Genomic DNA, 72,089 nt, shown 5'->3' on the forward strand with positions numbered 1-72,089 from the left:
AGTTATATTCCAAGATTGTGAATTGAGTGACAAGTCTTAAGTAGGTTTATAACACTCATCAAATGTGGGGTTTGGAAAAGGCTTTCTTATTCTTGCACATTTGAAAATTGGTAAGTTGTGTTGTCTTGGATAAGACAAAGACCAACTAGGAGCAATTATGTGAAGTGTTTTGTCTTGATAAGAACTACACTAACTCTTGAATATTTGTTTTGTCTAGGAAAGGTTCCTGACAAGAGAATCATATATGTCAAGAGGTTAGTGGAATCTAAATTGTCTTGAAAAATTTCAAGAACAAATCAAGAAGTAAACCTATTAAACACTAGCACACGACTTGAGGATTATAACCTATCGTGTTGACAAAATTGTATTTCTGTGCCAATCCAGTTGAGTGATTATGCATATGAGTTCTACGAGTTCTCAATTGAATGCATAAGGGCAAACACCTTGATCAATGAAAGTACATTGACTGGCATAGGTGAGCAGCCAAATAACTAGGAAGCAATGGTGGGACCCTTGATGACAAGAAATTAAGAATGAACAAGTTCTATCCATAAGAGTTTGAATTTGTCACAAACATTATCTTTCGATTATAGTTATGGCAAATTCACATGGATAGGAACACATACACCATAAAATCTAAGTGTCATAAGGTTTCTCTCCTTCATGAAAATGATTGTGAGGAAACGCTTTCACTAAGAGAGATTTCAAGAAGATAGTGATTATGTAAATTGCATTCTCAAATTTGATTATGATTACGGCATCCCTCTTCATAGTTCGAATTGTGAGATTTGGCAATTAGTCTGAACATTTGGGACTTAGTAAAATAAGTTCTGAATTAGTTTAGACACACATGTGAGCTATCTAAGGAAAGGTGTGTGATTTTGAGAAGCTTAGATAAAGGCTTATCGAAGCATTAGGTATTAGAAATATGAACTTAAGGAATTCAATAAGCATTGTTTTCTAGAAGTTCAAATGTTTTCTGAATACATGTCAAAGCTAGTGGGAGCATAAGTGTTATGCTTGTATAGAAATAATCATTGTGTTAGTGGGAGCATGATTATTATTTCAAGTATTGGGAGTTAGCAATATTAATTATAGAAAACAAAGATTAACTTTGCAAAGTTGTAGGGGTTGAAAGTTGTTTTTCTATAATCAAGGGAGAGAATATTATACTTCGTTTCAAAATCTAAAAGTTTAGATCAAGAAATGTTAATAAAATTTAGTCAAGGATACATAGCACGTTCTCAAAATTCGATTATGATTACGGCATCCCTCTTCATAGTTCGAATTGTGAGAACATGGCTAACAAAATATTATGGCAAAAGACTGATAAAGTCTCATGTCTTTATATGAGACATTATGCATCGTGTCCAATACGCTTCGGGTATAGGATCGATTGCATATGCTGTAATATTTGACCATTCTAAAATTTTCCAAATGCCTAGGGCATTATAGGTTGACTTAGACACTAATCCAACAATTCAAACATCCACAGTCGCTCATACATTGGGAGTAGGTATGAAGCAAGACTGTCATGAGTCCGTCTGTAGATTGTCTAAAGTGTTTAGACATAGCAAAAGTTTGTTGCAGAGTTCATGAGTGCTTTAATAAGATTAGAGTATTGGATTAAACCCACACTCACTTGAATCACTTCATGGATTTTATCACGAGTGATTGTGAGATGATAATATCTTATATTCTTGAAACAAAGAGATATGAGTTACAGTTTGCAAATCGGTTGCACATTGATAATACGTAAACGCACCAGTAACTTGGTGTTATAAAATGTATTGTTGTGTGATTTGATGAGTAAATAGAGCACGCATATGAGTCGATGTTTATCCGTTCCTTTTACCCAAAGTTGGATAAAAGCGATATTTGTGGGCCCCTCGATGATTTAGTGATGACCCCATAAAGTGCTTGACCAAGCCAGGACTGATTTGATTTGTTCAATTAGTCAGTTGTCATAAATCGGAAATCGGGAAACAGAACATAGACAGAGAGAATGATTAAGATCCATGTCTTATGTCTATACGATATCTAGAATGGAGGAATATAAGATCTCTTATCTAAGGACACGTCACTGACTAGGTCAGAGTTCGACAACGGGTTTTGGTAGCTAAAATTTGCTTGTCAAATTTTGAAGTTATACTTGCAATTATAGTTATTAGACTTATCCAAGTGGGAGACTGTTGGATTAGGTGTCTAAGCCCATAACTATAATTGTTATATACTTGAATTGATAGTAGCAATGTCCTTTTGGGTTGCCTTCAAACCTGGCAATTGAATAGGATAATTGTTAGAGAGAGAAGAATGATCTATTAATTTATTGCTTGGTTAATAAATTAATAATCAAGATAAATGATTTATTAATATATTATGGATATAATAGATTAATTAGAAATCATATTGTTTAATTAATATTTAATCAGAAATTAATTTGGAAATAATTTTGGGATTAAAGGAATTAATTGAAACTACAGGGACTAAAGGTGACAATGTTCAAAAGTTGTGCATTCTAGAACCTCCCTTAGAGGTGGGGAACGAAATCTAGAGTGTCATAGGGTTTCCTTGGACTCTAAGGGTGCCTTGGAAGCCTTAGGGAGGAAGTTAAGGGATTAGGGTTATCTAAGATACACCTGTCTTATCCTAAACCTTCCTTATCACCTATATAAACCCCTATAGGGTTGGATTTCGTGGATGGCACTCCAAGAAAAGCTAAGGGCCGAAATTCTGCTCTACTGCTCTCTCTCCATAGTAATTCTTGGTTACTAGGCTTGTTTGTGAGCCATTAGAGGTGCGATACTTGTGGCGCTTGCTACCAAAGTTCAAGATCTTCAAGGATTTGATTGTTATTACAATATAACAATCAAGGTATGTATCCTAACCGGGCCCGACACATAAGTCAAACCAAATCATCAAGTGGCCGAGATATCGCTTTTATCCTCATAGAATAAAAGGAACAGAAAAACGTTGACTAATATGCCTTTATCATTTACTAGTTAAACCACACACAATAATACGTTTTATAACATCAAGTTACTGATGCGTTTTCGCATTATCAATGTATAATCAACTAGCAAACAATAACCATATCTCTAGGTTTAAAGATTATATGATATTATCATCTTGCGATCACTTGTGATAACATTCATGAAGTAATACCAGCAAGTGTGGGTCTATTTCAATGCTCAATATAAATTTCATAAGCACTCATAAACTTTGCAGCAAACCTTTTCTATGTCTAAAACTTTTCAGACAATCTACAAACAAATTTATGACAATCTTCCTTCATATCTACTTCCAACATATGAGCGATTGTGAACTGTTCGAATAATCTTATTATTCAGGAAGTCAAAACATGCAAAATCGACACAATAGATAAATAATCAACACAAGATAGAAACTTTCTTATAAATAACACACCTTTATTTAATCATCATTTGTTGAATATGACATTATCTATTACAAGTTTCCTACCTATCTAATCTAAACTAATATCGTCCTTCAGCCCTACGCTCCTAGCGTGCTGCAAATGCTTGACCCTACTCAGTTCCTTAGTAAGGGGATCTGCTGGGTTATCTTCTGACGACACCCTCTTCACAACGAGGAGTCCCTCTTCTACCCGATGTCTAATAAAGTGGTATTTCCTGTCGATATGTCGAGATCTGCCATGATCCCTTGGTTCCTTGGTTAAGGCAACCGCTCCTTCATTATCATAGAAAATTTCCACGGGCTCCTTTATGGATGGCACAACTCCAAGGTCTCTAATGAAGTTCTTCAACCATATAGCCTCCTTTGACGCTTCGCTCGCCGCAATATACTCTGATTCGCACGTTGAATCAGCTACGGTCTCTTGCTTGGAACTTTTCCAAGTTACTGCTCCTCCATTTAGGGTAAAGACCCAGCCCGACTGCGATCGGAAGTTATCCCGATCCGTCTGAAAACTAGCATCACTGTACCCTCGTACCCTTAAGTCATCACTCCCACCGAGAACTAGAAACCATTCCTTGGTCCTCCGAAGGTACTTAAGAATATTCTTAACCGCAATCCAATGTGCTCTACCAGGATTCCCTTGATATCTGCTGACCATGCTTAAAGCGAAGGCCACATCAGGGCGAGTACAAGTCATAGCGTACATGATAGAGCCTACTGCGGAAGCGTAAGGTACTCGGCTCATATCAGCTATCTCTGTCTCTGTACTCGGGCTCTGAGTCTTACTCAGCTTGGTATTGCTTTGGATTGGCAACTCCCCTTTCTTGGAATTTTCCATACTAAAACGCTTTAGCACTTTTTCCAAGTATGTATCCTGACTGAGTCCTATCAGTCTCCTTTCCCTGTTTCTTACTATTCTTATTCCCAGAATATAAGCGGCTTCTCCGAGGTCCTTCATAGCGAAACATTTCCCAAGCCAGGACTTGACTTCCTGCAAGGTTGGGACATCGTTTCCTATGAGTAGTATGTCGTCGACATACAATACGAGAAAGCTTACTATACTCCCACTGGCTTTGACATACACACAAGATTCGTCTTCGCTTCGCAGAAAGCCAAACTCTTTAACCTTCTCATCAAAACAAAGATTCCATCTACGAGATGCTTGTTTCAATCCATAAATAGATTTCTCAAGCTTGCATACTCTATTGGGATGCTTCACATCGACAAAACCCTCTGGCTGATTCATGTAGACATCCTCAGCCAACTTTCCATTAAGGAAAGCGGTTTTCACGTCCATCTGCCATATTTCATAATCATGAAACGCAGCTATGGCAAGCATCACCCTAATAGACTTTATCTTCGCAACTGGTGAGAAGGTCTCATCATAGTCAACTCCGGGAGTTTGAGTAAAGCCCTTCGCAACCAATCGCGCTTTATAAGTATGCACTTTCCCATCCATGTCCGTCTTCTTCTTGAAGATCCACTTGCACCCGACTGTCTTACGACCCGGTACATTATCAACCAAATTCCAAACTTGGTTGTCGTACATGGACTGAATCTCGCTGTCCATAGCCTCTTTCCATTTTGCAGACTCCGGGCCTGCCATGGCTTCCTTATAGCTGCTAGGTTCATCCAAATTTACCAGTGTACTATCACTAATAAATGTATCCCCTTCAGTAGTAATATGAAAACCATAAAACTGGGGTGGAACACTAGCCTAGTGGAACGTCGAAGAGGTAAGGACACGTCAACAGGTTCAACAGGAGTTTCCTCCTCAAGTTGAGTGCCAGTGTCAGAGGTTCCTTCATCGCTTTGATCTTGAATTTCTTCAAGTTCAATTTGCCTCCCACTGTCTTCTTGGCCTATCAATTCCTTTTCTCGGAAAACTCCTCTTCTAGCAACGAAGACAACATTGTCACTCGGTCTATAGAAAAGGTAGCCAAAAGACTTCTGCGGATAGCCGATGAAATAACACTTCTCACTACGAGGTTCTAGTTTGTCGTGAGTCTCTCGTCTTACGAAAGCCTCACAACCCCAAACCTTGATATGCGCCAACGAGGGAGCCTTCCCTGTCCACATCTCGTGAGGAGTCTTGGAAACCTTCTTAGTGGGAACTAAGTTAAGTATATGGGCGGCAGTCTCTAAGGCATACCCCCAGAAAGCTATTGGTAACGAAGTCCGACTCATCATAGAACGAACCATGTCCAACAAGGTCCGATTACGTCTCTCAGCCACACCATTCAATTGTGGCGTTCTCGGAGGCGTCAATTGCGAAACGATTCAACATTCTTTTAGATAGTCGTGAAACTCAAGACTTAGGTATTCTCCTCCTCGGTCTGACCGAAGCATCTTGATTTTCCTGCCCAGCTGATTCTCCACTTCATTCTTAAACTCTTTGAACTTTTCAAAGGTTTCCGACTTTTGCTTGATCAAGTAGATATATCCATATCTGCTATAATCATCTGTAAAAGTCACGTAGAAGCGGAAAGTATCCCTTGTGGTGGATCTAAAGGGCCCACACACATCGGTGTGTATGAGATCCAATAAACCCTCACCCCTTTCACAAGTGCCAGCAAAGGGTGACTTGGTCATCTTCCCAAGTAAACAAGACTCACACGTGTCATCGTCCCTAAGGTCGAATGACTCCAACACTCCATCCTTTTGGAGTTGGGCTATGCGTTTCTTGTTGACATGGCCAAGGCGACAATGCCACAAGCATGCTTTGTCTAGACTAGTAGACGAATCAATATTCAAAACATTATTTCCAAAATTATCAACAATCATCACTGATTCATAAATCCCATTACAAGGTAATACATTGAAATAAAAGACACCATTCAAATAAACATTAATAGAACCATTACTATTATCAAAAGAATATCTGAAACCTTGTCTAAACAATCCATGAAAAGAAATAATGTTTCTTGCCATATCTGGCGAATAACAGCAATTCTCTAAATCTATTCCTAACCCATTACTTAACACTAAAGAATAAACACCAACTTTGGTCACAGGCGACGATCTTCTGTTTCCCATAATCAGGTTCATCTTCCCATGCTCCATCTCCCTACTTCTTTTTAGGCCCTGCAAATCAGAACAAATGTGGTAACCACATCCTGTATCAAGAACCCATGAAGTAGCAAATGATGAGTTATTAGATTTAATAGAATACATACCTGCAAATGTGGGCTTGATCTTCCCATCTCTTATGTCCTGCAGATATTGTGGGCAGCTTCGCTTCCAGTGGCCCTTTTGGTGGCAGTCGAAGCACTCTGCTTCTTTAGGGTCGGAAGAGGGTTTAATGGGGCCAGCTTTGGTCCCACTTGAGGACGAACCATCACGGGGTTTCCCCTTATGGTGGCTCTTACATGGAGCCTTCCTCTTTTTACCCTTTCCTTGACCTATCGCCATCACAGGAGCGGCCACAGCAGGCGACGGTGCAACGGATTTGTCTTTGAGGTTGCTTTCAGCAGTCCTCAAGAGTCCTTGGAGCTTGCTCAAGGAGACCTCCTCTTTGTTCATATGGTAGGTCATCCTAAACTGATTGTAGCAGGAGGGCAAGGAGTGGAGGATTATGTCAATAGCCAAATCCTCATCAAACTTAACATTAAGTTTGAGAAGACGATCAACATACCTCTGCATTTTCTGCAAATGAGAGGTTAGGGATTCTCCACTCCCCATCTTAGCGGTGATCATGCTAGTAATGATCTCATAGCGCTCTTGCCTCGCGCTCTGGTGATACCTGTCCAGCAAATCCTGATGCATTTCATATGGATACATGTCCTCATAGGACTTTTGGAGTTCGAGGTTCATGGTGGCCAGCATGATGCAGTGAACTTTCGTGGCATCACGCTCGTGGGCCTCAAAGGCGGCCAGTTCCTCAGGAGTAGCAACATCTGGGATGATCTTCTCAAGCTTTTCATCGAGGACATATTCTTTGTCCTCGTAGCGTGTGATCATGCGAATGTACCTCATCCACTTGTTGAAGTTTGAACCATCAAATGTCACTTTCTGACACAAGTTCATCAACGAGAATGACCCAGAAGCGTTGTTGTTGTTGTTAGCAGACATCTGAAAAAGAAAGGGACAAAGCTTGATTAGAAATGAATCCCTAATTAAACACCCAAATGAGAAATTAGGGCTAGGATCCAACAACATTATTTACAACTTACAAAAGGGATGCCGTACTCTAAAAGTAAATAACTTGAAGGTAAGTGAATGACGATTCACTAATTCTCACCATGAAAAACGAAAAAGCAATTTAGGTTTTAAATGTATTGAAAACTCCTAGATCTTTGAGATTCATTGAACTTTTCAATGGCATGTTTAAATCTCGATATGCATTTCACATTTGCGACTGGGATGCCGAGGATCGCAAACAAATTTGTGAATAACCATGCGAATTAACGTGGTGCACTCAACGTCACTATCACCTAATCAATGTGCCGGTAAACCACACACGCTCCATTGATCTATGACAAACATCGAGTCACCCTTCGCTACCTATGTCATCCCCAAATTGATGTGCCGGTTAACCACACGTGCTCCATCAATGTTTGACAAGGGTACGAAGTGTAATTCCATGGATTAGCATCATTTTCACATTTTACCCTAAAGTAACTAAGAGTGGGAATTTGTAAAATAATGTAGTTACTTTAATATTTTCATTATACTTTTAATGAGGAATTAAGTGCCCTATCCTATCCGTTCGGCTAACGACCCTCCACCAGTCAAGCAAGCGGTAGATGTGAGTGTACATCCATTAAGCGTCATTTTATAGGCAGCAACCTTATACCCACCTTACAGACCGGCTTCGTGAATGAGGCCTACTAGCGATAAGACTAGCTTATTCTTATACATATATAATAATTAATCTTATAATATCATAATTGTATAAGGGTGTATTTTAAAGCATTTCAAAATACTAGTATCTTAATGTGTATTTAAAATTTTCGAATATTAAGGCTATTTAATTTAAAAATTTTAAACACCAAGAAAACTTTGATTTAATAATTATCAAAATTAAACAATTAATTTGAACTATTAAATCTTTAAGGTTTATCATAAAATTAAATTATTAATTTAATTAATCCTTTTATCCCCTAGATTTTTAAATATATGGAAAGGATAATACAAGATCTTCAATTATCTAGTTTAAACAATTAAATGGATAATCATAAAGATAGCAATATCCAAATCCCTAAAATCTTGGGATCTTATCTTGGGGGGCAAGGGATTTTCGAAATCCTTAGGGTTTCTTAACCCTAATTTTCGAAATATGGAGGCTAGGCAAAAGAGTTTTAAGAACCCTATCAAAAATCGCCAACTAGGGTTTTGCAACCCTAATTTGCGAAAATCACCAAGCCTTAGGGTTTACTTGCCATAAACCCTAATTTGTCAAATTCATAATATGCATCAAATCCAATTGAAAACAAAAAACCAATGGCTCTGATACCACTGATAGGTTTAATACAAACAATCCTATGTGTGCATGCAACCCTAGTTGGATCTATGTTTTCACTATGAGACATACAACTTTATGAACACAAAATAAACCCTGACATGCTTCTATAATTTTCGAAAATTACATAGAAGTGTAGTAGACATACCTTTGTTGTTATATAGCAATAACAACTAGTTTCCTTGATCTCTTGAACTCTCTTGATCTCTTGAAAGCAAGCACCACAATTGTAGTGCCTCTAATGGCTCACAAACACCTTGAAGCAAGAAGGCAACTAAGAGAGAGAAGGGAATGATGCTAATTTCGGCCCTAGGGTTCCCTTGGAATCAAGTGACCTTAAATTGAAGCATAGGGCATGTATTTATACTATAGGGTGCTAGGGTTTTAGTCTAAACCCTAATGGACAGCTTAGCCACCAAGCAGCCCAAGGAACCTTATGGAATAAGGCCTTGGACGAAAATATGATGATCCTTCATCATAATTTCGTTCCCCCTTAGTCCATTAGGTTTCCTAGCCCAAAACTCAACTATCACACATTTGACAGTTTATACCCCTTTATTTAATTAATCTCTTTTAGTCACCAAATTAATTCCTAATTAATTTATGACTAATACTAATCAAATAAATATGATTTCTCCTTTAATATATTATTCTTATAATATATAAATAAATCATAATATCTCCTCTCTCTTATCAAATTACCATGTCAAGTTGCTTTGGTGAAGGCAACCCAAAAGGACCATGCACACTCGGGTCAAGTATATACCAAATATGGTTACTGACTTAGACACTAATCCAACAATTCAAACATCCACAGTCGCTCATACATTGGGAGTAGGTATGAAGCAAGACTGTCATGAGTCCGTCTGTAGATTGTCTAAAGTGTTTAGACATAGCAAAAGTTTGTTGCAGAGTTCATGAGTGCTTTAATAAGATTAGAGTATTGGATTAAACCCACACTCACTTGAATCACTTCATGGATTTTATCACGAGTGATTGTGAGATGATAATATCTTATATTCTTGAAACAAAGAGATATGAGTTACAGTTTGCAAATCGGTTGCACATTGATAATACGTAAACGCACCAGTAACTTGGTGTTATAAAATGTATTGTTGTGTGATTTGATGAGTAAATAGAGCACGCATATGAGTCGATGTTTATCCGTTCCTTTTACCCAAAGTTGGATAAAAGCGATATTTGTGGGCCCCTCGATGATTTAGTGATGACCCCATAAAGTGCTTGACCAAGCCAGGACTGATTTGATTTGTTCAATTAGTCAGTTGTCATAAATCGGAAATCGGGAAACAGAACATAGACAGAGAGAATGATTAAGATCCATGTCTTATGTCTATACGATATCTAGAATGGAGGAATATAAGATCTCTTATCTAAGGACACGTCACTGACTAGGTCAGAGTTCGACAACGGGTTTTGGTAGCTAAAATTTGCTTGTCAAATTTTGAAGTTATACTTGCAATTATAGTTATTAGACTTATCCAAGTGGGAGACTGTTGGATTAGGTGTCTAAGCCCATAACTATAATTGTTATATACTTGAATTGATAGTAGCAATGTCCTTTTGGGTTGCCTTCAAACCTGGCAATTGAATAGGATAATTGTTAGAGAGAGAAGAATGATCTATTAATTTATTGCTTGGTTAATAAATTAATAATCAAGATAAATGATTTATTAATATATTATGGATATAATAGATTAATTAGAAATCATATTGTTTAATTAATATTTAATCAGAAATTAATTTGGAAATAATTTTGGGATTAAAGGAATTAATTGAAACTACAGGGACTAAAGGTGACAATGTTCAAAAGTTGTGCATTCTAGAACCTCCCTTAGAGGTGGGGAACGAAATCTAGAGTGTCATAGGGTTTCCTTGGACTCTAAGGGTGCCTTGGAAGCCTTAGGGAGGAAGTTAAGGGATTAGGGTTATCTAAGATACACCTGTCTTATCCTAAACCTTCCTTATCACCTATATAAACCCCTATAGGGTTGGATTTCGTGGATGGCACTCCAAGAAAAGCTAAGGGCCGAAATTCTGCTCTACTGCTCTCTCTCCATAGTAATTCTTGGTTACTAGGCTTGTTTGTGAGCCATTAGAGGTGCGATACTTGTGGCGCTTGCTACCAAAGTTCAAGATCTTCAAGGATTTGATTGTTATTACAATATAACAATCAAGGTATGTATCCTAACCCTAATTATATGTTAATTTCGAAAATTAGATGTGCCTCCTAGGGTTTCTAGTTTTTGTGTTTAATGCTTGTATGTCTAATAGTGAAAACATAGATCCTTAAATCTAGGGTTGCATGCACACATAGAATTGTTTGTTTGTATAAAACTCATCACAATTTTGTACCCAATTCCTCTTATAGACTTCTCCAAAACCTTGACGTGAAACGACTATCATGATATGATACAATCGTTAAAGGAACATTGTGAAGTCTTAATATCTCCTTCATGTAGGAATTTGCAAGTTCATCTATAGATTATTTTTCATCGGCTACTATGAAGTGTGCACTTTTATTAAATCGATCAACGACCACCCAAATCATGTCTTGATTGCTTTTCGTTATGGGTAGTTTAGTCACAAAATCCGTTGTGATGTCTTCCCATTTACTCATATGTACAAGTAAAGGTTCTAAACTCCCACATGGTTTCTAATGTTGTGCCTTAACCTCACATATGTCACACACTCGGCCACATACTTTGTAACATCGAGCTTCATCATCATTCACTAGTAGTAGGGATTTAGATCACTATACATTTTCGTGCTGCCGAGATGAAACGAGTACATGGTTTTATGAGCTTCCACCGTCAGAAGATCTCTTATTCCTCCCGTTTTAGGTACCAGATCCTATCTTGGAATACCTTCATTCCTTGACCATTTGTATCGAACACTAACGTTTTGCCCAAACGTTCTTCCTTTCGGCAATTTTCTCTAAAGCTTCTTCTTGAGCTTTCTTGATGCTTTCTACAATCGTTGATACAACTTCAATTCTTAATGCTCTTGGTCTTTTCTTTTCAAGGCTCAGTTTTCTACTTAAAGCGTCAGCTACAACATTTGCTTTACTAGGGTGGTAATGTATTTCATAGTTGTAATCCTTAAGCAACTCTAGCCTGCGTCCTTATCTCATATTCAATTCCTTCTGATTAACGATATACTGAAGACTCTTATGATTAGTGAAAAGTATGCATTTTGTGCCATAAAGATAATGCCTCCATATCTTAAGGGCGAATACTACCGATGTCAACTCCAAATCATGATTTGAGTAGTTCTTTTCATGTTTTTTTAATTGTCTCGATGCATATGCTATCATCTTATCCCTTTGGGTCAGAACACAACCTAACCCAATTTCAGATGCATCGCTATAAACTGTGAAGTATTCAACTCCTTCGGGTAAAGAAAGAATCGGTGCTTCACACAACTTCTTCTTTAGCTTCTCGAATGCTTCCTCATGCTTCTTATTCCAAGTATAAGTAGCTCCTTTGTTGGCCAAAGCTGTCAATGGAGCAACTATCAGAGAAAATCATTGGATAAATCTTCGGTAATATCCAACTAATCCTAGAAAGCTTAGGATCTCTATGGGACTCTTTGGTTGTTCCTACTTTATTATAGCTTCAATCTTAGTTGGGTCAACCATAATCCCTTGGTTAACCACATGACCCAAAAATTTGACTTCTTGAATCCAAAAACCATATTTGGAGAACTTCACATACAACTTCTTCTTTTTCAGAACCTCTAACACTTCTCGCAAATGCTTGCTTTTTGAATAAATCAAAATTTCATCTATGAACACTATTACAGATTTATTGAGAAACGGTTGACAAACCACGTTCATCAAATCCATGAACGTTGTAATCCTTTTTCATCTTGTTATCATTTTGCTAACTTTTTAATTGGAACCGTTGCGCTCTAATTTCTATTGAGTATTATATGAATATCAAGATTTGCACTCATAATACCCGAACAAGGGAAGGTCAAATGAGATCAAAAATCTTTTACCGTTCTCGCTTTCTGGCTTTGCATGGACTCTTTCCGATTAAATGTTAATTATTTGTTTTAAGCGAACAAACAAATAACCTTTTAGACATAACGATCTGTTTGCAATGGAAAACGAAATACATTGAATGAATCTCGTCTAGACACCTGTCAATAAAAAAACGAATGATCATTATTGATTATGAAATACAAAAAATGCTAATGATTTTTTAATTTCGAAATATACTCTGGAGTATTGGTCGTATGCTGGATTAAATATAGGGTTTGTAAGCATATTCAAGGAATCTACCAATTAGGTATCAGATTCCACAGGGGTATGACGTCGATAATGGAGAGAGATATGTCCACCACCAACCATCTCTCCTCTAACATTTATTTTATTAGTAATACCAACGATTTTATTATGCAAAAATATTCAACTTCTTATAAAATGTCATAGAAGTCACACGTAAAGCAAACTTTTAATCGGTCAACTTGAACTAGTTTGACTATCAAACATTATATTATTATTATTATTATTATTATTATTATTATTATTATTATTATTATTATTATTATTATTATTATTGTCAACATATTATTTATAATTACTATTAATTGTTAAAGCATCTCTATTACTAATATTAATATTATTGCTATTATTCTTATTATTATTTATTTTATAGTTTTATTATGCCATTTCTAAATAAAGGAGAGCTCAACCTTGAGAGTCATTGATTCGCTCATGATGCTAATTAAAGAGATTTTCTTATGGGTGTGAAGTGTGAACTCCATCCCCTATGCATGTGATGTCTATGTGGTGTGGTCTCCACGAACGCACTCTCGTCCGGCCATTGCCATATATTGTTTTTTTTTTCTTTTAAATAAGTTTAATAAATACCAATACAGTCAACCAATTGTATTTACATTTCATCTAACTTCGTTATCTTAAACTTAATATCATCCTCTTAAGGTGTTACTCTCACGATATGGATTCAAACTTGAACATTATAACATAAAATTGTTCAACAAATTCAGCAATCCAAAGATTCAATAATTATTTCGAATTAAACAACATATAACCATCTTTCTATCTGTATGATCCTAATTTTTTCTTCACATAGATTTACCATTTACCAAATTCACCCTCTCAAGCAACACTACGTACAAAAAAAATAAGTTAGTAATAAATCTTTATAATTTTGGTATTTTTATTATGTAATTTTTGGTTTTTATGAATTAATGATTTTTTATTACATTAATGTTATATTTAAATTTGTATTTATTTAATATGTATTATATATTAATAAATTTGGAGTGAACGAGATTGGTGACCACAACCTTAGTTATGTAGTGATAGAATATAAAGTACACTAATATAACCACACACAAGGTAGCCTAAGTGGGGACAAAGTTTTGAAAACCGGACCGGTATTGTACCGGACATCATGCGTCTCAAAAATAAGAAAAACTAGATAATCGTAATTATATTATTATTAATTTTAGTTATATAAAAAATACAAGAAAATTAAAACAAATATTATTGAAAATTCCCTATGAAGATAATGGGGGCGGGGAATACCTATGAAAGAAATATAGGTGTTGTTTGTTTTGGAAGTGGTTATATGTCTTTTGTTTTTTTCCAAGTTTACGGAAGAAGACGTGCACTTGCAAAACGTCTCCCCGCCAAAAGGGAAAAGTGCTCAAAAAGTATTTTTATAGAAAAACAAACGAGACCATAATATCGATACGAAAAGACATAATTAAAGAGCAACATATAATTGTAACTGCGGTGTAGTAGAATACTGGCAACTCCAATTCCTATCATCATCTTGAATCCTAATTCAATTTTTGTCATCATCCTTATCTCCATCGGAGAATATAAATAAACCTGCTTCCCCATCCCCAACGGAGACAGGATTCCAGCATAGAATCAGATATTTCTTTTTCTATTTTAATATGAAACTTTTACATAAAAACATAACTCTAAATCTTAATTTTACCAACATAAGTTTAAAGATTTTACAAAATATAAAAATATTCATAGATTGCATAAAATCTATAAATAAATTTTCTACGAAATTGAAATACATATATTAAAAATCAAGTAGAAAAAAAATTATCGCATTGATATTTGAGGTAAATAGATAAAATAAAAAGAAGAAATATAATTTCAACATATTAATTAATAACGAGTTAAGTTACTTGGATTAAATTCGATGTATTTTAAATTATACTATAAATATATGTTTTATATTATTTTTATATATTAATATATATTGGGGATGTGTCCACCCCACTTTTTTATTCGGGAATTCCCCACATCGGTCTCTATCCCCGGTTAATTTGAGGATTCCCCACTTTTTTTTTGCCATCCTAAGTGTAACAACCGAAGGATTTGATTGAATACTGTGATCAAGGTTACAAGGAAATCTCAAATCTTACAGTTGAGAATGCAAAAGACTCTATACCTAAACATCACATGCGCATACCTAGTTATAGGAAGGATAAACTTAAGACATGTTACCCAATCAAATGACATGTAAAAGTCTAACAAACAACTCACACAAACGTACACCAACAATTAGGAGAACACTAGAAGTGATAAGTATCATTTTGGAAATACAATAGGCAGAATAATAAATCTCTATTACAAAACAAGACGCAGAATAATAAATGTCTTTGGAAGCTTCATACTTGTCACAACAAATATAGAACTCTACAATCTCCTTTTTATGACAAAGTCTCCAATAAACTTGTCATCTTCGACACAATAGACTAGGCAATTCGAAAATCACCTTCCTTACTAGAAACTACCATTACGATATCATTTCCATTTTCTTTTTATCTTCTTCAAAATTCTCAACATGAAATGGGATTCACCAAATAATTCCCTTTAGTTATGGTGAAAGAAAATTTTATTTGTAATCTTTTCAAAGGCTTTCTTTAGAATCCTATTTTGATGATTCAACATTGTATCCACCACTCCCCAAAAATTAACTTTTAAATAATAGGTCCTTCCTTAAACTTCAATGATCCGTCAATATTCACAAAAGGAGGTTCATGATTAATGTTCAAGTTATTTGCAACATTAATATTTGTTCTTCCAGTCTTATTATAGTAAGGAACTATATAGAAATTTCTAAATCAGAAGAAGAGTTTGACGTTAGATATGAAGACTTATCATATGATATAAATTTTTTTGGGCGAGCCAATTTTTTCAGAGTTTTTTTTTAATTATTTTTTCAATTGAGCTTGGCCTTCTAGATGTTTAGGTCAAATCTTGTCATGTATATATTTATCAACGACTGTATATGTAACATGGTAGCATAAAAGCGTGTGCAAAATAAAATCTTTCTCTCTCTGGTTCGGTAGTGGACATAACCTATTGTAAAATAGTACGAACCACTTAAGTCCTTGTGTTCTGTGTTCTTTGATTTCATTTTTGATTTCTCGTATTTCTCAGATATATTTTTTCCTTTATCATTGGTCTTTACCTAACAACTAGTATCATAGCTATGGATGAAGACGGGAAGGTGAAGATCAATAAATTTGAGGGCCATGATTTTGGATTCTGGAAGATGTAGATTGAGGATCACTTATATCAAAAGAAATTACACTTACCGTTATCTGAACATAAACCTAAGACGATGGACTTAGCAGAATGGAACTTCATGGACCGACAGGACCTTGGCATTGTCAGGAGCAGAGATGTCACTTTTAATGAAGATGACCTCTATAAAAACAATCTAGTTATAGCTCCAAGCAAAAGCAAACAAATTCAGAAGGTGGTGTTTGAAGAATTGATAGATATAGATGTTTTACAAGCTGAAACAGGTGAAGGTTCACAAAATAGTTGGAGTGCTGAAGAGACAGTAAATACTAAAGTCAATGGGAGTTCTAAAGAAGATAAGAACTTAGAAATTTAAATATTAGATCAGTCAGAAACTTAATCCCCAAATTAGATACGTATTGAAACTCCTAATCCCAAAAGATCGACCAGAGATCGCAGATCCACTAGTAAATATTCTCCATCAGTTAATTATATGTTACTGACAGAGAACGGAGACTTAGAGTCTTGTGTTGATGTCTTGAAACTAAAAGACTCTATAAAATGTAAGAAATCCATGAAGGTGGAGTTGGATTTACTTGAAAGGAACCTTACATGGTCCTTAGTTAAATTACCAGTAGGAAAGAGAACTTTTCAAAATAAATGGGAGTTCAAAATCAAGGATGAAGCTGATCGCAGCAAGAGGTATAAAGGCAGACCAGTTGTAAATGGTTTCCAACAGAAGGAGGGGGTTGATTACAATGAAACCTTCTTACCACTTCTGAAGATGAATACTATTGGACTAGTCTTGAGTATTGTGGTTGCGGAAAATTTACATCTAGAACAACTTAATGTTAAGACTACATACTTACATGGTGACCTTGAGGAAGATATCTACATGTCCCAACCATAAGGTTTACTGGTGAATGGTAAGGAGAATCTGTTGTGTAAACTGAGGAACAATTTATATAGACTGAAACAAGCTCTAAGGCAGTGGTATTTAAAATTCGAAAACTTCATGAAGAAAAATGGGTACAAGAGATGTAAGATGGACCATTTCTTTTATTTGAATAATTCCAGGTCCTCATACATTATTCTTTTACTATATTTTGATAAGATTTTTTAGTTGTTAGAATAGACATACATGAAATCAACAGACTAAAGCAGCATCTCTCCATAGAGTTCTAGATGAAGGGCTTGGTAGTTGCGAAACAAATTCTCAACATGATCATAGTCAGATATAAAGTTTCTGGAACATTGAAGCTTTCACAGCAGAAGTATATCGACTGATGCAAAACCAAGAAGTACAACTTTGGGTAGTCAAATAAAACTTTCCAAAAATAGTCCCCAAAGACGAATGAATACAAAGAAGAAATGGCCAAAATCCTGTATATATTAGCAGTTGGCAGCTTGATGTATGTCATGATGTGAACTAGAGTAGACATTACACATGAGGTGGGATTTTGAGTATATTTATGTCAAATCCGGGTAAAGAGCATTAGGAATGGGTCAAGTGGCTACTGTGTTACTTGATAGGTGCTTCTGAAGTTGCTATGTGTTTTAGCATAAATAAATTGGTTTTGGAAGGATTCGTTGATGTTGATTTAGGGGATGTGTAGATTCTAGAAAAAGCACTACTGTATATGTTTTCACTATTGGAGGCACAATAGTGAGTTGGACATCCAGACTTTAGAAAAGTGTTTCTCTTTCAAATAGGCAGGTATAATATATGGACATTGCAAAAGAAAGCAAAGAGTTGATATTGTTGAATAATTTTTTGTTAGAACTAGGAATAAAACAAGAAAATTGTGTTCTTCACTGTGACAATCAAAGTGAAAACATCTCACAAAAAATCTGGTGTTTAATAGCCAAATGAAACACATAAAGATGAGATATCATTTCATAAGAGAACTGATAATTGATGGAACACTTAATTTGATGAAAATCCTTGGTATGAAGAATTATCCCGATTTGTTTACTAAGTTGGTACCAACTGATAACTCAAAGTTGTGTATGTCTTCCACTGGGCTTCTAGGAACTTGAATAAGAGGTAGAGACTAGAGAGAGATACGATTGTTATAGAGGATGCATACTTGGTTAGCAGCTTAATGATGGCCAGACTTCTAAATAGGAGATTGTTAGATATGGAGACTTATCATCTTATCTAAAAAAATTTTGGGGTGAGCAAAATTTTTAGGGCTTTGTTTTTCTTTTTCAATTGGGCTTGTCCTCTTATATGTTTAGGCCCAATCTTGTCATTTATATATTTATGAACGCCTGTATCTGTAACACGGTAGCAGAAAAGCGTGTGTGGAATAAAATCTCTCTCTGGCTTGATAGTGGACGTAGTCTATCGCAAGATAGTGTGAACCACTTAAATCCCCCGTGTTCTATGTGCTTCGATTTCGTTTATGATTTTTCGTATTTCTTAGATATGTTTTTTCATTTATCGTTGTTCTTTACCTAACATTTGATAGCTGATAAATTTTCCTTTTCAAAATCATGTCAAGAATTATCGAATCATGTGGATTTAACAATGGGAAATTTGCATTTGAGTATTGATATTTTTCGCCATTTTCCCCTATCTCTCCAAACATATAATTCTTGAGTTTATCTTTAAATTTTAACCGAGCCTTTATAGATAAAAATTCTTTAACTCTAGACAAGATCCACACATCTTCTTGATTTTTTATCATTCATTGCATAAATCCTTATTAATACATTGTTTTGTTCTTTAACATACATATTCCCAACTAATTTGGTGAAAAAAATCTTGAATGTAAAAGCTTTGGTTGTGGTTGGGAAATCCAACTAATTAGTTTCAATGTTTTTCAGTGGAATAACTGCACCAAAGAAGTCCGGTGAACATATATTCGACCTTGAAAGTAAAATATCTGATAATCTCTTCTATCCATGTCTTCTTAGCAAACTTGAAGTTTGCATCTACTTGGATTCGACTTCTTTGGTGGGACATTTATTGCCTCATAAACTCAAACATTTATTGTTCTTGTTTATTTCTCAACTCCTTAGACAAAAGAGTATCATATATTCCTTTACCTTTGTCCCCAACTTTAGAACCTTGATCAAATTTTGTGACAATTAATTTAGTAGGAGTTGTAAAAATATAACTAAATCGATGTTTATTCTCTTATTCATTACAAACGAAGCTTCCAAAATGTTTATAGTTTGTAAGAGACTAAGAGATAGAAGTAGATTCATCTTTTCTAGAAGATCCTTCATGTAACACTCGTGTTACTGATAGGTTAAGCTTACTTTTATCAAGGACCAAAGCTGGAGTTTTGGAGAAAACTTTATGCCATGACGTGGTGGAAGGATGCCCACGATTTGGTAATGATTAAATGGAACACATGTTTTTAATGAGTGTCATGACATGACAATAGTTTGGCCACAGTGTGGCAGTTGTTTTGGCCCAAGCCTAAGATCTTTTAGGGTTTCCTTCATATTTAAAACCTATTAGCTTGAATTCAGGTTGAGTTCCTTATCATCCTCCATCAACCTCAAATCCCAAAAAACCCTAACCCTAAACCCTTTTGGTGATTCTTGGCTTATTGTGGTGATTTTGGTAGCTTGAAGAAGAATAAGGTGTCTAGTATATTGACTCAGTAAGCACACATGGTCATTGATCTCTTGAGAATTCTTTAGACACCTGTAAGTGATCAAGTTCCCATCTTTTGGTACTTTTCTCTCTAGATCTACATTTATTTCATATTTTGGTCCTTTTCATATGGTTTGTTTGTTTGAAAGAGATAAAGGTTTCAACTTTATGGGTTCTCTAAGTCCCAAGAGTATTTTATCTTATATATCTAGGAAGTGGTGGTCAATTCGGAACCTTGCATGAAATCTAAGTCATATTGGATCATTTGACCTAGATTTGGGAAAGGACATGCATGGGTATGCATTTCCATAAAGTTTAAATTTGTAGGGTTCATTAGGATCCCTAGACTGCTTCTGGAAGTTTTGAAATGAATATTTCTTGGATTACGTGGTTAATGGTCAAGTCCTATGCTTAAATTTTCCTTTTTGGACCTTGGAATTTAGATCTAGACTTAAAGGGATGTCTTAAGGGATAAAACTGAAAACTTTATCCATTAAGACCTTGGAAAGGACCAGATCTGAGCTTTAGATCTCTTAAAATCATAAGAAATTGCACCAAGCTCGATCGAGCTGTTTAGACTAGCCCCCACAATGTAGCCCTATGATACCACGACGTGGGGACTGGAGAATCAATGACTGTTTTGGCATTTTGTGCCCATGATGTGGGCAAGGAAGGTCGTGATGTCGAGGGCAACTGTTGGCAAATTTCATTTATCTTTGATGGTTGACTTTTGTCTAGGGTTGACTTTGGTCTTATTGGATGGTTTGAGTGTGTGGTCTAAGGTTGGAACCTATATGTTTTGGTTGGAGTATTCTAGCATTTTTTTTGTGGAGCTTTGAGTTGTGGTATAGCTAATTTTGTGAGTTATGTAAGTCTTCTCACTATACTATGTAGGACGCTCGCTGTCTTCGTGATGCTTGCATTGTGTGTTGGGCTAGGCCCATTGTTGGAATAATATTCCTTAATGATCGATGTCGAATGATTAAACTTTAACACCCCTGAAGAGCTCGATGAAGAACTTCGTCTTTAGAGGTGTTTAGGGTTACAATGCAAAAGATAATCAAATTTCTAGCGTATTTAAGGCATACATGCATGCACTACATATAATACTACATAACCCTAATCACGGTTGGACTGGCCCAAACTGGATATACAAAATACTGGCCCATGACGCAACACATAATACCCAACAATCTCCCTTTTGCGTCAATGGATCCGAAAGCTCAGTGCGGTTGAGCTATCACTGACTTCTTCACAGTCTTGAAGACACCCAGTATAATGGCCAGAAGAGTTTGTCTGAAAGTAATATACCACCGGATCATGTCTGTGAAGTTCTTCTTATCTGACTCGGAATTCGCCTTGCACCGATGAATGATATTGATGATGTGTTCTAGGCAGTCAGTAGAGAACAAATGTTTGTCCACCAGAGCAAACGAGAACCTTTCCCCTCTGGCCCTTGTAAACATGACCGTGAGGTGAGCATAATCTATTTGACTGAGATTCATTTTGTTGACATCTCCTGGCTTTGCAGTTGGCTTCATCGTCGGTTTCTTTCTCAAGACATTAGCCACTTCCTGATCCATTTTCGCAACCTCGTGGATATAACAAGCTATCATTCGTTTTAGATGTTTCAAAATTGGTCCATACTCCTTTGCATTAGTAAGCAAAATGTTGACGAGCATGATCCAATCATGAGGATTCAGGTTGTGAAGGTCTGCTAGGGAAATGACAGAAACCGAGTTATCCGAACCTTGGTTTATCTTGATAGAGACATTGATAAACTTCCCTGCAGGCGACGGCTTCAGCACCTTGACAGTAGTAATCTTTTGAGCACTCCAGGTCAAATACTGAGGTGGACCGAACTTGAGGTAAAAATCAATCAGTTCACGGTCTACCTGAGGATGAGGAGAAGAAACTTTGACAGTTGAATCAAAGTAGTGAAAAATGACTGCCTTTCGTGTTAGAGGCATATCAAACTGTGAATCCTTTGTATTATCACAGTCAAACGAAGTCACAGGTTCCAACCATAGTGAGCTTGGAGACTATATGGCTTCTTTGATCAGTGTCTCCTTAGTCCAAGGAGGGAACAACATCTTCTTGCAACTTAATGCATCATCCTCTTCTTTCTTCTTCTTTTCTCTTTCCTCGGCTTCCCTAGCGATTCAAAGACTTTCATCTATCTCTTCATCCCTTTTCTTTCATTTCAGGATTTCGGAAATAGTTTCTTGATCTTCAACATCTTCATCATCTTCTCCAACAACATGCTTTTTCTTTCCTTTTATACAAGAACTCGAAGCTAAATTATCCTTCGGTTCGGCTTTGACCTTCGAGTTAATTGGAATAGGTTGTGGCTTCTCTTCTTCTCCCCCTTGTTGCGGAGGAACAATTCTCTCGGAAACACCCTTCATTTCTCGTAAGAGTTCAAGTGATGGAAGGATTTTGGAGTTTAGATGATTGTGAATAGTGAGCATGAGAATAGGATTATGAGCCTGAAGCACATTGTGTAACTGAGACAAAACATCTCCAACACAGCTGCGAAAAACAGCTCGTTCTGTTTTTAACAAGGAAATCTCATGTTCAACATGGGCAAGTGCTAATTTATGCACTACATTTAGTGCAGTCTGTTGAGCAAGATCATCTCTGAGTTGCCTTCCATGAGAAGATCAGCAGTGAGCTTTTCGAATCGAGAGTCAATAGAAGACATGAAGGTCTTGTTGTCAGCAGAGATGTCGGAACGGACAGTCTCAAACATGGTCTGCTCGGCTTGAAGGGATTGAGAAAGTGAATCGATGGACTTTGTGACCTTGGCAGCAATTGAATCAGCATGACCCTTGATAGAGTCAAGAAAAACCTGGGAGTCATGGATAAGATCTTTAACATCGGAGGTGGCTCGTTTGCACATGGAAGTAGAATCATCCATAGCCGCAGTACATTTGTTGATGGATTGTGTATATTGGTTCAGGGGTGTATCTATGAATGCTTTAAGAGTAACATCATTATACTTCTTTGTTGAATCGAGCAGTGTATTGAGATTTTCGTGAACACTGTCGATTTGTTGCTTGGTTACAGGAGCATATTTATCTTCCTCACTGGGGATTCGGTAGGGACTGTAGTACGTAGAATAAAACTCAAACTCATCTCCTCCAAGAAGTGGATTAGAATCATCAGAAAGAGTTTTGAAAATTAGCTCGGTTGTGACTTTAGGGGGTTCTTCAGTCTTCACCCCCACATTAGATGTGTTGACATTAACAGAAGAATCTGTAGTAGAGGTGATGATAGGTGTAGTGGTGAAGGTTGCTTTGAAGAAAATAGGAGGTGGTATTGGAGCGGTGATGATAGGAGGAGAAGTAACAGGTGGTGGTGGAGCAATTGTAGAACCAGGGGGTGAGGAGGATGGGGGTGTAGGAGCAACGGTAACCTGAATTGTTGTCTCGGGTGGAGATGAAGGGGGTGTAGGAACAGAATCATTGACAATTTCCACCGGAGTTGGAGGCCGAGGAAGTGTATTACCCCTAGGTGAACCTTCATGTTGCTCTACCTCTTCTTCACCTGCAGACTGCTCATGTTACTGTTCTGAATGAGAAGGTGAAGGAGTTTGTCTTCTACGAGCCATTTTCTTGACTTTCTTTGGTGCAGAGGAATCACCCTTGTCAGCTTTCCATTTCTTTGACTTAGTTGGTTTGGAAGAGGGTTCTTCGGTTGCTTCTTTCTTAACAACAGCTTTCTTCCCTCATTTTACAGGTTTCTCCACCTCGTCTAATACAGCTTGCATATCTGGAGTTAATTGACGAGGACTCTTGGGAGGAAGCAGTTTGTAATCAGAGATGAGTTTACTTTCTGGAATAGAGCCGTTGTGCAAAAACCTGGTTGGATCAGCCACAATGATCTTTTTGGTATGAAAGGAGGAAACAGAGAAGAGCAGAGAATCCTTCATAACTGGTACAATGAAGGAGGTTATAGCTCGTTGAGCGACGATGGTCCAAAAACGACCACAGGAAATTTCAGAATGCTTGGTTCAGGAGGACAGAATCTGTACCAGTTGGGACCAGATTAATGACTCGTAGTTCAGGTTGATTCCATTGTAGATACCGTACAGGATCGTTATGAAGCATTTGTTTGACCCATCAGATCCGCCAACATGCTCAGCCAATCCCTTGTGAAGAAGGGTGAGCAGCCCATTCGATTGTGGAGGTAGGCAAGACCTCTTGAACTTGGTGAAGATGGTAAGGACCTCTATGTATCCCATATAGTAGAACATTGAGAACAATTGAGTTGTGGTGATGAAGTTTGGTGAGATGATGGAGGTGTCGACTGTAAGCCCTAGAAGAGAGCAAAATCGTCCTTTTGAAATCGAAGCTTTGTGAGAATGAATCTAAAAGTAGATGCGCTCTTTGATTTTGTCATAAGATGTTGTGGAGTATACTTGAGACAGGAGTGACATGGGAATGGATTCCACTTGAGTTAGAGAAATTACGAGAGGGGAATACTTGAGACATTTTACTACTTAAAGCATGTAATGATCATACAAGAATGGAGTCATCTGAATGATCATATTCTGGTTGGACTTGATCGAAAGCAAGGATGACGATGCAGTTTGATCGTGAAGAGATGAAGAATCCGCCATTGTTGAGCTTTGTGAAGAAGAGTGGTAAAAGGTACAGTAGAGCAAGAACTCCTTTATATACGATTGCCATGAGAGAGAAAGAATCTTCCATAATGATGAAACGATCTCTGAAAAAGGCGCCTGTAAAAGCGGGATTTGACAGCTTGGTTTTGCCCAGATACATATCATACGGCGAAGGTTTAGGAGCCGTTTCAACTTCACGCGCCCAATTTTGAGCTTATCCATAGACACGTTGGAATTTCGTATCCATTCAACTTCTTTAATCCAATACTCATTCAGGATACAGAATCCCTTATCATGTTCATAAGACTGTTTAATTTTTAGAGCCAAAAGTAAAAACCACTCTCAAGTGTCACGAACCAGAGTTTTGGAAAATTAGAAAGATTTTCGTGCAATAGTGTGCCAACTGATAAGAAATAAAGCAAACAGGTGTTTGGGATGTGAGTGATGTCAAATATGACATAAAGCTGAGGATCCCAAGCACGAATCTCTTCCTTCAAAGTCAAGAGAGACTTGAAGTGCTTGTGTGGTTTCTCGTGAGAATACGATCAAATGTTTGTTAAGAAACATTGAAAGACTTCTTTTTAATCATAGGCTTTAGAGTGTGGCTTAGCTTCAACCGAACCTCGATGCTTAACATAAGACCGAACATTGGAAGAAGTACTTGTGAGACCGATGTGGTATGTTGAACAAGTAGGTTGGATAGGTTTGAAGTAACAGAATTTAGAATAGAAATCTCAAAAACAAAAACTAAACTAGATATTTTGGGAAGAAATGTCTTGGTGTTAGACAATTTCATAAAGATCACATAAGAAAATAAAATGAGACTTCTTTAGGTAACACGTTAAAGCTTGAATATTAAAATTCACCGTCAATTCTATAAAGGTGTTGGATTTTGGGTTTAACTTAGCACGTGGTGTACGCATCCAAGATCATAAACACAGAGTTTGTGTAACCATAAACCTCAGTGGTAATTCCTGAGAGTCTCAAGGGTTACATTGATGAACCAAAAGTAGATGGAGAATATAGATGAGATGGTTAAAGAGCTGAATGTACCCCTGCTTTTAAAAGAGTGACATAGCAAAAAACTCTTGACTCATTTGAGAAGAGTGGGGTAGCTCAGGACTTGACTGAATGGTACAGCCTAATTGGGAAGAAACGATGGGTACAAATCGAATCATTAAGGCCTCACTCAAAGTTTTAAGAGGCTTTAGTCTACATGCAGTAGCATGCTTCTAGGGACACCTAGCTAGTTCATAGTTAAAATTGACATACCGGCCCCTCCACAAGTTCATAAGATGTCTTGGCACTTGATACCTAGTAAGGAAGAAGAGAGAAACAAACCACACACAAAACAAATAATAAAGCAAAATCTTTTTGAAATGTTGTATTTTCTGACAAATAACGAAGATAATAAAAATAAAAATAAAAACTTTAAAACATCTTAGAAATAAAGAAAAAAAAAAAAAAGAACGGACGAGAAAAAAATAGAGTATAAAAAGATACAGTCGAACCTACACCTTAAATAATTTAAGCTAAATAAACTGAGCGATCAATTCATTTCAGTTCCCCAAAAAAAATTAAGGAGCCGAAATAAGCAGAGTGTTCGGTTCATTTCGGTTCTCTAAAATTCCGGAGCCGAAATAGACTGAGCGATCGGTTCATTTCGCTTCCCAAAAATTAAGGAACCGAAATAAGCAGGCCGTTCGGTTCATTTCGATTCCCTAAAATTAAGGACCCGAAACAGACTGAGCGATCAGTTAATTTCGCTTACCTAATTTTTCAGAGAGAGGTTTGAGGATTCGGTACCAACTCTGCTTCCATCATTCCCAAACCTTGCAAAATTCTATTAAAGCTTGCTTCTAGTAATGCTTTAGTGAAAATATCTGCAAGTTGATCTGAGGACCTTATGAAATGGACTTCCACGTTGCCATCTTCAAGATGGTCCTTGATGAAGTGATACCTGAGTGCAATATGCTTAGTCTTTGATTGCTGCACCAGATTGTGACAAATTCTTATCGCGCTTTCAGAGTCATAGTAAAGAGGAATCTTCTTCATACTCAGTCCATAGTCTCTAAGTTGACTTTGTATCTAGACTACTTGTGAAGTACACGAAGCAGCAGCTATGTATTCTGCTTCGGCTGTTGAGAAAGACACACAGGTTTGCTTCTTGGACTGCCAGCTAACTAGATTGCCATCAAGGAACTGGTATCCTCCAGTTGTGTTCTTTCTATCTAGACCACATCCACCTAGATCAGCATCAGAAAAGGCTTGAACAAAGAATTTGGATTTTGCTGGATACCAGAGACCGAGCGACAAGGTTCGCTTCAAATATCGAAAAATATTCTTCACTGCCACCATGTGAGGTTCTCTAGGATTAGCTTGAAACATGGCACAATAACAGGCAGAAAACATAATGTCTGGTCTACTTGCAGTTAGATACATGAGATATCCTATCATTTGACGATAGAGAGTCATATCTACAGCAGGCTTTTCCAGAGATGGTGTTAACTTGATGCCAAACGCCATAGCACCTTCACCTTTGAGTCTCCCATCATACCAAATTTTGCCAATAAATTCTTCATGTAAGCCTTCTGGTTAATAAAAATGTCTTCTGGTCCCTGCCTTATATTCAACCCAAGAAAAAAGTTAATTGGACACATTGTGCTCATTTCAAATTTAGTCTCCATCAGCTTCCTGAATTCAGCTGTTAAGTTGGGATTCGTGGAGCTGAAGATGATATCATCGACATAAATTTGAACTATCATTAGATGTTCACCTTCTTTCTTGGAAAAGAAGGTTGGGTCAACTGAACCTTGCTTGAATTTAGACATTTTTAGAAAGCGAGTTAGTGTTTCATACCAGGCCCTTGGTGCTTGTTTCAGTCCATACACAGCTTTATCTAACACATAGCAATGATCAGGGTATTTCTCATTCACTAACCCAGGTGGTTTCTCAACATACACCATTTCTTCTAGTTCTCCATTCAGGAAGGCACATTTCACATCCATTTGAAAAACTTCAAAGTTTTTATGAGTAGCATATGCTAGAAAGATTCGAACCGATTCCAATCTAGCTACAGGAGCCAAGGTCTCCTCATAGTCTATTCCTTCTTCTTGGCAATATCCCTTTACCACCAGTCGACCCTTATTCCTAATAACATTGCCTTCTTTATCCATCTTTTTCCTGAAGACCCACTTCAATCCAACCACAGAAGCATCCTTTGGTGTGGGTATTAGTCTCCAAACTTGATTGTGTTCAAACTCATGAAGTTCATCTTGCATTGCCTGTACCCAATTAGCATGATCAAGTGCAGTGTTGACTGTCTTTAGTTCGATTTTAGAGACAAAAGAATTAAACATGCATAATTCAACTTGAGAGAATAATGCAATTTGCTTCACTTTCAACTAAGGCAGTGTGAGAACCCGTTCGGATGATTCACCAATTATCTGTGTTTTAGGATAATCCTTAGTCCATTTTGTGAGAAGAGGGTAGTTCGGGTCATAAACATGATCCAACTCTGCATTAATCTCTTCTTCAAATTCTGATTGATCGTCTTCATCATTTGTATTTGCATTCTCCCACTCAAATGGCGAAGTGTGTTCCTTGTCAAGTTCATGATCCTCCCCCTCAGTTGGAGTTGGATTTTCTTGTTTGGTTGGAGTTGGATTCTCTCCTTTGGTTGTATGAGAAAAAGATGAGCCCTCCTCCTCGAATATTGCGCTATTATTTGGAGGTTCATTTGAGGGTTGATCATCAGCTTGGTTTGAAGGATCTGTTGCCATGTCTTTCGCAGCATCATCGATGATCCTTTTCAGATGGTCGATTTTGTTGTCTGCTGCATTCGTCTCTGAGTGTATAGCTTTTTCTAGTTCATCAAATAACCTCATATATTCTTAAAACAAATTTGAAATAGGAACCGATACTTGTCCTGATTCAAGAAATATTTCACCCATGGCACTTTCTTTTGCTTGAGCTTTCTTTATGTAACAGTCATCAAAGATTACATAATAGGTTTCTTCAATACGTTTGGAGTGTTTATTCAAAACCCTATAAGTCTTTGAAGTGAGTGAATAGCCTAGAAAGATTCCCTCATCCGCTTTAACATCGAACTTGTTTCGGTTCTCTTCAGAGTTGAAAATGAAGCGCCTAGAACTGAACATGTGAAAGAAATTGACATTGGGTTTTCGGTTGTTCAGAATGTCATACAGAGTGATTGAGAATCGCTTGTTAAGTAAGGATTTGTTTTGAGTATAACAGGCGGTAGCAAAAGCATCAGCCCAGAAGTATAATGGGAGAGAGGCGAAGCTCAGCATGGTACTAGCTGCTTCACATAAGGAACAGTTACGTCTTTCAATGATTCCATTCTTTTGTGGAGTGTAGGGAGCAGAGAAGTTATGGGATACTCCCTTGTCGGCTAGAAAGTCTTCAAACTCTTTATTCTTGAATTCAAGCCCCTTGCCACTTCTGATGTTCCTTACCACTTTTCGTAGCTACAGCTCAACTTGCTTGATGAACATCTTTAACTTGGGAGTCGCTTCTGATTTCTGTTTAAGAAAGAATACCCAGGTGAAACGTGAAAAATCATCTACTATAACAAGAATGAACTTACTGCCACCGATGCTTTCAATAGCTGAAGGTCCACATAAGTCAATATATAAAAGTTCAAGTGCTTCAACGAGCTTGGTATTGATACATGATGGATGGCTCTTTCTGCTTTGTTTACCCATCTCACATGTTGCACGTAGGTGTTCCTTATCAAACTTGAGAATTGGAAGTCCTCGAACATGATCACCAAGCACCAACTTATTGATATCTTTAAAGTTTAGGTGTGAGAGACGTCGGTGCCATAGCCAGATTTCATTCGAATTCGCCTTAGACAGCAGGCAAATAGCTGGTTTTCTTTTAATTGGACTGAGGTTTAGGGGGTACATCTCTCCTTTTCGTTCAGATTTTAACAAGACTCTTTTGGATTGCTTTTCGACAATTTCTGATCCTTCATCATCAAATGAGACTTTCATTCCCGTATCCACAACCAATTGAGATACACTAATGAGATTGTGCTGCAATCCTTCCACGTACGCCACTTTTCGAATTGTGAACTCTCCGTTGGTTATCATTACATATCCTTTGATTGTTCCATAAGATTTGTTGCCATACTTCACACATCCACCATCCTTAAGGGACCGAAACTCCCTTAGCTCTTCCTTTCTCCCTGTCATGTGACATGAGTAGCCACTGTCTATGTACCATTCGTCGTCGAACTGCTCGTCACTTATAACATGCAAATTTAAGCAGATTTAGGAGCCCAAAGTCTCTTGGGCCCTGGTGAGTTTTTCACAAAAAAAGGAACAACAATAGATATATCGACAACATAGGTTCTTTTTATGAGTGTGTTTTCATCTTTTCTTTTGATGGTGTACACTTTTATTTTATTTTTATCTTGTTTAAATTGCAATGTACTACATGGTGTTTTGACAGTTGAAGTCCTCCTTGGATCTCTAGGGTTAGCTTCCTTTTTATTATGATTGACATTTGCTTTAGAATCAAGTTTTCCTTTCCCTTTAACATCCTTTATTGAGTTAGGTTTCTGTTATGAACGAAAACTTGACCTTTGGTTCTCATTTTTGGTGTTGGAACCGAACCATGAAATTCGGTTCTGAACTCTGTTATTGAAACTGAAACTGGATGTTTAGGTCTGTCCTTTGGAGTCGGAACAGAGACTAGATGTTTGGTTTTGAGATTTGGAATAGTAAGAACTGGGACTAAATTTTTTCTTTCTTTTGATCTCTGGTTTGTCATTTTCTACAACATTTGCTTCTTTCTTCGAGGGAACATGGTTAGGGTTTTGAGATTGCCAAAACCTTTTTCGCTCATTCAGATTCTTCATGTACCTCTTATTTCTTTGGCGTTTCTGTTCAGCCAACTCCTTCTGAGATTTATGAATGTTGAAGTTTGATTTCTGCTTCTCCTTTTGAGCTTCGGTTGAATTGGAAGATATATTCGAAGTCTTCTTTGATTCTTCCAGTTTCTTTCCCAGTTCTTCCGGTATCTCTTTGGTTCCACTTGTGCTTGGTTTGTCAAAGCTTGAGGGTTTGTTGATTGGTTCGGCAACATATATTCCCTTTACCCTCCATGAGGTTTGCTCTGACAGACCCACTGTCTTGTCTGCATTAACGATAGGAGCAGAACAAAAATAGTTGTCACACCCTTCAGCATTGTCTTTGTCAACCAGGATTTTTAGTTCAGCTGTTTGTTTTCCAGTGACCCCTGTGACAGTGTAAACCTGATTTGGCACAATTTGAACCTTCTGGTAAACCACTGCTTTCTCTTTGAGTTTCTTTGACTTATCCCTTGACAAATGTGCATATTCAACGGAATTTTCGGTTATTAGGGGTTTCTTGTTTTCGATTTTCATGAACTCAGAGCAATCAACTTCGTCTTCCACCGAAATTTAACTCATCTCACTTTCCTCATGAAATTCAGGCGTATTTTCTACATTCATTTTATGTTTGGTCATTAATTTTGAGTTTGAGTCAAATGATTGTAGGTTCCTTGTCTTAATTTCCAGCTTATCATTTTCGTCTAAGAGCCTTTTAAGCATGCATTTGTGTTCTTTTGAGTCAATGAAAGACTCAATTTTGTCCAGACCGATTTTATAAGTGGCAGAAGTCTCTTTTGAGGACATTATGGATTCACATTCAGCAATGACCTCATCCACCTTAAACTAAAGGAAGGGTAAGATCATCTTATGAATGTTTTTCCCTATTTCACAATCTAAATGCAATTGAGTAATATTTGTATATAATCATTTAGCAACTAAGCAAAAAATGTTTCTTTGTTTTAAAATTTTCAAATTGTCTCTCTGCAAATGGATAATCTCATCCCTAGCCCTAATTAACTCTGTCTCCTTCAGCTCAATCCACATGCGTCTCTCCTCACTCTTCGATGACTCCCTGCTGAGTTTGTCAGTTAGGTTAGAGTTCGTTAAGCGAGTTTGCATGAGACTACTACTGAGATTAGCAAATTTAAATTTAAGTTCATTTAATTCTTCTTTGTAATTTGTGATGGGAACTTTAACAAATTCGAGGATGGATTGTACCTTTTTGATCAACTGATCGAAGTCGTTAATCTTTTCACTCGTGGGCTTTGATGCGAAACATTTGTCCTCCTTCAAGTTCGGCTCCTTACGCTCATCTTCTGTTGGTACACTTGCAGCCACCATCAAGCACTTCCCAGCCGAACAGTTAACTTCCTCTCTTGCCACTATGCTCTGCCATGCATAGGCTTCCTCACTTCTTCATCCTCAGAGTCTGTTGATCAGACTTCAACGCCTCCAAACTCATCATCGACCATCTTCTCCTGCACAATCAAGACATTCATAGAATTGTTATTTGACTTCCTTTTCTTTAGCTCCTCAAGTTTTCGCTCATGATAAGCCTCGTCATCTTCACCATCCCTTTTCTCTGTCGTCTTTCGTAACATGCAATCTTTGGAAAAGTGATTCTTGACGTGACAATAATTGCAGTCGTATCCAGAATCTCCTACTAGGTTGCTTTCTTTCTTGTCATCATCCTTTTGAGAGACGTTCTTTGATTCTTCTTTCACCTTCTCAGAGCTGTAACTTCCTTTCCAGTTTCGGTTTTTATTGGTAGGAAATTTCCTTCTTGCACACTTCTTAGTATTGGAGACCATCATTGAATATTCTTCACCAGTGAGGTCACAATCAGACAGATTTGAGTCATCTTCTTCTTCTGTCGTATTCTTCCCTTTTGAGATAAGGGCTAAAGAGCCCATGCCAGACACCATCTTTGCTTGTTTTGTAACCGTGCTTTCATGAGATTTTAAAATTCCCATCAGTTTTGCCAGCGAGTAAAACTTGAATTGTTCATGAGCCTTTATAGTTGAGATCACTGCCATCCACTCAGGTCTCAGGCCATTCATAAACGTGACCTTCTGCTTAATCTCCTTTCTTTCAATACCATGCTTCATCATCTTGCTAAGCAGATGATTGTAGCGATCAAATGTCTGAAGAAGAGTCTCGTCAGGTTTTTGGGCGAAAGCACCGAACTCAGAGAGTAGCAAGGTTTGTATCGAGTGCTCCAGATCTTCATCAGTCGAATACAATTCTTTCAGCCTGTCCCATATTTCCTTTTGCGGTAATGCATGAACTCACCAGACGGAAGGTATTGGCTTGTAGGGAAAATCTAATCATCCTCAAGGCTTTAAGATTGCACTGCTACTTTTCTTTTTCATCTTGTGCAATCTTCTCTACGTCCACTAAAAGCTCATTATACTCCTTTTGAGTCTTCACTGTCCTACTTGTTCCAGCATGAACAAACGGACCGATTGTAATTGCTTCCCAGATGAGATACCCATTGTCTTCAGATCCGACCACGTAATCTTCAAAGTGATGCGCCCACACTTCATAGTCTTGAGTGTAAAGAATGCGAACTCTTGTGGATGATCCAATGCTATTCGAGATGTTGATGGGATTGCTTTGAGAGTCTTCGTGCGACATGATGATCTTGTGTTATGGATCTGCTAGAATCAGACTTGTAAACTTGACATTAGGGTTTTATCAAACACTAAAGTTACCGTCGACAAGTAGAAGACGGCCTTTATATATTAGATAAAAGCGGAAACCCTAATGAATTCTTCCCACAGAAGGAATGCATATGAGTAACATAGTCTCCTGCTCTGATACCAATTGTTTGAATAATATTCCTTAATGATCGATAGATTCAAGCAGAAAAGCAATAAACGAAACAATAAGAACACAAGAATGGTTTGAACGATATCAAATGATTAAACTTTAACACCTCAGAAGAGCCTAATGAAGAACTTTGATTGTACAGGTGTTTAGGGTTACAATGGAAAAGATAATCAAATTTCTAGTGTATTTAAGGCATAAATGCATGCACCATATATAATACTACATAACCCTAATCACGATTGGACAGGCCCAAATCGGATATACAAAATACTGGCCCATGACGCAACACATAATACCAATGTGATTATACTGCATCCCCTAGAGCTTACTCCGTATTGGATAGATGTGATTTTGACTTTGATGTTTTGAGAAAACTATTACTTTTATTATCCTTGGGGCTAATGAATGAATAAATTGAGTGGTTAAAAATGAAATTTTTACTTGGTATTTTGCGACATTACAACTTTGTATCATAGCCTTGGTTTCAGGGATCTAGGTACACTCTCAGGTGTGTCTGAACTCAAACTGAGGAATTGGTAATCTTTTCTTAAGAACATAAGTTATCTGAAAGTTTTTTATATAGAAAAAAGGGTGTGATGCGTGCAATCAACCAAGTTCAAGCAAGTGAACTCCAAAATACCCAAAAGTATTGATAACTTATATGATATGGAATGTTTTCATGCGAGGAATAAGCTAAGGGTACATTCATGAATAATATGATAGAATGGTCTGATTTGTGATGCCTTGTATCCTAGGAAGAATGTGATACTATGTTAGTTTTGGAATCTATATTGGTGGAATCGATTGATAAGTGTACGTTTGAAAATTATATACGGTAGGATCATATATCCTAAGAATGAATGATTTAGCCTTATTTCCTGTTCCTCGTCTGGTTTTTGGTCTTAGGATAGAATCATTTATTCAACAATATATTTGATCTCGTATTGTGTATAATTTGCATGCATAAGGAAACCGACAATATGAGTGGAGATTCCTGCAATTGTAGTAACAAGTGACTTTGGGATGTTCTTTGATTGTTTTGTAGCTTTTGAGTGTTACTGCATACATGTTGTTAGATTTGTTCTTTGTGTGACTCCTATTGATGTGAGCTAACTATTAATTGAATATGTCGAGTTACATGTTGAGAAGATTAAATAATTTTAGAATGATTGATTTTCCTTATTGTACATCTCTCGTTTGAGTCTGACCGTTGTAGGGTTGGGTACTCTAGTCAAAATATTATTTAAGTTTTCTTGCATGTAATTGTACTAATGATGTAGTTAGCTGACCTTGGTAGGAGTTCTTTAGTAGTTGATGGCAGGATGAGATCGGGGATCCTAGGAGAGCCTCGAAAGTATTTTTAGTGGAATTAGTGAGCTGTTTAGCAGGTATTTGGAGTATCAATATGACAAAGTGACTTAGAGCATTCTGGATAATTCATAAGGAAAGTATGAATAGGTGTGGAAGGTAGTATTGGGCCCCTACTACTAAAATTACATGATCGATACTTAAATCTAGGAAATTTACTGGGATTTTATGAAGCCTATAGAATGAGGATTCGTTGGGTATATTTTGACCATTTGTATAGTTACATTGCAGTATGATGAAGAGCATTCATGGAGGAGGTTCTGGTTGACGTTCAGGTTCAAGCTCTAGCGCTAAGCCGATTGATGAGAGGATTCACGAGTTTGTTTCGTTTGAGATCAATCGCAGTATTTTATATGCGACTCCTATAATGTCTGGTACCATCAAGGAAGCAATCTGAAAGATCTAATATACTCGAGAGTCATATTAGAATGATATTGCTAATTAACATATGATCCCAAGAGTCATACTAACAACAACTTGATACAATTGATTATCTATTAGAAGTTGATTTAAATAAATATTCATAAAATCTTATAACAAACTAGAAAAATATTTATTTCATGGAAATAATTGGTTTACAATTACAAGAAACACATTATTTCATATGGTAAGAATTAACATGTCATGTACAACATTTTGGTCTAGATAAATCATTTTGTCATTTACTAAAAAGTCTAACTTTATATCTTATAAAAGAGTTTATAAAATTGGAAAGTTTGTATTCTTTTTTCTTGCCAAACCCATGGGTTTTCTAAGGGACATAGGTAAGGTCTTTTGATTTGTTTAATCAAAAGACCATCCCTTAATAATGCATGCATGGACATGATAAGTAGCTATGGACATGATGACAAAAAAGTGTTATGAGCTCTTGGTTAAGGACCTTTCTTTAGGACCTTAAGAGAGGATTTTGTTTTTGGTCATTCTCGCATGTATTTAGACACAATTATAAGCTCCATATCACTTGTCTATTGCCTTTTGAAGATAAGGAGTATGGGTTTGTGACATCCTGAAATTTATGGCTAATATTGTAGACGATCAATTCATCGCGAATCTCATTGTAAATTGACTTATTGAGTTTTAGTGCATCATAAGTAAAATAAATAAGTTCATTTCAACTATTATGAAATATCAGATTATATCATACTTCCAAATGTAGAAACTAACAACCAAATCAAACCGCTCAAAGTTTGCATTAAGCAGTTTTGAGCAAAGCAAACATTAACATATTTTAGTACATGTTCCATTGTATCCGAAAATCTAAAGGATGTCCAAAACGGAGTTTGTGTTTAAAGGATACGACAGTTTTAAGAAAATAGATAGTAAAACACTGTTTTTCTTTAGTCGCATAAAATCGAATCGATTCGTTGCGACAGCTACGCATTGCTGATGGGATTTTCGAGAACGTTTTTGGAATAAGACTATAGTCTCTTATTTAACTCCGTACTCAAAATATTTTTAGCAAAAATATTCAAAAAAGTCGCGAAAACGGACATTGTGATTCGTTTAGACGCAAAACTTCAAACGCAATTTCCCAGAGTTTTATAACTCCAAATATTATCCCGTTTGATGTTCCACAATCCTTGAATTAAAATCTATCTATTGGTACTTTCAAAAAAAATCTCGACTTTCGGATCCCGATGCACCTGCTTTGGAGTGTGTTTGAGCATTAAAGGAGGGTATAACCCCATGTGGGGCTCACATATGACCCAATAAGCTTAAAAATTAGATTTTTCTCCTTTGTTTTTTTTTACCCCTTCCTCCCTCTCATTTTGTTGCTTGCACTCCTTACACAACAAGTAAAATGCATTAAATGAAGTATGGCCTTCTACGGTTGTGTATACACTCTTCCACTATAAATAGAGGGCCTTGGTGACCCTCATAACTAACTCAATCATCAGACACTTCTACCCTCCCTCTCTAGTTCTTGACCTCTCTCAACATCTCTCTTTCTATATCTCTCTTAATCTCTCCCTATATACCTCTCTTACTGACTCTCGGCTACACCCAACACCACCACCTAAACCTACCCAAACACCTCCTTATAACTCTCTTTGATCATCAAACATCACCTTAGCCCTTCCCCCATCGTTTTCCAACCACAAAAAGGAAGAAAGACCGAGGGCAGCCACCACCGGCCAACCCCCTGCCACCTCTTTTATTTCCATCGGAAAAGAACCATCACCGCCTGCTGCTGCAATGTTCCTTCCTTGCAAGCTTCCTCCACCTCTAAACTCCCTTCCCCTCTCTTCATATTCAACAAAAAACAGCAAACCGACAACATGGGCTGCCAGATTTCTTCCATCATCATAGCTTCACCTTCTGTCGCCCTCCACTGCAGTGTGCCACCGCCATCTGGCAGCTCCTTCAATCTCCATCTCCACCAATAGTACCTATGCACCACCATTCGTTTGATTTTTTGGTTGTTTGTTTCAAATAAAAAATTGCAAGACCAGTTTTTCTTTCCTTTTACTATTATTATTATTATTATTATTATTATTATTATTATTATTATTATTATTATTATTATTATTATTTGTCATGAGTGCATGGAATTCAAACACAGGGGGTATTTAACCTCCTGTGTAAATTAAATCACACTATTCAAAGTGACTTTTAAATTTTTAAGAAACTACCCTACCTCGAAAATTTTATTTAATATAAGCCCTAACTAGTTAAACTCTCTTTTCTTTTATTTACTTTACACCTTCCAAGGAATTTCATTACTACTTGTACTATATATGCCTAAATGCTTTGTTTATACAAAGAACATCATCAATTTTTATGTGATATAAATCATACAAAAGTATTATTTACGACTCTACTACCTATGATACGGGTAATCTGGTTTGAAGGGCTGCATCAGGTGGTTGGATTTTAGAATGACTTAATTGTTAAAATGATCTTGCCCTTCGGTATTTCATGTATGGCCCTCGTTTGTACATGTTAGTAGATGTACAAATTAATATTTATCATATAAAATACACATAAAATATCATTATTTTGTGTAAATATATTACTAGTTTGTGATATATTTTTTTACACGCTTATATGTTATAAGTAAACAAGCTAGTTTTAATCCTCAATATCAATAAATGTTTTGTTATTAAAGTGCCATAACTATATAGATGGTTATCAACTTCATAGATGGTTATCAACTATATAGATGGTTATCAACTTCATAGATGGTTATCAACAATAAAAATAACATATGTTTTCCGACAGCTAAAGTGCTAAAACTATATAGATGGTTATCAACTTCATAGTTTCAACATACATCATATATACTCACACACACATACACACACACACACACTTATCCGTATCTGCGGTTGTTGAATACAACCCTGGCAGACATTTTTATCCGTATATCCGTATATCCGCTTATCTTTTATCCGTACAACTTTGTCACTATAAACTTTAACTAGAGTTCATTCTAGAAACCACAGTTTAGATTTCTATCTTTATCAAACATTTCCAAAGACAGTTTTACTTACAAAGGCAATACTTTTTGGATCATATTAAAAGTATCATTATTTTCAGAAAACATGTGACTCTCACTAAACTTTGCGTTGACCCTCAAAGTTACATGTATTCTCAAGAGATCATTAAGCAAGCGTTTAGACAGAAGAATGGCCATGGATTACAGACGACCTAGATATCTAGTTTTTGTTATCTGCTTACCTATTTAAGGAAAATATTGTACTATTATTATCTGTAAGAACCTTGTATTCAAACTTAGTGATGGAATATGAATGTTGTTTTTCTATCGTTGTACTTTTGCTATATATTCAGTATACCTATGATCCAAGAACTTAGTTGCACAGTTTGGCATGTTCCGCCTCGGCCGAGGGTGTGACAAGGTTACTTGTATCTTTGCTCTCTTGAAAATACTACCTTGGTTCTTACTTTCAAGCTTAAGAGCTAACAGAAGAACTAGTATTCTCATCAAGTCGATACATTGATGGTGTCTCATTAGTTCCATATTCTTCATCAAAACTCAAGCCTCCTAAGAGGACTGATGGACGAATAAAGCTTGTTATCATCTTTCTCCTTCTATGGTTGTGTTTTTATCTTTCCATTACTTGCAAGATGATCCTTGTTGGGTTGTAAATTGTTTATTATGTTTGAATTTTTCTAAGTCTCCCTTTTGCCATTTTTGAGTTTTTGAAACTATTTTTGAACTAAAACCCAACAATTGCTATCAAGAACCAGCTTGCAAGTTTATCAACTTCTTAATTGTTATTTTTATGTAACAAAAACTTACATGCATTTTTTTCACTTAAAGTTATCTTATAAAAACAAATGTTGTTTTATGTTTATATGTATTTTAGAGTGCGTAAACAAGCATTGGAGCATTTGTGTGATTTGTTTAAAAATTGTTTGTATTATTCTTTTATGCATAAAATATGTAATTAAAGTAGCTAGTGTTATTTTTGTTACTTTTATGTAATAGATTAGTTTTAGACTTGATTTATTTTATGAAAAATGTAACAAGATGAAGATGGAGGCCTTTTCCAAGATATCAAAAAGAGGCCACGGTTTTATAAAGATTTTATAAAAGTTCATAACTTTTATAAAGCAGAAACAAAGTTGGTTATGATTGCAAGTGGGAGCTTGGATATTACATGAAGAACATATTGTTATATTTGGTCTCATTGTCCCTTAGGAATGGCGTAACACTTTTGTGTTGGCTGACAAAAGTGTTATCAAGGTTAAGATTTGTTTATGTCAAATGTATGCTTGTGTTATTTATTTATATGCAAATATTTTGTGTGGTTGATAAATTAGATTTTCACAAACCGAAACTATTTTTTGAAAAAAATAAATGTCACAAGGAGTTTGTTTTTCAATTTGCAAAATGAGAACATTAGATGATACAAGTTATAAGTTTAATATAAAAATCAGTTTTATTAAATCGTTAATAACAACAAATTTGAAATTGTAAAATTACAAGTCTAAAATGGTGATTTTATAACTTACTCAAACTTTGACATATCAATAATAAAAGAAAGTTTGATTATTTAATAAATAAGGTTCGATTAGGCTCAAACTTAAACTTAGTATTGGATATTATCATTAAAATTGAACCACATCAAACTATAAAAATCGGGTTTTATATTTGAACATTGAATGTGATTTTTTGAAAATACATACCGTGATTAATTGGATGCATGTAATTATCTTGATATAACATATTTTAAAATAGAATAATAAAACAATAACATCCCTTTTCAAAAGGCAAGTCTATGTCATCCAACTTTAGAAACATTTGCAGGCCATTTGTATAATGTTTGTGGGTACAAGTCACCTAACTACTTGTGTTATCTTTTGGTGGCCAAAGTATTTTTTCGAATTCTATAACCAAGTTATAGACGAATTATACAAGTTTATTTACTTGGATGACTTGATTGGAAACCTCTTGTGATAAAGGTCACCTAAGCAAGAGTGTTCCAAGGCATATATGAGACCAAACATGTCAAATTAACAAATGGATTGTGAAGGGTCTCATACATCTAAGAATTACAATTGGTGTAATTAATAAAAGCCATTTACCTTATTAATATTGAGGAAGGGGGATAAAGGTCACCTAACCGTTTATTTAATTTGTAACTTGGATCATAGACTTTAAAATTAGTATTGTTTTTAGAAACAAACACTACTAGAAATATAGCCTTTTACGACGCGCGAACAACGACACGCGCTGTTTTATGATACGCAATAGTGTGTGCCCTAAAAATAATGTCGGATCTCCAAAAATTAGAAGGATTTAGGGCACGCATTTTTGCGCGCCCTAAAATAAGTGTTACATTAAAAAAAAAAAACACGGAGGGCACATAACATAAAATATGCGTCCACTAAGTATGTCGCTTTATATTTTTTAAATGAAACGCGGGTGACTTTTTTTTGGGGAAAACGAAATTCCAAAAAGTTTGAAAGGCCCGCCATGTTCCTACCTTCTTTCCACCGTTCTTCTCTCCCTTACTCAAAATACCCAAAAAAACCCTAATATACTCATCGCTCCTCTTTTCTCCCACAGCAAACTCGCACCATCACCAAATCTCTGATATCCCACCAGCAAAAGGTCTCTTACCGATGTCTCCACCTACTCTCTGCCCTCTCACTATTTCTCTCAATTAAAAACGCAAGATCCCTCAATCAGAGAACCATGGCTACTTCTCCTTTGTCCCACACCAGTTGGCAAAAACGCAAGATACTAGGGCTTTGAACCGGACCTCACATAATTCTAAGAGCTCACAACAACTTCTCATGCTTACAAGAGATTGTAAAAATGGTATGTTCAAACCCTTCCTGCATCTCGTTCTTCTCTTTCTTAATTATCGATCAACAACCACCGTCTCCAAAATGCATTCCTTCCTTCTCCCTTCAATCGATCAGATGTCTTCTTCCCTCTTCACACTTCGATCGACAAACCAGGCCACCAAAAATCACCGATTATCTTTTTCCTTTCTCAAAATCAATCGCACCTCCAAGAACCACAAGTATTATTTTTTTCCCTTTCTGGTTCGATTACATCCCTTTCTTCTCCCTTCTTTTTATTTTTATTTTTTTCGATTTGAATGTGAGGTTGTGAGGTGGCGCTTCAAGGTTGTAAATGGGTGTTGAGGATAAGATGTTTTGTGATTGTTTTGTGATGGAGAAATAAGGGTGTGTTTGTACGACTATTTAACAGGTTTCAGTGGTGTTGAATGCTTTTATGTATTTATAAGGCTTCATGTTTCCCAGTTCCTCCCATCGTATTCATGTTAAGTTGTGTTCATTTTTTAGCTGTTGGTTTTCAAGCCTTTAGAATGTAGAGGAATTTTACTTTTATGTGGATTTTGGTTGTGCACACCAACTGTTTGTTGAAATTTCCCCAATTTTACTGTCCTTTTTTAGATATCGTTTATAGACAACACTTAATGCAGGTCTTTCTTTTTTACTTAAGGCTGAATGTAAAAAAAGTAAAATTGTTACAAATTTTCTTTCATTATTTATTCCTTGTATTTCTGGTAGTTTACAATGAAAAATAGGGCCTTAAATATAGAGGTGTTCCTTTCTGACTTTGTGCAGGAAGAACAAGTTAACAGAGAAAGTCGTAATCATGATTTATGTTTTTCTTCAATTCCCCAAGTTTGCCATATCATTTTTGATATGTTTTTGAAACATGAAGGGGGAGCTGAATTTCTTTCCATATCCTTGTCTGATATGATGTAAGTTTATATAATTTCTATCTCTCATATTTTAAATATTTCCTTTCAGGGGCGTTGTTTGGTTTTTGGCATTGATAGTGACGTATGTGGTGAAGGGAGAGCTGAATTTCTTCCAAGTTCTTTTCAAAATATCATTATATAATTAATGTTATTTATTTTTGTTACAAACATGAAACATTTACCAAAAAACCCTCCCCCACTAACTTTTTTATATTTTCATGCGAATTTGCTAGTTACAATCTAATCCCACACTAATTGCATTGCATTACATTACATGTTGATTGTTATGATTTTGATACACAATATTTCCATATTATAATAATCATTGAATAATGTTTCATAGAGTAGTTGATCATTTTATAGTCAAGAAATGGCAACGTAGTTTCTTTGCTGTGTTTATTATAACATTTCTTCTTTACATCACTGTACTTTGAAACACCCGAATATAAAGCAAAGCTATTGTTGGGTGGAAATTCTAAATTATAATGTTCTAATAAGAACAAGAATACTTAAGAAACTTCTGTAAATGTATTCCTATAGATGTTGACTTACCTGGGATTTTATACTAATCTCTAAATATAAACCTACATACATATATTATATATATATGTTTTTCATTTTTGTTAAATTTTTAAATGAAAAATGTTATTTTTCAGGTTGATTGTGACAAACTAACTGATGGCACAAAATGTTCTTTCCAGGTATATACTAATCTCTAAATATAAACCTACATACATATATTACATCTTATTTTGCTAAAATTACTTATTTTCCCTTAGCCTTGATCTTATCTTTTTTTAATTTGTTGTTACAAGCTTTGGATATTTAGAGAAGCCTTAACCCAAATATGGATATTTAGATAAGCTTTGATGTTATCTTTTTTGTTGTTACAAGCTTTGGTGCCACTATTTTTGAAAATTCTTGTGTCTGCCCCTCAAGTTATACTTGGATGCTATCTTATTTAGCATATATAGATGTAACCGTTGTCCATTTAATGTGTTAAGAACCAAGTTATACTTGGATGCTATCTTTTTTTTAATTTTTCTTGTTTCTGCTGTTCTAATTCCTCTATTCTTCTCCCTAGTTCTTCTGTTTTTCCTTGGTGAACAAGGTACAGGTACAACTGCGAATATCACTGATTACATATTCAACAAAAGTACTGCTATTACAATTGAGAAACTTTTTACAGATGCTGAAAAGAGTCATAAAATCTTGAAACTCCTTATAAACTCGTTATTGAAGAATAGTTGTTAATAATCGAAGGTAAACTTCATCGCCTCTAGTACATATAGTAGCAGGTAGGTGTGGGCTTCTTTCTCTTTAATTTTGTTGGTCTTTGTCAAATACCAATTTCATTCTAGTTAAACAACATATGTGTTACTTTTTCAACATGTTTGTAGTTTATATGAATCTGTTGTAGGGTTGGGAAGACGTCTCTGATGAACCAATAAGCTCTTCGCAATGTTGGTGAGATGAAGCTTCCAATACAATTCCATTTGCTATTACTGTTGGAATATAATCTAGACTTAAGGGTATTTTGGTAATTATGTTAGAATTCTGGAAATTATATCACTATTTAATAAGTTAGCGATTAGATATAAGCAACTGTTATAGAAGTTAAGGTTTTAGGAAGTCAATGATTGAACTGTGGTCATTGAAGAGTTGCAATGTTAGGAATAAAAGTCACAATGGTTTGACTTGTATTTGTATGTCTTATGTAACTTTGTAACTGATCTTCCTTGAAGTCTATAATAAAATTTTGGTTTTGTGTTTTAGAATTCTTCTTCTCTCCCCATCGTGTAATAATGTTCTTTCATGCTCTTTTGTGATTATGAGACATTTAATGCAAATTTAATTTGAAAATTAGTAAATCAATAAATAATATTTTTTTAAACATTTAAAATTATGATACGCAAAAATGTGTGTCATCTTCATTTATGACATGGCCTTTCTTGACAGGGGCTTTCTTGATATGCATTGCGAGTCATTAACATGAGCGTCGTAAGGTTACGACACGCGAATAAGTGTCGTCTTCCTTTATGACAGGGCCTTTCTTGATACGAATTGCGTGTCGTAAACGCGCGTCGTAAATGTGCGTCGTCTCTCTTTATGACAGGGCCTTCCTTGACGTGCATTTGCGCGTCGTCTGAGCCTTTTACGACACGCAATGAGCGTCGTAAAAGGCTGTTTTCTAGTAGTGAAAAGGGTATTACTTTGTAAAGAATTAAATACTAAATAAGACTTTGTGAAAATTTTGTAGATGGTCCACCAACGACGGTAACACACCACCACCCAATGAAAATCCGATCAATGCTTGACAAATAAAATATGGGCCACTCCAACTTTTTGGATTGGCACAGTAGTTTTAAAGCAAGAAAAGAAAGAGCATGTCCTTGAATCACAAGTCTCTGAAGAACCACCTTCCGTCTCAAAGTGTGACAACCCGAAATTTCCATTCTGAACAAACCATATCAAGTCAATAGAAGTTAGAACAGTTACAGTGAATTTCCAGACTTTTTGGTATAAGTTTGAGTATTTCAGGATTTACACTTAAAGAGATATCAGGAGAGAGGATGCACTAGGGTTTTGTGCAACTCTGTTATTCCAAAACTCTATGATATTAGAGTTCATTTCGTGAATAAAATATTTTCTGCCAAAAATCCCAGGACTATATATAGGATTCTGAACTATATTTAGTCATTAATTACATTTCCAACTAGAGAAAAGCCGAATTCTCTCTCACGGGTCTTCAGGTTTTCATCCCAAATCGTGAGTACTTCTATCTAGTTGTATTATATAGCTTAGATTGTGCCTAATAACATCAAAATCATAACAAAATAGCAAGATTTGAGAGTTTACCGCCCAAGAACACTTGGAGAGTAAACTCTTTTATAAAGGCCAACTGGTGCCTAGTCCTTCCTTAAGCAATGAAACTAGTTTGGACTTGTACACTAATGAGTTTAGGGATAGAAAACAACCTCAAAACACCAAGGAAATGGTGTTCACGGCCCAATACCTTTACATAGATATATTTACCTGTATACACTTACATGAATACTTGTATCTCGATTCACTAGAATGATTTATTCGTACCATCTATGTAAATTGTCCTGCCTATCCTAGTTCAACGGGATATCTAGACGGGACTAACCATTCCGAAACCCACCTGTTAGCACCAGTGGTAGATGAACATCTACGGATGCCTACGGATGTTACTTATATTAGGGGTACCTTTATGGGACTAACCATTCCTTTAGCCTACTGTTCTCTACAGAGGTAAATGACCATCTACGGATGCCTACGGTTAATACTTATATTAGGTGTACCTTTACGGGACTAACCCTTCCTTAAACCTGTTGTAGCTACAGATGAAAATTGAACCATCTATGGATGTTCAAAGGTTATACATGTCGCTATTCGCGGTGTTGTGTTAATCCTAATACAAAAGGATAGCACTTACATAGTTACATTTTCCTATTACTTTATTTTGTGATACATTCACATAAACGATGAGTTAGACTAAGTACTGTTAGTGATAGTCAAAAGGAAGGAAAAACTATCATTTTTATAGCGTGTTAATCCTAATACAAAAGGATAACACTTACATGATTATATTTTCCTATTACTTTATTTTGTGCTACATTCACATAAACGATGAGTTAGACTAAGTACTGTTAGTAATAGTCAAAAAGAAGGAAAACCATCTTTGTTTTAGCAAAACACACGAGTCTTGGTAGAAGACTACTTACAAAACACATGAGTCTTAGTAGAAGACTACTTACATAACACACGAGTCTTGGTATAAGAGTACTTACATAATATTTAAGTCTTGGTAGAAGGCTACTCGTTATATTAATAGAAATCATAGGGATTTGCTAGAGTATTCAAACATTTTCCACTGTTTTCAAACAATTCACACTTATACAGTTTTTTTCCAAAGGTTTCCAAGTCATTACCTTACAGTTTTAAAAAATCAAAGACGCATTAATACTTATGAATTCACCAGCTTTACGCTGATACTCTCTTTCAAAATAACTTGTATTCTCAGGTCACCAGTTAGACAGGTACGATGACCAGGTTTTGAGAAGACGGAGCACAGACAAGACTCGGATTTTATTTTGATTACATATATTGATGTCTTATTACAATGAAAGAACACACATGTATTAAAACTTTAGTTTTAATGCAATGGATGATTTTGTTTCTTGTTTACTACTTTACACTGTTATGATACTTCACATGACGTCCTCCACCCCAGAACGTTTCCGCCGTTCTTGGTTTTGGGGTGTGACAGATTGGTATCAGAGCATTGTTTATAGTGAATATAGTATATCAACCCATAAAAGATATACTAACTATAAATACATTGGGATTAAAACACTCTGTCTAAGAGTATATACTTTTAAATAATAAAATATTTAACAAAGTATACGTGCCTGCATTCATACTAAAATCCGTGTCACAACAACAAGAACAAAAGTATTATGATTGTTGAATATCACAAGTAAGCCTGGGGATGTATGGTCAGTCTTGGGAGTAGGATAGCCTGATCAACTATGTTGGTCCGAGGAGTGATTAGCATATGCCCAAGAATGGTTGTGATATGGCAACAAGTCTAAAAACTTACCAACATTACCACAATGAGAACATTATAACAGAACCTAACTCTAAAATACCATAAGGGTGTTTTGTGTTACCATAATTACTTATTTGAGAACTAAAAAGGGTCTTCATTACTAAGTTGATAATTGCTAAGTGGATACACTAAGGCTATATGTAACTAGGATGTTATAGACTTAGAATCGGTGAAATTTTTGCTTTACCCCTATTCCTTGTGAATATGGAGTTAAGGTCACTTATTTGAAGGCCTATCCTGTGTTGATTACATATAACTGGTATCACTACTAGAAAAACAGCCTTTTACAACGCTCATTGCGCGTCGTAAAACGCTCAGACGACGCGCAAATGCGCGTCAAGGAAGGCCCTGTCATAAAGAGAGACGACGCGCATTTATGACGCGCATTTACGACGCGCGGTTATGACACGCAATGCGTATCAAGGAACGCCCTGTCATAAAGGAGGACGACACGCATTTGTGTGTCGTAACCTTACGACGCGCGTATTTATGACACGCAACGCGTATCAAGGAAGCCCCTGTCAAGAAAGGGCATGTCATAAATGAAGATGACACACATTTTTGCATATCATAATGTTAAATGTTAAAAAAATATTATTTACAGATTTGCTAATTTTCAAATTCGTAACAGAAAATAAAATACCATATACAAAAAATACAATCCATTGCATAAAATTTATGTTCATACAAATAATCATTCAAATAGTAGACATTTATTTATACATTATTATTAAGAGGTTTTCCCTAACTATATAACCTAGTACTACATTGCTATTTCCTTAGTTAATTTGTGTACATTGTTGTAAGCAAGTGTGTATTGAAGCACCTTCCATGTAATAGTACCCCCTTGACCAATGCTAGTATCAGAACATAAAGCACCTTTATGCACAAAAAACAACAATCAGTCAACAAAGAGTCAACATTCTTTAAAATCCTATATGAACCATCTCAAGTGATGCACATGGACCAAGAATATCCTAAATTACAATTTAAAATTTACAACAAAAACAAGAACTGATTGAGTGAACCTAGAAGAACAAAAAGCTAAGTATTGAATCCATATGTAATGAATACAATCACAAATGCAAGTGATTAATGTCATTAATGATATAATTTGTTGCCCTTGTCTTACCTTTATTAGCACCATATATCTTGTCTCATTTCACCTCCAAAATCAACAAATTCAAATATCCATTATTTGGACCTAAGAACATGGGAATACAAAGATACAAATAATATTTAATAACATTGTCCCAAATATAAACACTAACAGATGGTGATAGAAGAGAGCGAAAAATGTTATCATATCTCATGAGGGATGTCTTTCTTCCAACATGTCTTTGTTGTTCAACTTGTAACTCATTTGTATGCGCATAATGATTGCTTTCTGCCATAACAATCAACATTCATCATGTAAACGATATTTAAAAAAAACACACAAACATTTCATTACATGATGATTTATTTATAGTTACCTTGACATGTTGAGTGTTGGTAACTCATAATTTTTGTGTTATTGAGCCATTACCATTTGCAGGAAGAGAGTTACTGCTAGTAGGTTCCAAATGAAACCAAAGAATTTAAAAAATAATTTTTTTTACCAAAATTTATTATAAAATTATAAATAAGTAAACATACTAGGTGGTGGAGGGGTAGGACCAAATATGTCTAATAAATCCTCATAGCTAAAGGTGATGAAAGGTTGCCTAATGGAGTAACTGAAGTTTTCATATTATTATTATTATCTTGATTTATTGATAATATATCATCATGTGGTGTACATGAACCATTTTGATGAGTAGCTAAATAAACATACCTCTGGGTTCCAGGTTTCATGTCAAATTAAAAAGACTTCACCAACCCATGACCCAACAATAGTCAAATTAAGTCTTTGATAAATCTGCATGTATATTACACTAAGTCAAATTAAGTCATACATCAGAAACTAAGACAACAGTTGTATTTTTGAGTAACTTTTACATATTTCTATGTGAACAAGGGTGCATTCCATTAAATTTGTGGTATTTCATCTGAATCTTGATAAAACTTCATACAATTACCATAAAAGGTAATGATTTGGTTGTACTTAATTATGTAGTTGAACAAACTGTATAATGTTAAGGGGCACTACTTCTCAAGTAATGCAGTGGATAGTCAACAAGCTGTTGGCATTATAGATGCACCTTTAGCACAAACTGGTGAAGGTACTGCAGAATGTGAACTCCTCAAATGGTTTGTCCAAGATTCTACATGCTCCTGGTGACATTATAAATTTCTGTTTCATTTAGAAGAAAAAAAACTAAATAGAAAAAGTCACGAAAAGCTATGTCCTAACTTTTTACAGTTCCATTTCCCTAAATGAGCCATCATTTTTTTGAAACATCATTTATCTAGTCCAGACAAAAAACAACACTTAATAATGGCGAAAACATAATAAAATTAAACTGGCCTTACGGTATCCGCGTATATTACACTTGCACCACCTCTAGCCACCATTTTCCGTATCCGTCCTTTAGGATTCAACACAGCGGAGCTTCTGGAGCAAGCGACAAGTCCACAGGAGTGTCTTCCATGGGTGGGTACAGAGGATAAAAGCTGTTGTCACAAACGTAAAAATAATAAATTAAGAAAAAATAAAAAATAAAAATATTATTTGAATTTTGAAAACATGTCTGCGTTGACTCAGCAGATGGTTTCTTAGTGTATTCATGCGATTCTTGATCCCACGTGACACCACATCCATACTAAGTTGTTTCGGGACATCCACACTACAACATCCTACTTTCACCTATATTTTTTTCACTTAATTATTAAAATTTCTCAACTCACATTTTTAAATATCATCCAAATAACAACACTTACCTTATTTGCTGAGATCATTCATGGATTTGTAATGCAAGTTATCTGTCGATCCTGATCAGCTATACTCATATCAAAAGCAGGCTGCACAATCAAAAGATACAGTTCTAAAACGTCTTAGTCATCCAATACTTAGAGTAATTTTATCAAAAGCAGGTTGCACAATCAAAAGCTACACTCAGGGACCAACATGTAACTTACTGTAATATTTATAAATATTTCTTTCATTCATGATAAAATGATAAATTTACCTGAGGAAATACATAGTCATGATGTGCATTGTGTATAGATGTCACAAGAATCACACGTGCAGGAGAGCCCATATATTCCACATAATCTTGAAGCTGAGGAACAATTGATATATAAAAAATCAAGGGAAAAGGTGGAAATAAAAGTGTTACACGTAAAACTAAAGGAGTCGTTTAGACGATTATACCCTCCTAAGGATTTCAAGACATAATAAATCATCATAAGTCCTGTTTAAAGCTCCTTTCTTGATCTCGGGGTGCTCCGAATCAATGAAAGGCCCTAACTGTAAATGAGTTAAATACAATGTTTGTTAGTTTAGAGTGGTTTTGATTTTTGAACAGTTACATGGTTAAAATTGTAAATTCTCACCAGAGAGTGGCTCAAAGAATAAGTTGTCAGTCGTGGTGTAAGGGCCTGAAGCAATAATCTGCTCAAAGATGACATGGATAGAATCAGAGAGAATCCAGATACTAAAAAAACAAATGAAGAAAGTAAGGAATAAATACAATAAAAAAAACATACCTGAACTCTTGTAAACTAAAACGTTTCTTCTTCTTCAGGTCGTGCCCCACGTATCCAAACCCTCTGCTTGTAACAATTCTAAATCCCAAAATATAGAATTATAAAAGAATTTGTTGATAAAAATATGGTCAGTGTAAAATGACGAAACTAACCTCCTAAGCATTTAAAGTGTTTCTCTCCTTGTGATTTAGTAAAACGCGATATGTTAAATGGTGGAAAATTCATCTGGATCACTCAAACTGCATGAACATGAACATTAATAGAAAATAATTCGATTAATGATAGTAAGATACAGAGATTTTGAAGAAAAAAAAGTTTTATGTTAATTACTAACCTGTCCCAAATCAAAAGAAGGACTGAAATACAAAGATCTTTCAAAAGCATCAAATCCAGCAAACTGCAATTCATGTTAAGGTCAAAAATCATTTAGAAAAAAGAAGAATTGGATTCAAGAAATAGGAGGTAATTACCCTGTACATGATTTCGACCCCATAATCTGGACGTGGTTGATCATTGAACATCAATGCATCAAGTTGGTAATGAACAGATTCTTCTGTACTAAACTACATTGTGAATAAGAAGGGGGTACAAATGCCTCTCATTTCGTTCCTATAAGTGATAATAGAATGAGTATTTGGAAGAAACAGAAAATAGGATGAATGATATAAACTTGTGAAAAATGATTACAGAAAGTCAAAGGAAAATTCAATAAAGTTTCAGTCAAAGGTACTTACCTGCAAATCGCTAATGAAGACTAGTTAGTCGCAAATCGCAAATCAACGGTGGTATACATGTCGAACCCTATAATGGTCTGAGTAATTGATCATGTCGAACCCTCAATCAAACAAATTAAGGTATCATTAAGAAAGACATAGTAATTGAAGATGGAGAAAAAAACATCAACTTTCCCAATATTCCATAGTTGAACAACAAATCGGTTTAGAAAAAAATTAAGGGAACGACGAAATAATGATTACCTAAAGTCAAATTCCAAGTTTCTCTTTCTTTTTCTCCCACTCTATTGTTTGTGTTTCTCTTGTTGTCAGCTATCTTCGTCTGCTGATTCATGGTGACCGGCAGAGGAGGTGACATCGAGGGTGGATGGGCGGTTGGTTTTGATCGGAGTTGACAGAGGACAGCGGGTACAGACCTGAAACTGAAACCAAGCGAGTAGCATCAAGGCAACTATGAAACCGAGAAGCTTGTTTCACCGTAATTAGTATCGCCATGATTTTGGGGGTAGAAGAGGGGTGGCGAAGGCGAGTATGAAACCGATTTTAGGGTTTCACATAGAACAAGAAAGAGGTGGTGATGGAGAAGATGGTAGGGTGGCGATGGATGGTAGGAATGGTGGTGATGGTCGATTGTGTTGAGGTTACAGGTGGTGAGATGTAGCTACGATGACCATGGCGGTGGTATGGAGGGGAACTGTCGAGAGAGAGAGAGATGGTGGTGAGTCTGATGAGGTGAGCGTTACCGTTAAAGGAGGAGACGCAAGCGAGGTTTTTAATTTTTTGGATTTCATTCCCCTCAAAAAATGAAAACGCGCGCTCAGAGACTAAAATTATAAAGCGACAGGGTAACACGACGTGCTTTTTAGGATAGGTGCCCTCCATGTTTTTAATTTTTTTTTGTTGGACACTAATTTTAGGGCGCACATAAATGCGTGCCCTCTATCCTTCAAATTTTCCATAACTGACATTATTTTTTAGGGCACGCACAAATGCGCGTCCTCTATCAGTGCGCGTCATTGTTTGCGCGTCATTAAAGGGTTGTTTTCTAGTAGTATGCACTTTACAAATAGCGATGTAACTAATGAAGATTTTCTAATAATTATCTAGATAGTTCGTCTAATAATTATTTCCTTACCCAAATTCTCGCGTATATAACATGGCTGGACTCCATCCCCACGCAACCCATACCTTCCGAACGAGGTCATTGTTGGATGGTTTGGAGAAGAACCGGAGAATGATCATCCTATCCTTTTGAATGATCACCATGACGAAGACCTTTCAGACGGTGCTAACTCCGAACCCGAGGTTGAGAACCTACCCCAGACAGCTCCCTTTCCAAATCCTAACCCTCGTCCGACTTTCCATGGCTCAACGCCTGAGTGGGTGGAATGTTTGGAAACATGGAGCCAAGGACAAGATCAGCCCATACCATTTAATGGTGACCGAAGCTTCTATGACCTAAGCAATGGGGGCTCAGTAGACAGAATCTTGCCAATCTTGGTCCAAAGAGTGGCCCGAAATGAGATTCAAGGCAGGACAGCCCTACATCATATCACTGAAGTTGTCGCCGATGCGAGAATGCATACCCTCCGCACCATTCGTCTAGAACATACTCGTGAGAGATCTGAGAGAAACCATGAAACCCTGCTGCAAGTATTGGCTGAATCACGAGCTGAAGTCATAGCACTTCGAGTACGCCAACGGGTGTACGAAAGACACCTAATTGATGTGGAACGCCAACTGGCTGAACCGAGAGTTCACCAGAGGGATGACCATCGCCAGTAGTAGATGCGTTACTTTATTTTTCCTTGTTAGAAAGGAATTGTTTTCTGTCTATGCCCGATGTGGCATTTTCTATGAAACTATCTTGTAATGTAAATACTTTAGTTAGGTCTTTATGCTGTCAAGAACTATCTTCCCTGGATATGATGTAAGACCTTTTACAAGGTCATTTTCCCGAACTTTTACGTCATGAATATCAAAGATATTGACAGTCGGCTAACTTCTATGGCATTTTCTTTATTCAAGTACTCTTATCATACTTCCATTAGAGTTTACCTGAAACATGCTCTAGTCAAGTAATTGGACTATAGCAATTTAACTCCGGAGACATCCCCAAGTCTCTTTTAATGGTTGGATCATGTTATTCACCAACCAACAATACCTCATCTAGAACGACAAACATCTTGAGACCATCATACGAACTTACGTCCGATCTTTGCCAGGACTGCATCATAGGGATGTAGGTCAAACCTTCGTGAACATACTTCCATTCCGTACTAGGACTGCATCATAGGGATGTAGGTCAAACCTTAGAGAGCACACTTCTATTCTTTACATGAGCGATCGAACTACGTCTAGGTTCAACCATTCTCGCTCACAAATTCATTTTTCTTTCCATGTAACAGAATCATGTCGCCAAACAAAAAACGATCAACCCCTCAACCAAACACCAACTCTTCAGATTGATGCAGCAACCTTTCAAGCTGCAGTCTCGGCTGCCGTGTCAGCTATCCTGGCCCACCTTAACGCCAACAACGCAAATGTTAGCGGTATTGTTGAAAACAATTCCAATCCGAGTAACAATCAAGCACCCCAACAAGCAGCAAACTACCATGACACCCTGAGTCCCAAGACCAAGAGTAACAAACAGAAGTCTTAGGCTAAATCTAAGGACAAATCACTTCGAAAGGCGAGCAGGAAACAACCACCAATAGCAACCCTCACAGCCACGACATCGGTACCTCCTACTACCATCCCTTCGGGTATCCCAATTGTCCCTAACCCAGCCATACAATATGCTGGAAATCTCCCAAAATGCATCAAATGCAGTTATCACCACCATGGACCTTGTCGGGAGATGCAGTGCTCAAACTGCAATAGAAAGGGGCACACCATACATTACTGCAAGAGCCTAACAAGGCCGATCAACCAAGTGCCCAGCACCGGTGTGAACCAGGCTTGCTACGGTTGTGGCAAGGTGGGTCACTACAAAAGGAACTGCCCTGAGGCAGCAAATGTTGGCATAGACGGAAGTATACTACCGACCACCGCCGCAGGAGAAACTACTCCGGAACCACGTTAAATTAATTTAGGCGTTTCGTTGTAACAGACTTATAAACTATCCAAAACTAGTGCAACCAGAGTCTTATCTTTTGCGAGATCTCGTCCGTTAAGGGATGCTCATGTTGTGTATACTTGTCTTTTGTAGTATACCTTGTTCGCAGCAATAGTCTTGTAGTAAATCTTAAGTACAGTAACTCTGTTAAAGGTTGCACTGTTGTGTTTTGTCTGTAACGCCTTATGTTCAAATCTAATGTCTTTAGTTTCCATATAATTCTGACTTTATCATACGACTCGAGTAAATTCGATCCTCGCAATACCAGCTTCATAAGTACATCTCCTTCTTAGTAAACGTCTTTTAGTGAAACCGTCATACCAGAACACCAAAGTACTCATGCATGGAGTACCTTATAGTTCTTTTCCTTTCCGAAGGAATCCCCGCAGCATCACTCGTACAGTACGTCAAGTTCAATCCAAAGATTCATACGGTTGATCTATCACTGAAGAATGTATACATAAGGGTGATATATAATCAAGGTCCTACAATTTTAGAATTGATGATTCCACTTTAACTTCTTTTCTCTCAAGGGGATGTGAGCTTATAGAAGAATCAGTTATTCGACTACCTTTTCAATCTTAATTATATACGACTCGTATACACGAAATTGTGATCGTTGAACTATGTATGAATTCTAATATGAACTTCAGGACGGAGAATGCCCAAGACTACGAGTAATTGCATTGGCATGTGAACAAACTTAGAACCCAGTATGACTCTTATAACCAGATCGCCTTACAGTCTAAACACCTACGGAGATACAAGAACAACCCGGACAACTCAGCGAACTACTCAGCAATAGAATTGGAAGACCAGGCTTCTCATCCTTGAGAGCTCCGGTCTTATTCTTCCAGAAGTCGACGGATTGTAGTATATGTACCTCGATGATCGGGGACTCCATTAAGATTTCCTTTAGAAATCGTTATCTCTGCCTCGCATAGATGAGTTGATTAAGCAAACGCAGGGAAAGAATTACTTTCATAAATGGACCTGAGATCCGAATATCACCAGTTCGAGTGTTAGGGAATGATGTCCTGAAGACTACTCTCCGAACTCGATGCGGACACTTCGAGTCCGTAGTGATACCCCTCGGATAGGACCAATACGCCCGTAGCATTCATGAGTTTAATGAATTGAGTATGCCATTCTTACTTAGATCAGCTCGTCATCCTCCTTGTAATGACTTACTTATCTACCCTCGAAGTAAGAAGTAACCCATGGAAACTTTACCTTCAGAGGAACTTTCGCGATGTTCTCTAAACACGACTTTTGAAATTGCAGAGCCAGATTCCTAAGATACACTGTTAGTGATGTGGGAATTTTTGAGTACTCTTTCAATTTGTCAAAACCGTTGAGAATTTGTCAACACCAGAGACACTGGCAGAAATTCGCCAAATTCTAGGTCGTGCAGACCTACTATCGTAGTCCATTCAGAACTCCTCGCAAATCACAGAAACCCTTTTCGACTTTGATCCGGCAAGGGGTGGCCCTTGACTGGGAAGTTAAGCAAGAGAAAGAACCATTGGAATTCCAAGTGGGAGACCAAATTCTTTAGCAAGTCTCACTCTGGGAATGGCTTAATATGCTTCGTAAAGTGTGGAAAGCTAAATCCAATATAGTTAGGACCTCCGAGATTCTTACCAGAATCGGTCCTGTATCTCACAAACTAGACCTACTCCGCGAACTCAGTAACGTACATTTTACTCTTCGCGCCTCAATCTTGAAAACGTACCTTTCCGTTAGGACTCGCGTAAGCCCAATCGATGAGATCGAGATTAACTAGATCCTCGTCTTCGTATTAGAACCGTAGTGACCCTCGACCGAGTGGTCAAGCGGACGAAGCAACGCCGTCGCCCGTTAGTGAAGGTTCTTTGGAATACCAACCGAGGACCCGGATTCACTTATGAGCGCGAGAACCAATCGATTAGGAAGTTTCCACCTCACGGCTCGATCACTTCTACCTACTTCCTTACATAGATTCTAATTTCGGGACGAAATTCCCTCTAACAGGGGGATGATGTGACAACCCGAAATTTCCATTCTGAACAAACCATATCAAGTCAATAGAAGTTACAACAGTTACAGTGAATTTCTAGACTTTTGGGTATAAGTTTGAGTATTTCAGGATTTAAACTTAAAGAGATATCAGGAGAGAGGATGCACTAGGGTTTTGTGCAACTTTGTTATTCCAAAACTCTATGATATTAGAATTCATTTCATGAATAAAATATTTTCTGCCAAAAATCCCAGGACTATATATAGGATTCTGAACCATATTTATTCATTAGTTACATTTCCAACTAGAGAAAAGCCGAATTCTCTCTCACGGATCTTCTGGTTTTCATCCCAAATCGAGAGTACTTCTATCTAGTTGTATTATATAGCTTAGATTGTGCCTAATAACATCAAAATCATAACAAAACAACAATATTTGAGAGTTTACCGCCCAAGAACACTTGGAGAGTAAACTCTTTTATAAAGGCCAACTGGTGCCTAGTCCTTCCTTAAGCAATGAAACAAGTTTGGACTTGTACACTAATGAGTTTAGGGATAGAAAACAACCTCAAAACACCAAGGAAATGGTGTTCACGGCCCAAGATCTTCTTGGACCGTGAACACTAAATTTAGGGCCAAAGAGTACCCAATGTCCCTCCAAACTTTGGAACTAAACCTAGAGACTAACCATGGCTTGTTTAGAGATCAAAAACATTAAGAATCAAGGGCTAAAAGTGAGTTCGCGGCCAAGGATGTTCTTGGAACGTGAACTCCATTTTAAGTTGCCAAAATGCCCTAAATGCCTTCATTAAGCCAAGAGACTAGCATAGCACTTTACCTTGATATGTCTAGGACCCAAAACAATCAAAATACCAACACCCATGAGTGTTTACGACCGCAAACACATGACCAAATGGTCCATGGGCCGTAAACTCAAGTTAGGGGTGTTTTGATGCCACAAACACTTCCTAAGGCTTAGGCTTGAAGTTAGAATGCTTCCTTATGACCTTTAGGACCCTCATAAGCATAAATGGCCATGAGTTTACGGTAGTAAACTCATTAGGGCTGTGATCTCCTCAAAAACTCCAAGGAAGGTGGTCTTTTTCATCCTAGGTTAGAGCTAATGTCCCTAAATCATTCCCTAGCCTTCAAACTTGCATTCCCACATGATTAGCCATGAGTTTACGACCGTAAACTCCCTTGGGCCGTGAAATCATGGTAGTAAACTCATGTGAGTGCCTTTATACCTTCCTATGTTGAATCACATGTGATTCCAACACTTGGTCAAGGTGTTTCCTAGTCCCGGAAGGTGTTTCCTTTCATATAGATGTTATAAACACTATATTCATGTCAATATGTGTCTTTATATGTCATTTAGGACTTATTGTGTCTCGGGACTTCATTCGTGGAACTTCTCATCCCTACACGCATACCCGTTAGAACCAATCATAACAGGTGAGTTCATACCCCTTAATCAATGTTTTAAATGATTTTAAATTCTTTAATGGGGGGGGGGGGGGGGGAATACAGGTAGAAAACAGTATGTTATTAAATCACTCGTATGTATTTTATAACTGTGTTTTCATCCAGCAGATTTCACATACTTCAAAATGTGATGCATGAAATGGTTTTATATCTTAAAAATACCTTGATAGCAAAAGTATTACGTTTGAAATGTTTATTAAAATGACATCAAGTCATTGTTAATTATTGTTCAAAACTCTTAGATGTCTTATAAAACCATTTTTACCTTCTTAAACCAAACTATATCTATACACTTATGTTCTTATATATGTATTGATGTTATAGTTTTCATCCTTCAGTCAGTTTCCCACACTCTTGTGTAGCAAGGGTGTATAAACCTGTTTGGGAAATCAATTACCTTCCTGTTAACTATTATAGGGACAGTTAGGAGATTTAAAACAATATTCCTATTACAAGGAATTACACCAGAGTCACTTCATTCATGAGTCTATACTATACATTATATGTTACATGAATACGTCTACATAGATACGCTTACATGAATACCTTAGATGAATACCTTTACATAGATACATTTACCTGTATACACTTACATGAGTACTTGTATCTCGATTCACTAGGATGATTTATTCGTACCTTCTGTGTAAATTGTCCTGCCTATCCCAGTTCAACGAGATATCTAGACGGGACTAACCATTCCGAAACCCACCTGTTAGCTCCAGTGGTAGATGAACATCTACGGATGCCTACGGTTGTTACTTATATTAGGGGTACCTTTACGGGACTTACCAATCCTTTAGCCTATTGTTCGCTACAGAGGTAAATGACCATCTTTGGATGCCTACGGTTAATACTTATATTAGGTGTACCTTTACGGGACTAACCCTTCCTTAAACCTGTTGTAGCTACAGATCCATCTACGGATGTTCAAAGGTTATACATGTCGCTATTCGTGATGTCGTGTTAATCCTAATACAAAAGGATAGCACTTACATAGTTATATTTTCCTATTACTTTATTTTGTGATACATTCACATAAACGATGAGTTAGACTAAGTACTGTTAGTAATAGTCAAAAGGAAGGAAAAACTATCATTTTTATAGCGTGTTAATCCTAATACAAAAGGATAACACTTACATGATTATATTTTCCTATTACTTTATTTTGTGATACATTCACATAAACGATGAGTTAGACTAAGTACTGTTAGTAATAGTCAAAAAGAAGGAAAACCATCTTTGTTTTAGCAATACACACGAGTCTTGGTAGAAGACTACTTACAAAACACACGAGTCTTGGTAGAAGACTGCTTACATAACACACGAGTCTTGGTATAAGACTACTTACATAATATTTAAGTCTTGGTAGAAGGCTACTCGTTATATTAATAGAAATCATAGGGATTTGCTAGAGTATTCAAACATTTTCCACTGTTTTCAAACAATTCACACTTATACAGTTTTTTTTCCAAAGGTTTTCAAGCCATTACCTTACAGTTTTTACAAATCAAAGACACATTAATACTTATGAATTCACCAACTTTACGCTGATACTCTCTTTCAAAATAACTTATATTCTCAGGTCACCAGTTAGACAGGTACGATGACCAGGTTTTGAGAAGACGGAGCACAGACAAGACTCGTATTTTATTTTGATTACATATATTGATGTCTTATTACAATGAAAGAACACACATGTATTAAAACTTTACTTTTAATGCAATGGATGATGTTGTTGCTTGTTTACTACTTTACACTATTATGATACTTTACATGACGTCCTCCACCCCGGAACGTTTCCGCCGTTCTTGGTTTTGGGGTGTGACACAAAGGTTGTATATGATGCTTGGATTAAGAATGTGGATGATTCAACTGATGTTTCGTGTATTATACTTGCCATATTGATTACTTGTCTTCAGCGGGATCTGGAACTCTTCACTGCCTTTGACATGATTGAACATCTTAAGAAGATGTTTGATCAGCAAGCTAGGATTAAAAGATTTGAAACTGTTCGAGCGCTTTATGCCTGTAGGATAGAGGAAACCGAGAATGTAAGCAATCATATTCTCAAGATGAAAATCCTTATGGATCAATTGGATATATTGGGATCTTCGTATCAACTAGACTTGGCCACTGACTTAATTATGAACTCATTTCCCAAGTCTTAGGACACTTTCATCATGGACTACATCATGGATAGGATGGATAAAACTATCTATAAGTTACACGGGATGCTAAAAATGCAAAGAAAAATATCCTAAGGAAAACCCCCCAAGTGCTCATGATCTAGGTGGGACAAGTCCAAAAGAGGAAACAAGGCAAGAAATCCAAAGGGAAGCCACAATTTGGCAAGGGAAAGGGGAGGAAATCTACCCAAAACCCACCACTGAATAATTAGGAAACGGTTTCTAAATATGACACATGCTTTGAGTGTAGTATCGTGGGGCATTGGAAAAAGAATTATTCTAAGTACCTTGTTGAGTTGAAGAACAAGAAGGTCAGGACAGGGCACCTCAGGTATATCTGTTTATATGATTGAAATGGGATTAATACTTGGGTATTTGATACTTGTTATGGAACTCATATAATTAAGTTATTGTTTGGGTTTCAAAAGAGTAGAGAACTGATGACAGGTGATATGGTTTTTCATGTTGGCAATGGAGGATGTGTTGCAGTCCAAGCAGTAGGATATCTAGTTTTATGCTTACCATCTGTTTGTAATTGACAATAAACAATGTGTTTTTGATTACTTCTATCACTAGAAACATTATTTCAGTTTCACGTTTAAGGAAATCTGGTTATGACTTCAAATTTGTTGATGATAATATTCATTCCTTCTTGAAAGGAATGACACTTCAAAAGACAAGTCCCTGTGTCATGCTAACACCAGAAGGATTAAACAAGGTTTGAAACAAACATATCTTTGGCATTGTCTCCTTGGACAAATAAACAAGAAGCACATATCACAATTCCAAAAGAATGGACTTTTAGGGAAAAATGACAATGAGTCATTTGACATATGTGAGTCTTGCTTATATGGTAAGATGACAAAGTCACCTTTTTGTGGCACTAGTTAAAGGGTAAGTGTTTTATTAGGCATCATACATACCGATGTATGTGGTACTTTCAAAACAATATCAAAATATGGTGAAAGATATTATATCTCCTACACTGACGACTTCAGTCAATTTGGTTATGTGTATTTGATGAAACATAAATATGAAGCATTTGAAAAGTTTGAATTGTTTCAAAGTGAGGTTGAGAATCAACTCGATAAAATAATTAAAATCCTTCATTTATATCACCTACACTGACAGCTTCAATCAATTAGGAGTTATGGGATTATATCACAACTTTATCCACCTAGAACACCACAACTTAATGGTCTGATCCTTGATGAGCAGGAGTACTCTCCCTTTATCCTTTTGGAATTATGCCTTACTCGGTACAACCTGTATCTTGAATATGGAACAAAATAAGAAAGTAGACAAGAAAGCTTATGAGATGTGGTATGGAAAAGTTCCATCCCTATCATATATGAAACTTTCGGGTTGTCAATCCTATGTTACACAAGAGGCTTCTAGCAAAATCGAGTCTACGTCTACCAAGTACATATTTGTAGGATATCCGAAAGATTATATATGATATTACTTCTACATCCCTAGTGAGAATAAGATCTTCATCTCATGAAAAATTGAATTCTTGGAAAGAAAGTTTCTAATGGATGAAGCAAGTGGGAAGTGATGGTGGAACTTGGAGAAGATTAAGAACAATAGCCTAATGTTACTCAAGTTAGCACTAGTACCGAACAAGAGGTTCTTGAAGATGAAGAGATAAATACTCTTCAACATGTTGAAACACAAGGTGTTTGTAGATCCAGTAGAATTCATCAAGAACCTGAGAGATATAGATTTTCATTGATGAATGCTTTTTTATGATGAATTCTGATGAGCCCATGACCTATCGTAATGCAATGGTAGATGTTAAATCTGACAAACAGCTTGAATCCATGAACACGTAGATGCAATACATGAGAGATAACCAAGTATGGGATTTGGTTGAACTTCCTCCCCAGTCTAAGACTATAAGGAGTAAGTGGGTCTTCAAGAAGAAGACTGACATGGATCGAAATTTACCCACATTCAAAGAAAGACTAATTTCTCTCAAACCCAATGGGTTAATTATGATGAAACCTTTTCACCAGTTGCTATCATTAAATCTATTAGGATACTACTAGCCATAGCTGCATATCATGCCTATGAGATATGGAAAATGGATGTCAAAGCCGCTCTTCTAAATGGAAAATTATAAGAAGATGTATATATGATTCAAGTTGAAAGTTTTGTTGACCAAAAGCATCCTAATAAAGTGTGTAAGATCAATAGATGCATTTACGGGTTAAAGCAAGCATCTCCATATTGGAATAATTGTTTTAATGATAAAATAAATTATTATGGTTTTATTAAAAATGAAGATGAATCTTGTGTTTACATGAATACTAGTGGAAGCTCGGTGACCTTCTTAGTTTTGTATGTAGATGACATACTTATCATGATAAATCACATTCCAAGTTTACAATGTGTAAAATCTTGGTTAGGAAAGTGATTCTCAATGAAGGATCTAGGTGAGGCTCAAACTTCTAATAGTCGACCGATTGACTAAGAGTGCACATTTCTCGCCATGCGTGAAACATCTCCGATAGAGAATAACGTACATGTATACTTGGATGAAATGTAAATTAGGATCTTGAGTTGCTCCTAGTACAACTTACCATCCCCAGACAGATGATCAAAAGAAAAGAACAATCCAAACAGTATAAAATATACTGAAGGTATGAAGTACTCTATGAGCGTAAATGTTAGACTCCAATATGTTGTCGTGATGTAGGACAGAAAGTCCTCAGTGGCTCTAAAATGATTCAAGACACCACTGACAAGATACAAATTGTCCGAGAAAGAATGAAATCGGCCTAGGATCGACAGAGGTCCTATATAGAAAAGAGGAGATGACCCGTAAAATTCCAGGTGAGTGATTTTCTAATACTGAAGGTATCTCCATCGAAAGGTTTTATTCGATTTAGGAAGAAACAACGATTAGTAAGCAAGCATACCGCTTGTAATTGCCTGAAGATTTAGTAGGTATTTATGATGTATTTCATGTGAGTTATCTACGCAAATGCTTCAGCATACATGATGAAACGGCCCCGTTATCCGAGGTGAAAATTGATAACAAATTAAGATACATAGAAGAGCTTGAAGAAATTGTAAATGAAAGAATGACTAAACTACGTAATAAAGAAGTAGATTTGGTTCTTGTCAAATGGAAACACCATCGAGGCCCAAATTATACTTGGTAAAAATAAGAGTGAGATAAAAGCAAAACATCCTGATTTGTTAAAAAGAAGTTATGAATTTTTAACGGATTTTTCCTGTCCCGGTCTGTTAAAAATAATAATATTAAAAATAAAGTCAAAATTAGTTGGCGAAGTCTAAACTAAAGTTGTAGAGCATAATTTTACCTACGTGTGCATATAAAGAACGTCAAAAACGGAGCTCGTATGCAAAAGTTATGGATTTTAGAAGTTTTGGGTTCAATTTCCAAGAATTTCGCATGGCTGGTGATCGGCCACGTCACCCTCGCCCGGAACTCGTCGTGTGTCCGACGCCGATGACTCGGCCGAAGACCATCCGAAACGTGTGCACCCCCGTGTCCGAAGCAGTTGCGTCATTCGAGACGCTGGACCACTCGCGAAGCGACGCGTGTCGGCGCGTGTCCAAGCCTCGCACGAGCATTTAGCCTCCCTCGCATGCACGCCACCTGCCTTCACCTGCTGCTGCCACGTGTCTCTCCGGCCAGCAAACCCTTGCATCTCACCCCTATAAATAGAAGGTTGTGAGCCTTCTCGGGTATTTTTTGGGATTTTGCCATTTTCACCCCTAATTTCATATTTTACCTATTTTACTTCCCCCGAAGCCCCGGTCTCAATTTTAACACCTAAAATACTTTACGAAGAGCCCGAAAAATTTATCTTTTCGGTTTGAAGCTCAACCTTCGTAAAGTCCGGTTTTCAATAAATCTCTCGGTTTTCAACGACAAAACTTTATTATTATAATGAAGTGCTGCACAAATTACTATTTTAACCCCCGGTTATTTCAAGGTGAGTTCAATATATAGGAACAATTGTATGTTATGTGTTATATGTGCTATGTGCTTTTCAGTGTTATCATTCCGTGTTATTTTATTTCTGCTATTTATGATAGCAAAGCTATACCTTTGACCATGTGATCAGTGAAAAAACTTAGATTCACGGTGGTACTGGTACGTAACCTCTGGCCATGTAGAACATGTCTCCGTAAGAGAATGACTTCTAATCTATAGCATTGGCAGATAGTTAGATAGGGCTATAAGTTTGAAATCTACCAAAATGTTAATCAGAAATTTTATGTCTTTTGTGCCATTTGGGCCGGAGCTTTATTGATGTATATCAAGTATGGAAACTGTTATGTCTCATTAAATGTATATATCTTTGAATCAAATCATTGATTGATACGGAATGCTTGTCACATGATTCACATATGCATTTGTTGTTCCTTGTGTCCTCTTTGCTTCTGCCATATTGAAGTATATATATGGCATAACGTTATATTGTAGCTATTATTGAACTCACTAAGCGTCACCGCATACCCTCTCAATGTTTAACAATTGCAGGAGATAAGTAACCAGTATAGCTATATTCTGATAGAAGATTTTGAATAGTTTGAAACTATTGTATTTTGTACTCATGTATGTATATAACTATAGTATCCTGGGAAGTTATGTAATATATAACATAAAACTTTGAAATAGTTGTTTTGTATCCTGTAAAATATTATATTTTGTACTCATGTATTTTGTACTCATGTATGTATATAACTTATGTAAACAAGTTATCAATGTAAAATATTATTAATAAATATGCACGTAGCACGTTTTGGAGTAACAATTGTCAAGTAAGAAAGTTTGGGTCTTTCAGAAATATGAAAGTGTGAGCCTTTCATATATATATATATATATATATATATATATATATATATATATATATATATATATATATATATATATATATATATATACACACACACACACACATACGGGAGGGTTCAGCTCAGATGATGTATTATATATAAATAGTCAAAACATTGGTGCATATATACTAGTATATATGCACCGAAGGTTTGACTATTATATATATTGGTGGCGGAAGCAGGTGGTGTATTATATATGAATAGAGTTATAATTATATTCATATATGAATATTACTCATCCTCTAGTCGGCCTGGTACACCGGAGCGTTTTGCGTCAAAAATAAATGATTGACTTAAAATGATTTCTCATTCTCAACTTTTTCTTTCTCAATTGAACATATATATATATATATATATATATATATATATATATATATATATATATATATATATATATAGTTTTTGTTCTATGGAAAATAAAAAAAAAACCCTAAAAATCATAAAAATGCACAAAAAATACAAAAAAATACAAAAAAAAAAAAAAAAAAAAAAAAAAAAAAAAAAACTTAGAAATCACAAAACTTTTTTTTGACTTTATAAATGAAAAAATCGCAACTTTTTCTTCAAATTCGCTGAAAAAAAAATTTGAAATAAAACCAAAAAAAATCGATTTTTTAACAGTGAATTTGTAAAAATACCTGCGATTTTTTGATAAAAACACATTTGTGATCTATAAGTATTTTTTTATGCATTATTATGATTTTTAGGGTTTTTTTTATGGTTTTCTTGTTTTCCAAAAAACCATTCCATATCTGTGTGTGTGTGTATATATATATATATATATATATATATATATATATATATATATATATATATATTTATATAGTGAGGTTCAATTGAGAATCATAATTAACCAATGAACCAATATTTTTTCAATGTTTAGAACGTATTATTTATAAAAAAAAAACTAAAAATACAGAAATTCATAATTTTTTATCCTTTTTCTAATGATATCAAATTCAATAAAAAATCGTCAAATTCACAATGTGAATCCAAAAAATATATTTAACATTCACAATGTTAATTTATGAATTTAAATATTTTTAGGATTTTTTTTGCGATAAAAAATAAGTTCTAGAACTTGATAAAAATATTTGGTTCCTTGAAAAATCAATAATTATGGTTCTTTATTGATTTATATATATATATATATATATATATATATATATATATATATATATATATATATATATATATATATATATATAAGTTCAATTGAGAAGATAAAAAAAAGTTGAGAATTGGTGACTCATTCTCAGCCACTCATTTATTTTTGACACAAAAGTCTCCGTTGCACCAGCGAAAATGGATAACGAATACACATGTGTTTCCAACAAAACATGTTTTCTTAAACTATACTAATCATTACCTTAATATATATACAAAAACATCGTTTTTGTTTTTCGTTTTTTTAATTTTTAAGAAGGCATTTTTATCGAAAAATTATTTTAAATATACCAAAATTCGTAATTTTTTATTATCTATAAATATACATCCATATTGATATACTTTTAAGATAAAATAATTTTTTTTTAATATTTTCAGCTATCATTATTAATAATTGAATAAAAATATAATATGACGAAAGATGATATAAAAAATATATTTTAAATAAGAAAATTTTATTACGTGTCATATTCATATATGAACGACACTTAAACTATTAAAAAAAAAAGTTAAACATATGTTTTAGTCATAAGTGAATAACAAATGTACTGTAATAAAAATCTGATACATTTTTATTTACTTATGAATAACGAGAGCCGAAACTCTAAAAAAATAAATTTTTTATTTTTCTTAAAACTATATCAATATAGATGTCTATTTGTAGAAAATAAAAAATTATGAATCTTGATGTATTTAAAATAATTTTTCAATCAAAATGACTTTCTAAAAATCAAAAAAACAAAAAAAAAAAAAAAAAAAAAAAAACATGTTTTTGTGTATATTAATGTATTATGATTAGCATAGTTTAATGAAACATGTTTATCCGCTATCCATTTCTCTCATTCTCAACCTTTTTTTTTTCTGAATTGAACTCTCCCTATACTAATAAAAGAGTAGTTCTTTTGTCATGTGTCATCATATTAGACATTTTAATTAATGTGTTGTCACTTGTCAATTTATTAGTTTTCCATTTTAAATTTATTAGACCTCCTCATTAATATGATTCTATTTTAAATTTTAAAATTTAAATTATTGTTTTCATTAATTCACAAATAAAAAATATCTAATATATATTAAAAATCAATTTTACATATTTATTTGAATCAACGATTATAATTTCATATAACTAATAAAAATATCTTTTAAATTAATAATTTATTTAAAATAACTGATTAATAATTTTAAGTTTTTACTATAAAAATTTGATTAATTTTATAACTGTGGTTCTCACGGGTTATAAACTAGTATATATATATATATATATATATATATATATATATATATATATATATATATATATATATATATATATATATATATATATATATATATATATATATATATTGAGAGAGACAAAAGACGGAGCGTATTTTATTAAACTAATTTGGTGCTCTTATTGTCGTTTTGCTCTTGGACATGCTAAAATGATTTGAGTAATAAATAATTGATTTGATTTGAACATATTAGCGTTTTCGTAATCATATAAAATATATGGATGCAACCTGGACGGAAACATTCTATTGGACTGATATTTTCATAATCATCAGAAAAATTATTTAGTAATCATTCTCTTACTTTCTATTTCTCTCTCAATATATAATAGTCAAAACATCGGTGCATATATACTAGTCGAAAATCCGTATGTTGCCTATTAAATATATGTTATTAAATATAAAAAAGTGGTTTATTATAAGGTTTAATTAAAATTAATATTAGTTTGTGAATGACCATTGGATTCTTCATTTCTCTCATAACTCCCCATCATTATTTAGCATTAGTAACAACAATTTCAATATGTTTTATGAATGTAATAATACACCATCATAATGTGCATTCATATTATAACTTATCTTTCATCTTATTCGGATAGTATAAATAGTGAGTCATATGTATTAGAAACTTGATGATTTCATCGCAAGTATTGGAATAAAAGTTCTTTATACTCTCATTTCTTTCTTTACTTTATAAATCATATTTTATAACACGTTATCAGCACGAGGCTCTACCATAGAGTTCAACTTCTTGCCGTTCTTGTCGTTGTCAGGTATATATATAATTTTTTTTAGGGATAAGCATTAGAACCGCCGGAACCGGACCGGAACCGAACCGGAACCGGAATTGGTAATAGGTCCGGTTACCGGTTCTCCATTTTTATGAAAACTGGTCCCAGTTCTAAGAACCGGAACCGGTTTGACATTTTTTTCATTTTTTAAAATGCACATAACTCGCTCATATAAAGTCGAAATTATTTGATTTTTTTTCCAACATGTAATTTGGAGTTTGTAATTCATTTTTTACGGTACAAACATATGTTTTGGTTAGATATTGAATCAGACACATGCCCCGAAAGAAAGCATATCGATGTTGCGTTTTTTTATTTCAGCATTATTTTTTTTATTTTTTTGAATATGTCCCATTTTTTAAATGTGTATAACTCATTCATATGACGTCGGAATTACTTAATTTTTTTTTCCAGCATGTAATTTGATGTTTGTAGTTCATTTTAGACTATAAAAACACATATTTTGGTTAGATATTGAATCAGTTATAGACCCCGGAAGGCAACATATCAATGCTGTGTTTTTTCTGTTTCAGCATTTTTTATTTTTTTGGAATCTGTCCCCGCTTTTAAAATGCGCATAACTCACTCATATGAAGTCGGAATTACTTGATTCTTTTTTCATCATGTAATTTAGTGTTTGTACTTCAATTTAGAATGCAAAAAGTCATAATTTGGTTAAATATTGAATCATTTACAAGTTCCAGAAGATAGCATATAATCTATAGTATTTCAACCGGTTCTACTTTGAAAAATAACTAAAAAACCGGGACCGAAACCGGAACCGGTGCTAGAACCAGCGGTCCGGTTCCCGGTTCTTATAATATACGAAAACCGGTTCCGGTTCCAAAGCTCATCCCTAATTTTTTTTTCAAAGTTCATATGTATAGTGCTCACAAGTAATTTTATGATACTTCTTAACTAACAATCCTCTAATATACAACTCTTTATTTTGATTAATACTTTCACTATGGTAAATCTTAGCAAACTTGAGTTTATTACTCTTGACATTAGTGGAAAAAATTATTTATCATGGATCCTTGATGCTAAAATCCACCTTGATGCTATAGGTCTTGGAAACACAATAAAGGATGTAAATCCTTTAAATGAAGCATCAAGCCAAGAAAAGGATAAGGCGATGATTTTCCTTCGCCACCATCTCGATGAACGATTAAAAGTTGAATACCTTACTGTCAAAGATCCAGCTGATCTTTGGAATAATCTGAAAGAGAGGTATGATCATCAAAAAACAGCGATATTTCCTAGAGCTCGTTTTGATTGGTTACACCTTCGGCTACAAGATTTTAAATCTGTGAGTGAGTATAATTCAGCCATGTTTAAAATTACTTCCCAACTAAGACTATGTGGTGAGACTATAACTGATGAAGACATGCTAGAGAAAACCTTCTCTACTTTTCATGCCACTAACATGCTCCTGCAGCAACAATATCGTGAGAAAGGGTTTAAAAAATATTGTGAATTAATCTCATGTCTTCTTGTGGCTGAACAAAATAATGAGCTCTTAATGAAAAATCACCAATCCCGTCCGACCGGTTCTAGTCCATTCCCTGAAGTGAATGTGACATCATCTAATTATAACGGTCGTGGGTCTAACCGTGGTTGTGGCCGTGGTCGTGGTCGAGGTTGTGGACGTGGTGGAGGCCGTCATAATAATCGTCCCAATAATAATAATAATAATAATATAAGTAACCACCAAAAGTGGGAAAGTAACAAAAACCCACATGCTAATGATAAAAGTGGCCAAGGCAAAAAGAAAGTTGAAAATGTTTGTCACCGATGTGGAATGACCGGTCATTGGTCGCGTACATGTCGCACTCCAAAGCATTTTTTTGATCTTTATCAAGCTTCTCTAAAATATAAAGAAGGAAAAAATACGGAAACAAATTTCGTTCAAAATTATTTTTCCGAAGATCAACTAGAAATGGGACATTTGGATGTCGCCAATTATCTTGCCAACACGGAAGAGACAAACGGTGTTATGGATGGTGATGGAAGTACCCAATTTTTCCCATAAAAGGAGATGGATATGCCATATCATGAAATTGTTGGTTTTCTAGTATCATTTTATTTTTGCATTATGTTTGTTTAGAGTCATTGTCATGCTCAAGAATAATATGTAGTTTTGTTTAATGTCTTTTATGATTTTTATGTCATAGTCGTTTCATGAGAAGAGATCTCGATGATTCTTCTCAAAATAATAATATATGACTTTATTTCTCTAAGTTGAATATTTCTTATTTCTTATTATTTTTATTATATATTTTTAATTTGAAGAGAAATATGGATAATTCGCAAAATAAATGAGGAAGATATATGTCTTGCAGACAGTGCAACAACACATAGCATTTTTAATAATGAAAAATATTTTGCTTACATATCAATTGGAGAAGCAAATGTTAATACAATAACGGGTAGTGCAAAAATGATTGAAGGCTCTGGAAGAGCGAATATCATATTACCACAAGGGACAATAATTACAATTGGAGATGCATTATTTTCATCAAAATCACCAAGAAATTTATTAAGTTTTAAGGATATTCGGTCCAACGGGTATCATGTTGAAACAACCAATGATTGTGATAAAGAGTATCTCAATATTACAAAAATGATATCGGGTAAGAAAAGTCTTTTGGAAAAATTACACGTATTGTCCTCCGGATTGTATTATACAAATATTAGAATGATTGAATCGCATGCTATTGAAAATAAAAAGTATGATAACATCTACAAAGTTTGGCATGACTGGTTGGGCCATCCCGGATCAATTATGATGTGCAAAATAATTGTAAGTTCAAGTGGTCATTCCTTGAAAAACCAGAAGATTTTTCAAGCTAATGAATTGTCTTGTGTTGCATGTTCTCAAGGAAAATTAATTTCCCGTCCATCATTGAATAAAGTTGGGTATGAAAGTCATAGTTTTTTAGAAAGAATTCAAGGGGATATATGTGGACCAATTCATCCACCATATGGACCATTTAGATATTTTATGGTCTTGATTGACGCGTCAACTAGATGGTCACACGTGTGCTTGTTATCTAGCCGTAATCTCGCTTTCGCAAGATTACTAGCACAAATAATCCACCTAAGGGCACATTTTCCCGATTACCCAATTAAGAAAATTCGACTTGACAATGCTGGAGAATTTACATCACAAGCTTTTAATGACTATTGCATGTCGATTGGGATAACTATTGAACATCATGTTGCATATGTTCATACACAAAATGGTTTAGCTGATTCGTTAATCAAACGGCTTAAATTAATTGCAAGACCATTACTAATGCATTCTAAACTTCCTACATCGACATGGGGGCATGCAATTTTACATGCGACATCACTTATACGAATCAGGCCAACTAGTTATCATAAGTTCACCCCTATTCAACTGGTTTGCGGCCATGTACCAAATATTTCCCATCTAAGGACGTTTGGATTTGCAATTTATGTACCCATTTCTCCACCTCACCGCACAAAAATGGGTCCTCAAAGAAGAATGAGAATTTATGGTGGATACAAATCTCCATCTATAGTAAAATATTTAGAACCATTAACTGGAGATTTATTTACAGCTAGATTTGACGATTGTCATTTTGATGAATCATTTTTTCCAACATTAGGGTGAGAAATAAAGAAACCGGAGAATAAAATCTCTTGGAATGAATTATCACTTTCAGTTTTAGATCCTCGTTCAAGTCAATGTGAACTTGAAGTGAAAAAGATAATTCATTTACAAAATATAGCAAATCAATTGCCAGATGCATTTACTGACCCTAAGAGAGTAACAAAGTCTCATTTACCAGTTGTAAATGCTCCAGTTAGAATTGATATCCCAGAAAGAAAAAATACAACTACAAATGAATCAAAGGCACGCCTGAAGCGTGGAAGACCAACCGGTTCCAAAGATAAAAATCCTCGAAAACGAAAGGGAGAAAATATAATTGATGGTCCAAAAGAGAAAACAGAATCTTTTGAAAAGACTAATGAAGCTCCAGAAGAGCCAATGGCATAAAAAAAGAAACCGGGGTACCTGAAAATTATGAAAATGAAGAGATCTCAATAAATTATGTCATGATAGGAATAAGATGGAACCGAAATAAGATAGACGTCGACGATAATTTTTCATATCATGTTGCGTGCGAGATTATAGAAGAAAATGAGGATCTTGAACCTAAATCTATAGATGAATGTAGAAATAGAAAA

The sequence above is a fragment of the Lactuca serriola genome, chromosome 4 (genome assembly GCF_051521515.1).
Source record: "Lactuca serriola cultivar US96UC23 chromosome 4, Lser_US96UC23_V15, whole genome shotgun sequence".
Lineage (NCBI taxonomy): Eukaryota > Viridiplantae > Streptophyta > Magnoliopsida > Asterales > Asteraceae > Lactuca > Lactuca serriola.